General features: G+C 39.5%; 3 protein-coding genes across 4 annotated transcripts; 2 read left to right on the top strand and 1 right to left on the bottom strand.

Moving 5' to 3' along the window:
• Positions 1-10,669: 10,669 nt before the first annotated feature.
• On the bottom strand, positions 10,670-18,694 carry LOC127661207 (E3 ubiquitin-protein ligase TRIM16-like). The gene is made up of 6 exons (XM_052151813.1): positions 18,083-18,694; positions 17,782-17,877; positions 17,452-17,685; positions 17,143-17,290; positions 16,926-16,973; positions 10,670-11,199 (listed from the first exon to the last, which is right to left on the bottom strand). The coding sequence occupies exons 1-6, from the start codon at positions 18,665-18,667 to the stop codon at positions 10,670-10,672; spliced, it is 1,641 nt and encodes a 546-aa protein (XP_052007773.1). The 5' UTR covers positions 18,668-18,694.
• Positions 18,695-36,710: 18,016 nt separating this feature from the next.
• LOC127661206 (guanine nucleotide-binding protein subunit beta-5b) lies at positions 36,711-53,913 on the top strand. Its single transcript, XM_052151812.1, has 11 exons — positions 36,711-36,926; positions 37,828-37,964; positions 38,456-38,497; positions 40,180-40,256; positions 40,430-40,562; positions 46,912-47,055; positions 48,832-48,923; positions 50,376-50,424; positions 50,781-50,877; positions 52,022-52,188; positions 53,253-53,913. The coding sequence occupies exons 1-11, from the start codon at positions 36,815-36,817 to the stop codon at positions 53,262-53,264; spliced, it is 1,062 nt and encodes a 353-aa protein (XP_052007772.1). The 5' UTR covers positions 36,711-36,814; the 3' UTR covers positions 53,265-53,913.
• Positions 53,914-54,808: 895 nt separating this feature from the next.
• LOC127661208 (anti-apoptotic protein NR13-like) lies at positions 54,809-65,641 on the top strand. 2 transcript variants are annotated; one of them, XM_052151816.1, is made up of 3 exons: positions 54,809-54,912; positions 55,931-56,341; positions 65,476-65,641. In XM_052151816.1, the coding sequence occupies exons 2-3, from the start codon at positions 55,934-55,936 to the stop codon at positions 65,545-65,547; spliced, it is 480 nt and encodes a 159-aa protein (XP_052007776.1). In that variant the 5' UTR covers positions 54,809-54,912; positions 55,931-55,933; the 3' UTR covers positions 65,548-65,641. The 2 variants fall into 2 exon arrangements, with proteins under 2 accessions (XP_052007776.1, XP_052007774.1); XM_052151814.1 differs by lacking the exon at positions 65,476-65,641 and adding an exon at positions 59,844-60,011.
• The last annotated feature ends 6,448 nt before the right edge of the window (positions 65,642-72,089 follow it).

The raw sequence follows: 72,089 nt of genomic DNA, 5'->3' as shown, positions 1-72,089 counted from the left end.
GGAGACCACGACATCCACGCTTACCTGCGAGACATTGACTTTCACCTGCAGTCTTTGATGAGTGTGAACCATCAAGATAGACTTCATCTGATCTGGATCACATCCAGCCCAGAGTTGCAACGCTTTCTGGCTCGACAGCCAGAAAACATCCAGTCTAACTACCAGCAGCTGAAACAAGCCATCATAAGGGAATTCTCAGAGTCTAAAAACGGACTGATCGCTGTCCTAGACACCAAACAGGGTCGGCACGAAACTCCCTATGTTTACTACCACAGACTCAGACAAGCTTACTCCGGAGCTCGCAACAAACCTGGGATGGAGGAGGACACCAGCTTCAAGAGCCTTTTCCTCCGAAACCTCCATCCTATGGTAAGTCACCATTTAGGCATTATGGCCTGCCCCCACACAATGCCTATCCAACAACTGTGTGACCTGACACAGAAGGCCTTTAACAAACACAAGGCCTCCTCAAAAATAGTTTGTAAGACCCCAGTGATTCTGAACTGCAAAATCCAGAATCCAAAGCTGGTACAAGAAGGCACCCAGCATTGCCACAATGCAAGAGCCTTCAACGAAACGTTACTAGCCAGCAGAGGGCAGAACCGTCACCATGGCCATAGATCTAGACACAAGACCAACCGCTGGGAGAAGCCATGGAAAAGAACATCCTCACCCAGCAAACACTACAGGACGTCCCACAGCAGTCTACAACAACATCCTCCTGTACACCTTTCAAACAGGTGCCAAACAGAGGCTGCACAAAGACAGCTAGAAACGCCTGTTTCTGAGTTACAAGAGCTGCTAGCACTAGCAAAAGAGCTCCTGGAACAGAACTCCCCTGAGGAGTACTGGGAAGAACAAACCTCTGACTCTTGCCCAACACCACTCAGGCAAGCTCAAGTCAGCACTGCTGCCAGAGCAGAGTAACACTGCAGACTTCAGACACCTGGTGACTGGGTGCCGAACCAAGGGCGAACGGCCACCTGCTGCCCTTTTGCTACCAGTACTAGGTCAGTCTGAAACTCTCTCCACACTACACAATGCCCATAACCACTCCCTGCAGCCACAAACAAGCACCTGCCTCAAACGAACTGACTTCATAATGACAGATGACACACTGTCAAGGCACCTGCTGCCTCTGCACCTGCTGCAGAGACCTGGATTTGGCTACTGTCTACATCACCCACCGTGGAACAACCACCTGCTACAAAACCCTCATGATTCACCTGCCATGTCGCCCGATGATGTCTCCAACAGGGACATCACCTGGCGAAAAGGGGGACTGTAGCGTCTGGAGGAATCAGTGAAGGATAATCATTAACTCAGCCGGTCCCGAACAATAAAGAACCCACTGTTAAAACTCCCCTAATTACTGCAATAGCACCGACTAGTCTCCACAGCACAATGCGCTGTTGACAAAGAGACAATGAACTATTGACAGGAAATCCTCGTGCCTGCTAAGCCCCCCCTTTCCCATACGACTCGCCTCACACCGCATGTTTTACCATGTGAGATCTTGAACGTAAAACTGTGTGTGTGTGTGTGTGTGTTTTTCAGTTTTAAACTTAGAAATGTATGTCTAATGAAATATGTTTTAATCCCTGTGTATTTGTCTGATGTTAGATCAAACTAGTAAGACTGTTTAGTTGTGTAGTAAAACTCGGAGGCCGTATATTTAATAGCCTCATATATGCTTCTCATATATTCATATATGAGTGTATATCCCCTTTCTAAGTGTACTAAATACACATTCCTTGGTATCAAATTAAACCTTACGACTTGTCCTAGCTGAATATAAATATAAGATTACCTTAGAATGGTGTTCTGCTAGGTATTACCATCTTTTGAGTTATTCAAACCAAAGTCCTGACCCCGAGTCATAAAGGATGCAAATGAGCCATGACAGGACAAAGGAACTCTCTCATGCCCAAATAAAGTAGACTTTTACAACCTCCAAAGGAATGTTCAGAGAGTGCTGAGACTCGTGCTCTCTTACTGAGAAGGAGAAATGAACCCTTTTAATCCTATATATTCTATCCATGGGATAAATGTATTGACATGTATCTAATGTGCCATCTCACGATTTCCCTTAAATGTTGTGTGGTCTATGTTTTCTTGCAAACTCTAATGGGTTAATGTTCCAGACTTTGCATACTATGGTTAACCAAAATCATATGTGTGTCATGTTTGGTCTCTATAACTTGGTATTTTTAAGATTGAAATGACTGTGTACATGATATGTCGATAACAACAACATATTAGTATTACAAGAATATTTTCTAGTTTCTTCATCAGCTACCACCCCTCCAGGGTGCACATGCAATGAGCAACCTGAGAACAAAGGGCAATAAACCAAATTCCCGCCTGGAACTTCCACCCTTCTTATTGGTCGAGCCAATGAGAGGTGGGACATGTTTTCTAAGGTTATAAGTTGCTCCTCTCTCTCTTGGTTTCTCTCTTGCTTCCTGTCTCCCTTGCTTTCTGGTCCTCTTAGCTCTCTGAGCCTCGTGCTCTCTCTCTCTTGCTTCCTGTCCTCTTGCTGAATGATGCTGAACTAGAAGGCCACCAAGGACTCCCAAGCGTGCGCCAGGCTACGGCCTTGTCTTTCCATTCACCAAAGATCCTCTGACTCCCACTGGTTCTCTCTCATCAAGACAACATCATCAAAGATCAACTGGAGCCTCAACAAATTGCATCAGGACAGTTTAATTCAAATGGGACATGCAAGTATCAAACTTAATCTCATTATTTGATACATTAAGTATCCTTACCCCTTTCTAAAAAGGGCGTGTCAGAACTAATATGATGGTTTGCGCAGGCTGTTGATCTGCTGAACTTCAAACAATGCTATAACTTCTTGCCTTCCTGTATTCTGCTTCAGCCCTCTTTCCCTTGGTAAACTGTATGCATGTATGTGTATGTATGTTAGAGTAGTTTAAATGTTTAGTCTAGTTAATAAAGTCTTGTTCATGTCACACGTAAAGTTGTCTGTGTCTCAAGCTCATATCTAAAGTCACTAATCATAGATTTTGACTACTTGCTCTTAATACTTAGTAAGAAAGACATTTCCCATGCCCCGGAAATGTACCTTTCTATTAATTAATTAATTAATAACCAATATTGAGTGTTCACGGAATGAACCGAGTATTTGGTTGTAATGTTAATGTAGCTACATCAAGTTAACCCGATTAACTGATCCAAATATTCATAATCGATTATAAAAAGTTATGATTGATTATTAATATTTCATAGAGCTGATTCGCTACAGCTAATATTACTGTTTTATTACTAAAATTCATTTAGTATTAATAGGGAAAAATTACTCATAGTCTTGTTTAAAAAGGTTTATGAATCATCACAACATGATTTTGTTTTCTTTGGAAATTTTTGTCTTTGTATGATTCTAAATATTTTTAAAGGCAAAAAATACAAACACTTAATAGTCTTTATCTGAATTGCGGCTCTTTTTGCGTTGTCCCTCTGGAGGTATTCAACTATAAGATCGTCCATAAAAATATCAACTTTGTCTGTGACAAGTAATTTCTTGTACTATTTTCATCTGAGATGAAGCCAAAATTACAGGGGTAAAAATGACTTTAGTGAAAGTGAAGGCCAAATACTCGGAATTTGGCCTCTGCACTTAACCCATCCAAGTTAGTTTACACATTAGGAGTAGTGAACAGTGGGTAAAGAGCAAGGGCACCTCAGTTTTTTCCTGTCTGTATTGAGACCTTTGAGTTACAAGTCTGACTCTAACCATTAGGCCACAACTGCCTTTAGAGAAATGGCAGCATAGTTATTTTATTTTTACACAGAGATTTGTAGATCTATTAGTAAAATCTGTTGACTGTAGCAATTTTTGTTGCATTGTATTCCAAGAAATATTAAAGAAGTCTTAATATCCTTTTAAAATTCTGGTTCTTAACTAAATGTTATTTTGGTATCATCATTTTGAAGGCCCTATACAGTTTAATTCTAAGAATGAATTGTTCAATTTTAATGAATGGTCTGAAAAATACATACATTTGCTAAATTTAGTTTTTCATTACACCCAGGCAGGCTTGGTTTGGAAACTGCTCTACAATGTCCAATGGGTGGCTCAAGAAGGGAGACATTTGGATGTCCTCAGTCTCCTGACGTCTGGTCACTTCAACACAATGTGTCATTGGATGGCATACAGTGAGGTTGTCCACCTCTGGGTAAGTCTCTAGCCCAGAAACCCATGTGCCCTTCTGTGTGCATTTGTATTGATGTATCAATACTCTAAAGTTTATTCCATGATCAGCAATGCAACGATTGGCTGGCATCAAGACAGCAACATAACACCATGTAATTAAAAAGGAAACGGCCAAGCAGGCAAAATTAAATGAAATGTCTAATAGATAAATAAAATGATTGTTACACAATTCCTAATTATTACAAATGTTCACTAATTTGTGTATTTGAACAGGCTTTACTTTTTCAGTTCCAAGAATATGGCCTATTGTAATGAGCAATTCACATTTCTTTAGGGCCAGGAATAAATTAATAACATTTTTACATTATTTAATGTGTAAGGCTCCAGTAAAATTAAGATAATTATTCCCTCACAAATAAATCTCTCAATGAGTAAAATCGGCTCCATTATTATGGACTACTAAGAACAAGTACATTTATACTTTTAATGATTAATTTCCCTGGTTCTGTAGGGTGTCATGTTCCTGCCCTTCTGCATGACACTTCCTCATTCTAACGTCCGTTGTAACAAAGCTAAAGGCACATCTCTTCACCTGAAACAAGATGCTAATAAATGCTAGATAAATAATAGATGATGATGATGATAATGATTATTATAATAATAATTATTATTATTACCATTATTAATTTAATATCCTATCATTATTTTACAGGTCTTCATCTGTTGCAAAAGATTTCCTCATTTGGCTGGTTTGGAAGGACCGAGTGTCAGCATTACAGGAAAGGCACAGATGGCTGAAAGCTGGTTAATGACACAAGTGTCTATATGCATTAATCAGTGTCATAGTTGAATAGGGCATATACATACTCAATCCAACACACACATGTGTGAGCACAACAGATAAACAGGATATCTGACAAGGAAGAGCAGAAGGGGTTTTACTTAATTTCTTTACCAGAGGCAGATGAAATACAATACAAGTACCAGAGTTTAGTTAAACATGAACGTTTCTGAGTGTCCATGGAAAAGTGCAAAACCAAACTAACTGGCTACTAGTTAATCCTGTTTGACTATGTAGGTCTATGTAGGACACGTGCTGAATAAATTCTTGAAACTGCAAATAATAAGTAAGGGATTATGTAGAGCAAGGCGGTTGTTATAGCGAATACAACCCCGACAGGCTGATCAGGAGGAAGCGGAGGGGTCTTGAATCAGCCTGAATGGGTTGTATTCACTATAACAACTGCCTCGCTCTACATTATCCCGCTTATTACATGGCTACCTACCAAATAAATAAATAATTTGACACAAAATATTGATTTAAAAAGGAGTTTATTGATTTAAAAACGATTGTATAGCTTCTGCTAAAGAAAATAGTCTGTTCCGTCTCTACGGTTAGAATCCTGCGTGTCCATGGCAATGTTCTGCTTTGCATGGCAACGGTGTGTTATCCTTAGAGTAAATTTTATATATGTTTATTACAAGCCATGTAATAAACCTATATAAAATGTACTCTATATTACAAGTGACAATTTTTTTATAGGAATAGTGCAACCAAAATGGAAATTCGTTCATTATTTACTTCCCATGTCACTCCAAACATGTATGCCTCTGTTTCATGGAACACAACACCGTGAGAAGATCGACAAAGCCCTTAAGACCACCGTAGAGTAAAAGCTGTAATAATTTATCAGTTAATTATTATTATTATATAATATATAATATTATTATTTTATTTTATTTTTTCATCTTTATTACTTTTAATATCTAAATAATTGCCAAGTGAAATCAACATTAAAGTGTTTGCAACATGCTCCTAATTTATATACCCCTTTACTGTTAAAGCTGCTCACCAAGGCTCTCTCAATTTTAAATGGACTCTATCCTTGACTGCCCATGAAACCGGAGTTTACAGCTCTTTCTGTTGAATGTTTTTTCTCACTCTTGTGTGCATGAAGCTGGAACTATTTGGCTCCAAAATGCAGATCTCAGCTCCTCTGCAGCCAGTTATTTCTTTTTTTTAATGCTGTAACAAAACTTTGTTCTGTTGTTCCATTTGTTCCTGTTTTAATAAAACTTTTAAAGCCTGTTGTGTAGTTGTATTGTCATTTTGTTTAGTCTTTCCCTAAAGACTATGACCCAAAAAAATGTGTTTGTATGGTAAAAATCACAAAAAATCTTTCATATTTAAATAGTGTCTTAACTTGGTAACTTGATGGTAATAAAATTACAGACATGCGACGTCGAGACTACGTTGTCAGATGGTAAGTCATGAAATTATCAAAACGTCACGTAACTGGGACCTAGTTGGTTATTTTGTTACCTTAGGAGACCGTAATGACGACGTTGTCAGTTGGTTATTTGATGGTAATAAAATTACTGACATGCGACGTCGAGACAACGTTGTCAGATGGTAAGTCATGAAATTACCAAAACTTCACGTAACTGGGACCTAGTTGGTTATTTTGTTACCTTAGGAGACCGTAATGACGACGTTGTCAGTTGGTAATTTGATGGTAATAAAATTACTGACATGCGACGTCGAGACTATGTTGTCAGTTGGTATGTCATGAAATTACCAAAAAGTACGACTAGATTACGTAACTGCGATGTCGTGTGTTAGCTGGGTAGGAGCATTGGGATAAACAATGTTTCACTTTTAACTTTCTCTAAAGTAAAGTGACTGATTAATTGTTACCAGTTTCCATGCCTGATTCTGGCACATCTTTGCTACCCTCAAAGTGTATATTTACTACAAACTAATATCACAAAACAAGTCACACATACATTTTATGCTAATGCTTATTGGTTATCCTTAGAGAAAACAACGCCTGATAAAAAAGAAAATTATGCTCTGAACAGGACTTGATCTATGGTCTCCAGTGTGAGAAGCGAATGCGTTAACCACAAGGCTAGAGTATACAACATGATCATTAGAAATGATTTGCTTTATTTTTGCTGTCTTTCCTGCTATCTGCTGTTAACTCGCCACTAAGTAACGTAAGTTGATGTCAGCTCCTCCCCTACCTGCTGCATATTCAACAGAGAGGAAGAATCGGAGTCGCCCATAGGCTACCGACAGCAAAGAAACTTATTCTATAGGCTAGATTATGCCTATGTCTATTTTTACAGGCTGTATGCAGTATGTGCAAAGCCAAAACACAATGAAATAAGGCAACTTATGATTTCGGGGGTTTACATAGGCTATTGTCCGGTTTCATATTTGTCAGTCAACTTTTCAAAATACATTCGGGGCTACACTCAAAACATTCGGGGCTGAAGCCCCGGCAAAATCGGCTGCCGCCGCCTCTGGTCTGGTTCATCTTCTTCAGACCAAAAGCAGGAACTTAAATCAGCTGAACCTGTAGTTAGAACTGTAAAAAGTGGACCAATGAAGCAGAGCTGGAACTACAATCCTGCTTTTACTGCACTGATTGGAGAGTTGTTGAAGCTGCAGACACCAATCTGGACAAGCTCAGATACTGTGGCATCATTGTGGCATGGGGGGTGTGGTCATATGTCTGTCTGCGGGAGAGGGAGAGCGGTAAGGCTCGTCACCTGGGTTGTGATTACTCTAACACCTGTCTCTCATTACAGTGATGTTGGAGGGAGACCTGATAAGGCATGCCAGAACATCAGAGTGAGACAGAATGGTGTCTGAGTGTCTGCTCCAAGTCCTGCTCCAGGCACAAGCGGAGAACCGGCAGGCGTTTCGGAGCCTGATTGCCAGAGAGGGGGCTGGTGCTGCAACCTCCCCCCTCCGGAGCCCACCCCACCCATGACCCTGATGAAGATGGGGCCGGATGATGACCTGGAGGCCGTGAAGTTAGCAGCACAGCAGCATCCCCCCACCAGCCTCCTTAACTACCACCATCTGAAGAAGGCCATTCAGCAACGGTTTGGTCATAGCCCCGAGCAGAGTTGTCAGCTCTTCAGATCCCTGACCTTCAGGAAGCACGGCCGCCCGTTCGCTTTTGCGCAACAGCTCCATGATGCCTGCCGGAAATGGTTGCTGGCGGAGGGAACCCACAGCGCCGTGGACATCGTAGATCTGGTGGTACTGGAGCGATTTGTTTCCCAGCTTCCTCAAGGAATGTCTGAGTGGGTCCAATGCCACTGCCCAGCTTCGCTGTAAGAGGCCCTTCAGCTGGCAGAGGACTACATGGCGGTGTGTCCAGGAGGCAGCGAAGCAGTGTTTTTTCTTCTCTCTCTCTCTCCACCCCCTGTGTCAAATTTTTCTCCCCCCTCCCAGTCCCGCCTGTTTCTGGCTCCCAGGAAGTGGGGAGGAGCCCCACCCAAACACCTTCCTTCATTCAGGGGACCCCTCACTTTGTCTGTCTCTACTATTCCCCCTGTCTCCCTCCGCTCTCCTCCCCAGGTTGGCGAGACTGCCCTCATGAGTGTGGAAGGAAAGACTGGGCCGGTCTGTTGTAGATGTGGGAAAGCCGGGCACTGCCAGGATCGATGCCTGGTGATGCAGGTGGGGACACTGATCCAGTTCCCTGACGCACCACAGGCCGCCCCTGATCAGGCAGGGGTGTATCGGGAACTGGTAAGAGTAAAAGGGTATACATATCAAACTTTGGTGGATTTGGATTGTTCCCAAACCTCTATAAACAAACACTTGGTGCAAGGTGGGGCATTGGGTAAGAATAGATGGGTGAGGATGAGGTGTGTGCATGGTGACATTCACAAGTATCCGGTGGTTACCATTGAGATACGAATCGGGAGAAAAAGTCATAGAGTCGAGGCCGTGGTTAATTCCCACCTCACCCATCCACTAATTCTGGGAACAAATTTGTCTGAATTAAAACATTTATTGAGGGTAATACACATGGATGGGTCCTGTAAAGTGGCGTCACAGTGTGTGACATGCGACGCGATGGATACCCTTGTGTGTGAAACAGAAAATAAACACTCACCACAACTGTTTGCTGTCCCCTGACTTCTCCATTGCCCATGAGCTCAGATCTATCACAATCATATATCAATTTCTGTGAGGATATGTACTGTTAATATATGGAATTTTCTCAATTTATTCCTAACCCACTTTTACATCACAAGCATTATTAGACTATTCGGATGAACAGGTTTTTAGTCAGTCATTATCTGATATCATGTTATCATGTTGCAGCTGTATTTTTTATTTAATCATTTATTCTATTTTATATCTACAATAATTTAGATTCCTAATTTAATGGGGGGCATCTCACTGTTACCGATTAAAGCTGTATGACAGTATTACTGATATAATCTCTATACACTCACCTAAAGGATTATTAGGAACACCTGTTCAATTTCTCATTAATGCAATTATCTAATCAACCAATCACATGTCAGTTGCATGTGTCAGTTCAATGCATTTAGGGGTGTGGTCCTGGTCAAGACAATCTCCTGAACTCCAAACTGAATATCAGAATGGGAAAGAAAGGTGATTTAAGCAATTTTGAGCGTGGCATGGTTGTTGGTGCCAGACGGGCCGGTCTGAGTATTTCACAATCTGCTCAGTTACTGGGATTTTCGCGCACAACCATATCTAGGGTTTACAAAGAATGGTGTGAAAAGGGAAAAACATCCAGTATGCAGCAGTCCTGTGGGCGAAAATGCCTTGTTGATGCTAGAGGTCAGAGGAGAATGGGCCGACTGATTCAAGCTGATAGAAGAGCAACTTTGCCTGAAATAACCACTCGTTACAACTGAGGTATGCAGCAAAGCATTTGTGAAGCCACAACATGCACAACCTTGAGGCGGATGGGCTACAACAGCAGAAGACCCCACCGGGTACCACTCATCTCCACTACAAATAGGAAAAAGAGGCTACAATTTGCAAGAGCTCACTAAAATTGGACAGTTGAAGACTGGAAAAATGTTGCCTGGTCTGATGAGTCTCGATTTCTGTTGAGACATTCAGATGGTAGAGTAAGAATTTGGCGTAAACAGAATGAGAACATGGATCCATCATGCCTTGTTACCACTGTGCAGGCTGGTGGTGGTGGTGTAATGGTGTGGGGGGATGTTTTCTTGGCACACTTTAGGCCCCTTAGTGCCAATTGGGCATCTTGCCACGGCCTACCTGAGCATTGTTTCTGACCATGTCCATCCCTTTATGGCCACCATGTACCCATCCTCTGATGGCTACTTCCAGCAGGATAATGCACCATGTCACAAAGCTCGAATCATTTCAAATTGGTTTCTTGAACATGACAATGAGTTCACTGTACTAAAATGGCCCCCACAGTCACCAGATCTCAACCCAATAGAGCATCTTTGGGATGTGGTGGAACGGGAGCTTCGTGCCCTGGATGTGCATCCCACAAATCTCCATCAACTGCAAGATGCTATCCTATCAATATGGGCCAAAATTTCTAAAGAATGCTTTCAGCACCTTGTTGAATCAATGCCACGTAGAATTAAGGCAGTTCTGAAGGCGAAAGGGGGTCAAACACAGTATTAGTATGGTGTTCCTAATAATCCTTTAGGTGAGTGTATAATCTATATTGCTACATCACGGAGTTTCACAGATCCTTTATAAACACTAAACCCAGGATATAGAGGTTGAGTGAAGGTGGTCTGGACTCTGTGGATGAGAGTCATTCTGTCAGAGACACTGTAGAAGCACAAAGTTCCTGCACTGTTATCCACATACACTCCTATTCTGCATGAGCTGGAGGGTACAGGGAGTTCAGTGTGTTTGTTATTGTGCCTGAATGAGTAACTGGAGGAAGAACAGAACAAACTCCAAGACTGATCATTATATCCAAATCCACACTCATTTATCCTTCCATTCCTGCCGATGCTCTTATATGACACTGATATAAACACACCTACAAGCCCACTCCACTCAGTCTCCCAATAACAGCGTCCACACACACTCTCTCTACACAACACTTGAAACCAATCAAATCTGTCTGGATGATCAGGATACTGCTGGACTGTGTCAGTGTAAGAAGCCACTCTGTTCCCATCTGACAGACAGAGGTGTTTATTCACTGTGTTTGGATCCAGAGTGAACTGATGGAAATCTGATGGAGATGAAACACAGAATTAGTCAATATGAATTTTAAACAAAGATATTTATGTATCTGAAATGTATGTAACATTAACATGCCATATATTGAGTACTGTGTTTAGCATGATAAACAAATGATCTGAAAAATATTATACATATTTTCATCAGAATCACTGGAAATGTTATACATCATTGGAAAGCATCAATAGCATTTCATCTTTCCAACGACACCCAGAATAAGCTTTTTAAGCACAGAAGTGTAAAAACAAACAGACCCTGAATCACAGACTTTCAAAGAAAGGAAAAAATAAAAATGTTATTATAATACAAATATGTTCATGAAAAAGATTGTAATTCTGACCCAAGTGATCAGAGGCTCTGGCAGCCTTCCACAAGTCATAGAACCATGGTTACATTGTAATGAGGCAGGCGAGGAATAAGGATCTAAATGCAGCTTTATTAACATAAAGATAAACACACTAACTCAGAATATTTAGAAAACCAAAACACAGGGAACCAAGCACAGAGCATTAAACTAAACATACAAAGACTGACAAACTAACCAAGGGAAACAAGGTTTAAATACACAAAGGAAAACAGGGAACACCTGGGGAAACAATCAGGGAATGAGGAACACCTGGGGAAACAATCAAGGAGAATCAATCATGAAAAATAAAACTACAAAGGACCACAAAACTAACACAGGAAACAGGAACAGGAATATCTAGGTTACGTATGTAACCTCCGTTCCCTGATGGAGGACACAAGGGGTCTCTCTTGAGCGCCGAATATTCCTCTGATCTATGAAAAAAGGCCAATGAGAAGTAGGCAGACAGTCTTTGCATACCCCGCCCCCGGACATACGGGTATAAAAGCGGGGAATTACGTCGAGTTCATTCAGGAGGAGGAGGAGCCAGAAATGGTCCGGCCACCACAGTGGCTCGGCTCAGCGACGTGGCCTGGAGGACACAACGCCTCATTCCCTCCATTACGGAATGGAGGTTACATATGTAACCTAGATGTTCCCCGTCTATCGCTCACTTCGACGTTGTGTCGAAGAAGCTACACTAGGGGTCCAAGCCGTGTACGTGCACAGCTGACACAGGAGCGGGCAGGTATTTCAGCTGTGTCAGACTGCACATACCCTTCCCCAATGCCCCATAAAAGTTGGCGGAATCTTTCTGGTTACCCTAAACAGTGGAACAAGGTGATGCTTACCAACCTGGGAACGGGCAGAGCCTCTTTTCTCTCTGTTTCTCGCATAGAGCGAAAATGGCTGGGGCCCTTACATGCATCGTGGGAAGGGGGTCCTACCCAGTTTCCTATTCTTTCAGGGGGAATAGACCCTGTGGAGACCACACCTGCCCAGGAAGGGGGAGGAAAATGTGGCGAAATACATCACATGGGCCACTCAAGTCGCATGTGGGAAAATGGCGCGGTGGTAGATCCAGCCTCAAGGAGGGGGTAGTTGCTACAACACGGTGACCGGAGGGCAGCTGGAACTGCCTAAGGGAGACACGGGTCCACTCGTAAGGGGAGCGTACCACGGAAAATACACACAGGAGGAGTCCACTCAGGAGTCCCGGCCTGTGGAGCACCTATTCCAGTACAGGGTAGATTTGAGTACCCGCAGTGGATTGGGTCAGCGAATTCTTCCGCTGAATTGCGGACCCACAGGGCTAGGGAAAGGGCGCTAGGTGCATGCGATCCACCCAGTCAGTCCGTGAGCATGTACCAAGTTCTACCAGCTCAGACCTGAGAAAACACGGGACGATACTGACTCAACCCTGAGATTGTAAAACCTCGCAAAGGTATTAGGTGTTGCCCAATCCACTGCTCTACATATGTCTGCCAGGGAGGTGCCTCTGGCCAGTGCCCATGAGGACGCAACATCTCCTTGTTGAGTGTGCTCGGACCTGCAAGGGGGGGGCACGGCCTGGGTGTGATAAGCCAATGAAATGGCATCCACTACCCAGTGGGAAAGCCTCTGTTTGGAGACAGCGTTCCCTTTCCGCTGTCCACCAAAGCAGACAACGAGCTGCTCAGAACATCTAAAGCATGCATACGGTCCAAGTAGGTACGCAAAGCACAAACCGGACACAGCAACAAAGGGGCTGGGTCTGCCTCCTTCCTGGGCAGCACTTGCAGGTTCACTACCTGGTCTCTGAAGGGCGTGATAGGAACCTTGGGCACGTAGTCCGGTCGCAGTCTTAGGATCACATGTGTGTCTGCCGGACCAAATTCCAGGCAAGTGTTGCTGACGGAGAATGCTTGCAAGTCTCTGACCCTCTTGATGAAGTCGTGCGTGATCAGCAGGGCAGTCTTTAGAGAGGGCCCTGAGTCCAACTGATTCTAGCGGCTCGAAGGGGGGTCTCTGAAGGCCCGAGAGGACCACTGAGAGTTCCCAAGAGGGGAACAGGCTTTAACCTCCGGGTGCCTCTTAGGAACCTGATGATTAAGTCATGCTTACCCAAAGACTTGCCATCTACTGCGTCGTGGTGGGCCGCAATAGCAGCAACATACACCTTCAAGGTGGAAGGGGACAGCCTCCCCTTCCAGCCTCTCCTGCAGGAATAAGAGCACTGACCTAACTGCGCACCTCTGTGGGTCTTCAGCCTGGGAAGAGCACCAATTTGCGAACAAGTGCCACTTCAGGGCGTAAAGTTGACTGGTAGGCCTGGCTTGGTTGATTGTGTCTACGACGGTAAGTGGTAGACCAGCTAGACCTTACACGTCCCGTCCAGGGACCAGACGTGGAGGTTCCAGAGGTCTGAGTGTGGATGCCAGAGCATGCCCCATCCCTGAGAAAGAAGGTCTTTCCTCAAGGGAATTTGCCAGGGAGGGTCTATCGAGAGCAGTACGAGGTCCGAGAACCAGGCCCGGGTGGACCAGAAGGGAGCCACTAGGGTGACATGTTCCTCGTCCTCCCTGACCTTGCACAGCACCTGTGCAAGAAGGCTCACTGGGGGAAATGCGTACTTGTGCAGCCCGAGGGCCAGCTGTGTGTCAGTGCGTCTGCCCCGAGGGGAGCCTCTGTTCGGGCATACCAGTGCGGGCAGTGGGAGCTTTCTCGGGAGGAAAACAGATCTACCTGGGCCTTGCCGAATCATTCCCAAATCAGCTGGACCAACTGGGGGTGAAGCCTCCACTCTCCATCGGGCAAGCGTTGTCGTGACAGCACGTCCACTACCACATTGAGGTTGCCGGGGATGTGAGTGGCACACAGCGACTTGAGTCATTGCTGGCTCCAAAGGAGGAGACGACGGGCGAGTTGTGACATGTGGTGGGAGCATGCAACGCCTTGTCTGACCTGATTAGGACAAATTTGTCTCTAACTAACGGGAGAAACTTCCGCAGGGCAAAGAAAACAGTCAGTAACTCTAGGTCTCAATTGATGTGCCAGCACAGTGGGGCCCCTTTCCAACGGCCCGTGGCTGCGTGCCCGTTGCACACGGTGCCCCAACCAAATCTGGAGGCATCGGTCGTGACCAGGACGCATCGGGACACCTGCGGCAAGGGTACTCCTGCCCGCAGAAAGCCGAGGTCTGTCCAGGGTTTGAATGTTTGGCAGCAGGCAGGGGTGACCATCACACGGTGGGGGTCCGTGAGACGGGGGGCGTCTACTTCCTGCGGGGTGCTCGACGCACGGGCTGAGAGCTGGGCCCGGATTGAGGTGGAGCAGGGCGTTTCTTCCACGCAGGAGGACGCCCTCGGTGAGCAGATGGGGCATGGCCCATGGTGGCAGGTTTGCAGCGGGGCAGGATGTGCAAGATGACATGATCACCGTGGAGAACTGCTGGGCAAAGTCCTCGATGGTGTCGCCAAAGAGGCTGAACTGGGAGACGGGGGCGTTGAGAAAGCGCACTTTGTCGGTCTCACGCATCTCGACCAAGTGTAAACTCGGCATAAGGCTCATCACCTGGGCTGTCATTATCATTAACACCTGTCTCTTGTTATGGTGGAGGGCGACCTGAAAAGGCCAACAAAGATCATCAGTCGGCAGAAAGAGAGGGACTAAAGAGAAACTCTTCATGTGTGTGTACAACTCTACTGGGTGACTAATTTGTGTGTGATTATTTGGCCACTGAGTGCCCTTTTTGTTTGAGTTTTGGGAACGAAGCTGAAGAGTAATAAAATATTCACGTTGAATGATTTTGTCGCCACACAAACACAATAAATCACTTTTTTTAACAATTATTTTAAAAGTAATGTAATTTATTTAGTTTTTTGTTGTTGTTGTTATTTTAAGATACATTACAGTAAGGGGGCCTGGGTAGCTCAGCTAGTATTGATGCTGACAAAAATAGGCAAAAATAAGCACATTTCTCAAGAAAATCTTGAGAAGTTTTTGATGACATTATGATTTTCGCATAAAGTCTATTTTTTAGATAAAGGCTATTCCATGCATTACTGTTTTGAAAAAAGAATCTTCAACCACAGGACAGATAGGGAAGTGGATGGTCAAATGAAAACAAAAAGGCAAGTAAATCACAGTCTCTTGTTTGAGAAACAGACTCCACACAGGTCCTAAACTAGCAGCTTCTAAATGCCAAAGACCTTCACTGCTGCAAGAGATTCACCTCTAAACTACATAATGTGCTTTGTGACTGAATCACATTCCTATTTCAGGTTCATTCTCTATTCTCTATATTCCTATTTCAGGTTCTATCATAGAGGAAATGTATCCTCTATGATATTGCAGCAATTATCCAGATATGGAATGAGATTATTAAGCAAACTGTTATCAACTCCTACATGCCAACTGAATAAAATTATTAAGAAATAAACATATCACACAGTGTTTAATGTGAGATATGACTGTTTAAAATTAAGACAAGTTTGATCAGTGGATAAACGTGTTCAGACAGTTCCCTCATGCCTGAATGAATGGCTCCTTTCCAGAATGAAATGAAATATGCAGAAAACCACAGTATTACAGCTCTTGTATAGTGACAGGGCTGAGAGTCTTGGAGAGGCTAGAGAAGAGAGGGCACCCATGGCAGTTTATGCATGCTGCTTGGATACAATGTGATTTTTCTCCAATGAGGGTGAGGAGGGGGTGGGATAGGTCCACATGGGGGTATATTACACTACAGCACTGATATTATTGTGAGGCAGTGAGCAGAGAGTGTCAATCAATGCATTGGAGGAAACAATGACCATAGTCATATTTTCCCAACAAGCAACCATATTTTTTAAAACAAGTGACCCGTGATTTTTTCAAGCAACTTTAAAAAAGAAGAAGCCCAAAGTTGAGTATTATAAGCCTATAAAATTATAATATATATTTAATGTAATTAATCACTGAGAACAGGTGGTGCTGGCCACTTTGGAAAGACCATGCTCATCCAGGACAAAAAACACAGTTTCCAAGGTAAGGTCGTTATCTACAATGTTGCAGGGATACTGCTTTTGGAACTATTTTCTAAAAGCTGTGCTTACACCACTGCAGGTTCTAGACAAAAGAAAAGAGGAAGTGATGACAGGTGTGATAGGTATTTATACATCATCAGCACATCACAAGATGAAAGCTTTTGTATTAAGTTCTCTGCAAGAAGGGAGATATGGTGATATTCACTCAGTAGTGCTCTCTGGCCTTTTGGAGCTAAGGAAAGAGAACTGAAAAATATTTCGATTTTTTCAGTTACATAAATGCCATTACCTTTTCCAAAATGAAACCTTCTATAATTGTCTTAGCAGACTCATTGTGTGTTTTGTGTTGGTTTCTTTGTGACTTACATTGTAGGAACTCCTCCCTGATCCTCGGAACAATACTGATGTGTGTGACTATGAAAATCAATAGACATAAACAATGTCATTCTCATGTAAAGAGAAAACTTGCCCGTTCAGATTGGATAATTTATGTCTATTCTGACATAATTTTATATGCTCTATAATCTGAGATGATGCATGACTCATTTGTGATATGTAAATGAATGTTCAATGTTTAATCTACCAGAAATCTTTTGAATCTCCTCTTTGCAGAAATGCTCCAGTTTGTCTCTCAGCTGACAGACAGATTGTTTTATATCTTCAACAGAGAGAGGGGAACTGATAGTAATTTTGCCTGTAGATTCTGGAGGTGCAGAGAGAGACTGGAAACACTACAAAACACACAAAATAAAAACAGCTCATCACCTGCACTAGAGTCAAATGATGCTGGTCTTGTTGACTTATCTTTATTGACTCAAGAGCCAGTAGATGTAGTTTTTAACAGCATGTTCTTGTTAGAGAGCACTGTGGTGTTTTTCTAGATCTCTGTTACCTTTAGGAAATGGATGTGATCATCTGTGTGTGAAAGCTGCTCCAGCTCAGCGTCTCTCCTCTTCAGATCAGCGATCTCCTTCTTCAGTCGATGCAAGAGTCCTTCATCTCGACTCACTGCAGCCTTTTCCTGATCTCTTATCAGCTGTATCACCTCAAAGCGATTTCTCTCAATGGAGCGCATCAGCTCAGTAAAGATCCTCTCACTGTCCTCCACTGCTGTCTGTGCAGAGAGCTGTTACACACACATTACAATCACACAGTGAAAGAACTCCAGCACTGGAGGAGAGTCCATACTGAGTCTCGAACTTCTCTTCTGCTCAAAATTCACCTGATGAGACGCCACAGACTCTCTCAGCCGCTGAAGATCTCTCTCTCTCTTCTGGATTCTCTGCTGATATTGTCTCTGGGTCTCTTTCAAGTGTTTCTGTTGAACACAGATATAAAAGTAAACATCAGAAATATTTCATAAAACTACATATCACAAAATGATCCTGTAAACAGTTGAGTCAGATGTTGGAAAGGTTGGTGTGATGTAGTGCTTTGGTTCTGGACTAGTACCTGAAGGTGTTCGGTTGACTTTTCATGCATAAATCATGATTAATACATTAATGTATAATTTGAGTTCAAACCTGTTTCTCTGTCCTCTCTGCTGCAGCTGATACAGTGTCATGGTTTTTATGTTCATTCACCGTACACAGAATACAAATACCCTTTTGGTCAGAGCAACAGAAAACTTCCAACAGTCGACCATGTTGAGAGCAGATCATCTCCTGGAGTCGTCCAGTGGCATCCATCATATTGTGTCTCTTACCTTTAAAGAAACTCTCATGTTGTTCAAGGTGATTTTGACAGTAAGAGTTCAGACACACTAGACAGGACTTGACAGCTTTGTATTTTCTTCCATTACAGACGTCACACTCCACATCTCCAGCTCCAGCATCAACAGGAACATCAGCTTGAAGTTCAGTCTTCTTCAGTTTCTCCACCACTTCAGCCAGCATGGTGTTTTTATTTAAAGCAGGTCTTGTAGTGAAGGTCTGTCTGCACTGAGGGCAGCTGTAGACTCTCTTCTGATCATCCTGATTCCAGCAGTCTGTAATACAGCTCATACAGTAACTGTGTCCACAGGGAATAGTCACTGGATCCTTCAGTAGATCCAGACACACCGGACATTTGAACTGATCCTGAGACCAAGAAATATTGGTTTCTACCATTTTACTGCATGTACACACTGATAGAGAGACACATATAACAGCTTACCACCTCTTGAGTTTAGTTTTTTCTGAACTGAGGTGCTGAAATAGTTTCCTGGTTCCTGGTTTGAGTGACGTATGCAAAACAGGTTTGTCTCTTAGTGATTTGCCTGTGATTTAATACACATTCCTAAATTTTAATAAAAAGACACAATGTGTCAGTCTCACACTGAAAAAGTTACCTGTTAACTATTTTAACAATATTTGCACAAAGAATGAACATGTTATTTTCTTGAAGGCGTTTGCATTAATGTACTGTATCTATTGAATGAGCAACAGTCTAGTTTGTCGGGTTTGGTCAGGCTGAATTCTACATTCTTTCTGAAGCTTGCCTTTATTCTATTGACTGAATCTCTCAAATACTTTTTTTAAGTAAAGCAAAACTCATGTTATATACACCAAATTGAGGCAAAATATTATGACCATAACAGGGGTATCAAATAACGTTGACCATCTCCTAACAAGCTTGAGGTCACAGAATAGTACTGAGACTGCACTATTAAAGGTGACCAATGATATTTTAGTCTCCCTGGATTCTGGCAACGGGGCCATTTTAATCCTTCTAGACCTCAGTGCAGCATATCTTAAGGATAGAACTTTTTCTATCAGCATTGATAATCACTTCTCTTCCCCAACACTGATCACATGTGGCATTCCACAAGGCTCCATGTTGGGTCCTCTGCTTTTTTCTCTTTGTATGCTTCCTTTAGGCTCTATCTTTCAGAAGTACAGTGTAGCTTATCATTGTTATGCTGATGACACTTAATTTTACCTTCCTGTCAGGCCTAACGACTGTTGTTCCATCAGTAATCTCATCTCCTGTCTTGAGGAAGATAAATTATGGATATCTGAAAATAGACATAAACATTCTATTGCTTTTGGCTCTTCATTATGTATCGCTGACATTGAAAAATCAGTGGGGTACTTTGTCTTTAACCATGCACAATAGAGTTAAGAACTTGGATGTCATCTTTGATTCTGACTTATTATTTGAAAAGCAAATAAATGCCGTTGTTAAAGAAGCTTGTTTCATCTAAGGTCCAATGTTAAATGAAAACAGTTTCTCTCACAGAAGGACTTGGAAATAGTGATTCGTGCTCTTATTACATCCCGGCTGGACTACTGCAACGCCTTATATGTGGGTCTGTCTCAATCTTCTTTTTCATGTCTGCAAGTAGTCCAAAATGCAGGAGCTAGAATTCTAACGGGAACCAAGAAAAGAGAGCATATTACCCCTGTTCTCACTTCCCTACATTGGCTTTGAGTTAACTACAGAGTTAAATTCAATGTTAAATTCAGCCCCTCAGTACATTACTGATTTACTTCAACTACATTCTGCACCTAGGTCTCTTGACTCATCAAATCAGTTACTCCTCTCTGTTCCTCGCTCCTGTTTGAAAACCAAAGGTGATCGGGCATTTGTAGTTGCGGCCCAGTTTGTGGAATGCACTCCCATTTGTTGTTAGGTCTTCTTCCTCATTGTCCATATTTAAATCTAGATTGACGACAAATTTTTTTCTCTTTAGCCTATAATGTTGTTTGAGAATTATAGGAGTTTTATGTGTAGGTTTTATAATGTTTTATTTGTTTGTTCTTTTTTAACATTTTGGAAGTTCTATTTAATTCTGGTATTAATGTTGTACAGCACTTTGGTTACAACATTTGTTGTTTTTAAGTGTGCTTTATAAATAACTTGAACAAGGGCACGCATCAGTGTCTGGGTAGATTAGATGGTAAGCGAACATGTGTTGAATAAAGGAAAAATGGGCAGAACTAAGGACCTGAGTAATTTTAAGTAGTGCATCGCACCCTGCTGTGTATGGGACTGCATAGCTGCAGACTGGTCAGTGTGACCATAAAGACCCCGGTCCACCATCGAAGCACCTACTATGGGCACATGGGCATCGGAACTAGACCTTGGAGCAGTGGAAGAAAGTCACCTGGTCCGATGAGTCCTGTTTTCTTTTACATCAAGTGGACAGCCGTGTACATGTGCGCTGTTTACCTGGGGAAGTGATGGCACCAGGATGCACTGTGGGAAGACGACAAGCCGGTGGAGTAAGTGTGATGCTCTGGGCAATGTTCTGCTGCCATTCACGTGGACATCAATTTGACACATCTACCTAAACATCGTTGCAGGCCAGGTACACCCTTTCATGGCAATGGTATTACCTAGTGGCAGTGGCCTCTTTCAGCAGGATAATGTGCCATGGCAGATCTCAATCTGACTGGGCATCCGTTGGATGGGTGGCACCGCCTCACAATTTACAGGACTTGAATTATCTGCTGCTAATGTCTTTGTGCCAGATTCCACAGGAAACCTTCAGGGGTCTTGTTGAGTTCATGCCTTGGCAGGTCAGCACTGTTCTGGCAGCATGCGGATGACCAACAGCATATTAGGCAATAATTCCCAATCTTTGTCTTCTCAAAATTATTTATTTTGAGAGAGTTGGAGTGGACACTATGCCTTTTTTAATATAACATAAATAAATCATGATCTCTTCCTGAAAAAAAGGGTCAAAGGTCATCATCCATGGTGGTTTGGATGTGAATGTCAAACCCTGAATGGTCAAAAACAGATGTTAAAGATCTGTCACTGTTGTGGACATCATACATCAGAAGGTTAAGCCGGGATGGACTGGTCATGGGCACTGGGACAAATATTTTACAGATAGTTTCAATGGTGCAGTACAGTAATAATTAGCTCCTGATATGTTTAACCTTTTTAATGCTTAATGGTTAAACAAACCTGTGGATCAAAGTCATACTCAAACACTTGTGAATTATTAAATTTAGGTTGCTTTATTAATTTATTTTTCAGTTTTATTGTTTTGTGCAAGAAGTATATAAACAAATAAAATATCCAAATAAATCTACCAATAAAAATATTGGTGATGCTTTACAATAAGGTTCCGTTCCTTAACATTAGTTAATGCATTAGGTATCATGAACTAACAATGAACAATATTGTAACGCAGACTCAGGTTGATTGGGATCCATGAGTAGTCTTTTAATTAAGGGCTGGGTTCAGGTCAATAAACAGGCAAGGTTCAGATCTGGGGCGGACTGGAGTGTGGAGGCAATCGAGCTCGTAGTCAGGCAAGCGGAGGATCAGGGCAGGCAGCAGGTATCAAAGACGGGTATACTGGCGTAAGTGACAAGGGCTGACGGCAGGTAATCGTGGTCGTAGACAGGCAGGGTAAGAACACCGGAGATCAAGAAGCAGGTTGATAATTAAACGCTCAGTAATGCAGCCGGAACAAACAAGACTTTGCAGTGAAAGCACAGACACGCGTGATTTAAATAGCGTGGCGATAATGGGAAACAGCTGCGTGCAATCGAGCCAGATATGTGGGGTTATGGGAAGTGTGGTTAGAACTCAGGTGAATTCCGGTGGCCGGGTGAGGAGGCGCCTTCACCGGCATTCGTGACAGAGCCCCCCTCCTGTGAGCGGCTCCTGAAGCGAGGGTGCGATCGACGTCGGGGTCTACCTCGGGGTCGGGGGGCCGGTTTCGCTGAGTTGGTCCTGTGGAACTCAGAGATGAGGTTGGGGTCGAGAATGTCATTTGCTCCGACCCAGAATCTCTCCTCCGGGCCGTACCCCTCCCAGTCCACCAGGTATTGGATTCGACCTCGCTGATGTCTGGAGTCCAGTAGACCCCGCACCAAGAATGCTTCTTCTCCGTCCATGAGCTTGGGAGGGGGGCTAGGGTTGACTCCCTCCTCCTCAGACCGTGGACCACCGGCCGGTTTCAGAAGGGATACATGAAAGGTAGGTAAATCTTCTACAGCATTTATTCATCTTTGTTAATGTTAGTTAATAAAAATAAAATTGTTCATTGTTAGGTCATGTTAACTAATGTTAAAAAATTGGAATCTTATTGTAAAGTGTTACCAACGCATTATATGTTAACAATCTGTTTTAAGTAAATTCAAGGTTTTGAAAGTAGTGATTATCTGAAATATTTTAAACAGCATTATAAATTGAATTAATATAATTTTAGTCATGAAAACACTCGAAATGAAATTTAAAACTGTTTATTAAGAAAATGACCTTAGGTTTGGTCTTGGCAGATATCTGTTATGCTGATATGCTGTTAGACATACATTGACATGCTACAACAAGCGTGCAAATACACATTGTTCCAGCTGAAACAAGACATGCACATATCCCCAAAAATGCAGTCAAGGTGCACGATAACAAAACACAAAAGGAAAATTGCCGGGAATATAGATGGGCAAAGTTGTGGCAAAATGTTGTGTTAGTCAACATTGGGGGTTCCTTTATTAGATTTATAAGTCTTAGTGTGCTTTAACAATAAAGTGAATTGGTGATTATCTAAAATGTTATCATGGTGAGATCATGACCCGGGTTAAAGGAGAGGGTTTTACAAGTGAATTCCCCATAAAACCATAAAAAGCTTTGAGAAAGACAGACTTGAATAAGGTGTCCGTATATGAACCAAAAATCATGTGTCTTAAACGATGTAGCAGTATTTGAAGGAGAGAAAGAGAAAGAGGTAGATGTTTATCTTTGCTTTCCAGTGAGGTTTTGAGCTTTCCAGTGAGGAGCAAATGGATGGATGGATGAATTAGAAGACTTGTGACGCTGGGGTCCCGGCAGCAGAGGTGGAATAGGAAGAAGGCTGCAAACTATTAAAGGCTATAAAAGCAAATACTAGTGGGATATTTATTGGAAGGACAGAAATGGAAAATGCTGACAGCTGAGGATATGTGAGGCATCTATTTCTATCCGTTAAAACATTAGGCTGTGAACTGTGTGCTGTTTGGACTTTATAGTGTGCTTTGTTCACTATTTTGTCTTGCTTTAAGTGTGTATTGCATCATAAAATCTGTTTCAATTTCTGTCTCACTCAATAAGATAAATGTCAAAGTCAGGATCTAAATGGCTATTTCAGGAGCACATACTGTAACTATTTTTGCATAGGTCAGTGTTTCACTGATGAACTACAAGGCCCTGAGCTTTAACCAGCTTAACCAGGACTATTTGTGAGCGGTTTTATGTCTCTGACTGGCTACTATTTCAGCTGGTAAAACTTAGAGAGCTGAACTAGAGAGAATACAAACTGAATAGATTGTGTTTGAATGCAGTCAATGGTAAAGATTATGTTATACATAGGCCTATCTCTGATTATATGAAACAGTAAACTTTGATCGGATTCCATTGATAAAAATCATTTGGAAGGTTCACGAACACAGCTGTGGCTTCAAGCCATCAACAGAGCTGACTGGACTGAGGAGATCTTTCAACTCACTGCTTTGCAGCAAACATACAGTCAGGTCCATAAATATTGGGACATCGACACAATTCTAATCTTTTTGGCTCTATACACCACCACATGGATTTGAAATGAAACAAACAAGATGTGCTTTAACTGCAGATTTCAGCTTTAATTTGAGGGTATTTACATCCAAATCAGGTGAACGGTGTAGGAATTACAACAGTTTGTATACGTGCCTCCCACTTTTTAAGGGACCAAAAGTAATGGGACAGATTAACAATCATAAATCAAACTTTCACTTTTTAATACTTGGTTGCAAATCCTTTGCAGTCAATTACAGCCTGAAGTCTGGAACGCATAGACATCACCAGATGCTGGGTTTCATCCCTGGTGATGCTCTGCCAGGCCTCTACAGCAACTGTCTTCAGTTCCTGCTTGTTCTTGGGGCATTTTCCCTTCCCTTTTCCCTTCAATTTTACATTAACATTTATGCATTTGGCAGACACTTTTATCCAAAGCAACTTACAGTGCACTTATTACAGAGACAATCCCCCCGGAGCAACCTGGAGTTAAGTGCCTTGCTCAAGGACACAATGGTGGTGGCCGTGGGGTTAGAACCTGTGACCTTCTGATTAACAGCCCTGTGCTTTAGCCACTACGCCACCACCACTCCATTTTGTCTTCAGCAAGTGAAATGCATGCTCAATCGGATTCAGGTCAGGTGACTGACTTGGCTATTGCGTAACATTCCACTTCTTTCCCTTAAAAAACTCTTTGGTTGCTTTCGCAGTATGCCTCTGGTCATTGTCCATCTGTACTGTGAAGCATCGTCCAATGAGTTCTGAAGCATTTGGCTGAATATGAGCATATAATATTGCCCGAAACACTTCAGAATTCATCCTGCTGCTTTTGTCAGCAGTCACATCATCAATAAATACAAGAGAACCAGTTCCATTGGCAGCCATACATGCCCACGCCATGACACTACCACCACCATGCTTCACTGATGAGGTGGTATGCTTTGGATCATGAGCAGTTCCTTTCCTTCTCCATACTCTTCTCTTCCCATCACTCTGGTACAAGTTGATCTTTGTCTCATCTGTCCATAGGATGTTGTTCCAGAACTGTGAAGGCTTTTTTAGAAGTTGTTTGGCTAACTCTAATCTGACCTTCCTGTTTTTGAGACTAACCAATAGTTTACATCTTGTGGTGAACCCTGATTGTTGACTTTGACACACATACACCTACCTCCTGAAGAGTGTTCTTGATCTGGCCAACTGTTGTGAAGGGTGTTTTCTTCACCAGGGAAAGAATTCTTTGGTCATCCACCACAGTTGTTTTCCGTGGTCTTCCGGGTCTTTTGGTGTTGCTGAGCTCACCGGTGCGTTCTTTCTTTTTAAGAAACTCATCTCTCTGATGGGTTTGTTTTAATTTTTCAGCCTAATGATGGCTTGCTTCACTGATAGTGACAGCTCTTTGGATCTCATATTGAGAGTTGACAGCAACAGATTCCAAATGCAAATAGCACACTTGAAATGAACTCTGGACCTTTTATCTGCTCCTTGTAAATGGGATAATGAGGGAATAACACACACACCTGGCCATGGAACAGCTGAGCAGCCAATTGTCCCATTACTTTTGGTCCCATAAAAAACGGGAGGCACATATTCAAACTGTTTGTTCGATCTATTATGCTGCATTTTAGGAATATAGTCATGTTAATTTATGAATTAAACTGGACAGAATTCAGTCTCAAGCTGTAAGAATCATGCTGAGGAGCATATTTAACATCTCCAGTTTCAGCTCTTCAGGTTGAAATGGGTGAAATGCCTCTACAATTAAGAAGACAGCAGTTAATGTAGTCGTATTGGCAAACATAGGAGGCCCGAGTGAAAATCACCATACAAAAAAGGTAGTGAGTCCTTGTTGGGAATATGGGCCAGTATTGGTTGGGTTGTTGGAGATTTAGTTAAAGATATGGGATTAGAGGAGTATTGATATGCATCAATGTTAACTAAGCCACCAGTGCCATTATGGTTCATGCCACAGCCCAATGTTGATCTAACTCTATTAGAGATAAGACAAAATGAAGGACATAGTGAATCAGAAGTGTATAAGGTTAGGGAGGATGTGGGGTTGAAATGTGGGGATTTCACACACATTTTCACAGATGCTTCAAAAGATGCAAAAAATGGTCATGTAGAGGTTGCATACACAATTCCAAAGTTGAAAGTGTCTAGGATAAGTAAGATATCAGATTATCTATCTGTGTTTACTGGATAAATGATTGCTGTAATGATGGCAGTAAAGTGGGTAAGTGAAGTTAGCGCTCAACGTGTAAACATCTGCTCAGACCCTAGCTCAGCCCTCTTAAGTCTGAATGTTCAGCAATCAGTTACAAGACAGGATTTGGTAATAGAGATTCTTCAGGATTTATATTCATTACTGCAGAATAATATACATGATTGTCTTGTTCTTGTTTACTATTTTATATTGCACTGGGCGTGCAGTCATAAATAAGGAGACGTACAGCGAGTACTGAACAAACTTGGAACCTTTTATTCGTTAACCTGCCTCAATATTTTACATGTGCTTCAATACCCAAAATCACCAGCAACCCGTCCCTGGCGCCGTAAAACAGTGTCGCAAATATTCAGTGCTTACCAGAATATTACAATCTTCAGTTTTTGTGGGTTCCGGCACATGTGGGGTTGAAAGGAAAGAAAGAGGCGGATACATTGGCTAAGAAGGCATTAGTGAAGGAAACGAATATGCAAGTGTCTTTTAGTAGATCAGAGATAAAATCAATAAGGATATTAATAGCATATGGCAACAGCAATGGGATAAATAAATAAATGGCAGACATTTGTATGCAATTCAACCAGCAGTAGGAAAGGGTAGGTTAGCAGGAAGGAAAAGGAGAGAAGAGAATATAATAACAAGACTAAGGTTGGGTCATACAGCACTGAACAGTACATTAAAGGCAAACATCCAAAAGGATTTGTGAAGTGTTTGGAGTCAGCGAGTCGGTGGAGCAAGTAATTGTTCAGTTTAGGAAATATAGAGTGGAAAGAAAGAGTGTAATAGAAGAGTTAAGCAGAAAGGGAGAACAGCTCACACTGAAGAATTTGTTAATTCCACAAACAGGAAGTAGTAAAAGATCTATCCACCTTTTTCCTGACTTCTCCATTGGTGGCGCCATTGCTGCGAGAGACTTCCTCTCGGATGCTTCACACTTCCGCTTAGTTGTTGTTATCAGCCAGACTAATGTTACTGGTGATGGTGAGCAGCTAAGAGTTTGGATCATTATGCGATGTTATAGGGTGTCACAACAACTTCACACTACAAATATGAAACTGGAAATTTAACAATCGAGTTAAATCGAACACTTTTACACTGTATATATGGGTACCACCACATAGGTGTTAACTTAATACTTTCGTGAGTGTTAAAATTATCAACACTACTAGGGTGTTAAAAATGTAACACTATTAGAGTTAAATAATAACACTGCAATAGAGTATATAAACTCCAAACTGTACTAATAGGGTGTTAAAAATGTAACATTATTAGAGTTAAATAAACTTCAGGGGTGTTACTCGAATACACTAATAGTGTTGAAGGTTGTTTTATTTAACTCTATGAGAATACCTGTACCTCTCCATAAGAGTAAGCAAATATTTTATGTGGCGTCACAATTACACTATTAGAAGGTATTGAATTTTCTGGGGAACATACAAATATGTACTTTATCTAAACTGCATAGCACCCCCAGTTTCAGTACACTACAAAATGCAACAATCAGTTACAACATACAGGAATGAATCGCAGTCATGTGACGTCTGAAGGTCAAATGGTTTGGGGTTCTGCAATTTATTTAGTTTCACAATACAAAAATAATCAAGTTCTTCATCTTGAAAGGTGTGAATGTGTTCAACATAAACTGCACACATTTCCATCAAAACAAAATATATCTCTTCCTTTCTGAGGATAATTTCAACAATTTTACTGAACAATGGCATTTCATCTGCCACATCAACATCAACACAAACAACAAACCCACAACGATACTCAATCCCATCACATCTTACTCATGTTGTATAAGCTGCAGAATCAGACTTGTTCAATTGAAAATGTTCACAGACCAATTCATCATAATCCAATTCACTTAATATTTGCATTTTCACTGGCCCTGACTCAATAACTTTGATATTAAGTGAGTCCCAATGAGTCCCAATATAGCTAACTGATGCTTCCGTGCTAAAGACTTGGTCAAGTTCTTGAAGTTTTTAATGCTGGATTTAAAAAGACATATGCTTTGCTTCATATCTCACAGTCCAATCATGAACCAAAGGACCAATTTTTTAATCACACCTGGATAATGGATCATTAAGTGATGTTTCGGTTTCAAATAATGAGTAAGGTCCAGTTCTTTAAATAATTTGTGAGGATCTGTTATCAGATACCTCAAATAGACAATCATGCCCACAGTGATGTTAGGAGAGAAGATTATATTTACAATATCAAGAAGAAGTAAAAGTACTAGATCACAATTTTCTCATGTATTTTCATGAGAGAAGAATTGAGATGAAGTGTGAAATACAAACATCTGAAAAGGGATTCTGCAAATTGACAAGCACATTTTCTACTGCCATTTGAATTGGGTTACACTCTGGCACTACCTTCAAGATTTGACTTCTAATAGATGTATGAACAAATTTTCTGATGTGCATTGGTGCCATTGACGGAAAATGTGCGCATCTCTGCACCACCAAATTTGGGAAGTGATTATTACAACTATAAGAATCAATTCTCAACTGTATCGATGGCTACGTGCGATGCCCGTTACCAATTCCATTACATTGACGTTGGTGCATTTGGAAGGAAATGTGATGGTGGTGTTTTCTCCAGGAGTGCTTTTGGATCTAGGCTCCTGGATGGAGAACTTCCATTTCCTTCTCCAGGTCTACTACCTGGAAGCGACATAAGAAGCTTGAATGTTTTCTCTCCTTGGGCCTGCTCTCGGTGTGATTAGTCCTTGGTTTCTTTTTCATATCTTTAAACATTGTTGCTTACTGCTCTATGTAACATTTTCTTAATGCAGATAGGAAACTACACATAGAGAGCTTATATACGGTATACAAAACCTTTCTATATATATATATATATATATATATATATATATATATATAGAATACACCTCTTCCATGGGGAACATGTTTTCAGTTTCTCAGTTCAGTCATGTAGATGTTTTCCTTTTCAACTTAAATTCAAAGATTACATTTATACATTGTATTTTGAACTAGTTTTTAAAAAGTTTCTGATTGTATCACCTCTTACAATTTTATTTGTCAATGACCCAGGCACATAATCTCTACCTTAGTTGACAGCACAACATCAGAAGGGGCTATGCAGGCTGGTGAGTGGAGACATCTCACAGAAGTTTACAGCTGCTTACAGGATCATGTGTGGACTCGAGAGAGGTTTACCCGAAAAATCTGCTTTAAAGACTACTTTGTATCTGATGCTGGAATACTGCTATTTCAGGACACCATTGTTCGGCGTTCGACACTGCATGCAAATTAGATTTTTTTTTATTTTATGCTGATTATTCAGTAAATATGTGATTGATCAATATTTTATTATTCTTTTTTTTTATCTTTACATTTTGATAAGTTAAATTGTTAATTTATCAAAAAATTTAAATTCTCTCATCATTATCTCACCCTCATGACATCCCAGAAGTGTGGGACTTTCTTTCTTCTGCTGAACACAAATGAAGGTTTTTAGAAGAATATCTTAGCTCTGTTGGTCCATACAATGCAAGTGAATGGTGACCAGATACAGTCAGCATAAAGTTAATCAATATGACTCCAGTGTTTTAATCAATGTCTTCTGAAGTGATCCAGTTACTTTTGGGTGAGAACAGACCAAAATATACTGTAACTTCTTTTTCACTGTACTTCTTGCCATTGCAGACTCTAGGCACGATCATGATTTCAAGCTTGATTACATTCCTAGTGCTTGACGTATATGCAGACTGCTATAGGAAGTGTACTCGAGCTTGAAATAATGATCGTCAATGAAACTATTGTCAAGATCATATAGTGAAAAATGTGATATATTTTGGTCTGTTCTCACCCAAAACCAATTGGATTGCTTAAGAGACATTGATTAAAATACTGGAGTGTGATGGATTATATTTATATGGACTTTATGTGCTTTTTAGAGTTTTAAAAATGTAGTGCCCATTCACTTGCATTGTATGGACCTACAGAAATGAAATATTCATCTAAAAATCTTAACTTGTGTTCTGATGTGTTCTTGTACACATCTGGGATGGCATGAGGGTGAGTAAATAATGAGAGAATTATCATTTTGGGTGAACTATCCCTTTAAAAGAATTAACCCCAAAATTATCTTAATTTACTCACCTTCATGTTGTTCCAAAGCAAAGTCTGTGGAACACAAAAGGAGGACCGTACAAAAGTGTTCTTCTGCATTTTATTTATTAGTGTTCTAATTAATCTCTTACTCACTGTTATTAATTTTGACAACTGGCAAACAAAATAAAAAAAAAAATGTTTTGCATTGTTTTAGCTGACAGTTCTTTTCTAAATGTACTTTTTTACAATTTACTGTAAAACAATTTATTTCATAAATATAATTAATTGATGAAATTGATCATAACACTGTTCAACTGAACAAAGAACTGGAATGAAAATCTTCTGTCTTAATAAACATCCCCGTAAGACAACATTAACTGGGGAATCTCTCTCATCAACTGCTTTCCCTCTGATTCTGGCATCTGCTGTAGAAAGTGGTTCCGATATTCAGTGAAGGCAGAGTGGATGATGCGCTTCTCAACATTTTCCTCAGTGGGATCCTGGAAGGGGGTGCAGGTTGTGGCTGTGGTGGTGGTGTCCTCAGGTTAGACCTGTGAAGACCTCTAATCCCCTCGCATCCCCCCTCAACTCAAGCCCTGGGTATAACTGTGTGTTATTTATGTTACATCCAACTATTTTAAAGTAATGTTTACCACAGACCTTATTTTACTCATAAATCCAAAACTGACATGGCAAAAACCCATAGAAAAATCCCAGAGGGAACTGAAGGCTCGAAAATGCAAATTATCTTCCAGGTTTTTGGACTAGTAGGACTACAACCTGAATAGCTTTATACAGCATCATGACCTCATTACGTTTGTCACATAACTTCATTACAGTACATGTGTGTAAGGCTTCTCACAGGAAGGAGGACAGGAAGCAGGTCTTCAGTACAAGGTAAGCTTTTAATTCCCTTTGTTTTTATAACACAATACACACAATATAATACAAGCGCACTGAGTTGGCTTGTCGTCTCTCTCGGACTGGAGGCTCTGTGTCTGCTTTTATGCCGCTCTCCTCGTGCTCACTGGAATTAGAGACAGGTGTTAGGCATAATTTAGCTCAGGTGTAAGCTCTTACCGCTTCCTCTCCCGGACGGGCGCTTGACCACGCCCCGCTGCCACATACCCCCACCGCCCGACTCAGGCCGGGCACCATCCGGCCTGTCTACCACTCCCCCCCATTTCTGGAGAGAAAGTCAGCGACAGCCATCTGCACCCCCGGTCTGTGGACCACCTTGAATTTAAAGGGCTGGAGAGCCAGGTACCAACGGGTGATCCGGGCGTTAGTATCTTTCATGCGGTGGAGCCACTGGAGTGGGGCGTGATCCGAGCAGAGGGTGAAGGCCCGCCCCAGCAGGTAATACCGGAGGGTGAGGACCACCCACTTGATGGCCAAACACTCCTTCTCCACGGTGCTGTACTTAGTCTCCCTCAAAGAGAGCTTCCGGCTAATGTACAGCACTGGGCGCTCCTCCCCCTCCACCACCTGCGAGAGTACGGCCCCCAGTCCTCTGTCTGAAGCGTCCGTCTGCAAAATAAAAGGGAGAGAGAAGTCAGGTGCATGAAGAAGCGGCCCCCACAAAGTGCGGCTTTAATCTGCATAAACGCCTGTTGACACTGCTCCGACCATTGAACCGGATCTGGAGCCCCCTTTTTAGTGAGGTCAGTCAGCGGGCTGGTGACGTCCGAATAATTAGGCACAAACCTTCTATAATAGCCAGCCAGCCCCAGGAACTGCCTCACCCCCTTTTTGGTCTTAGGTCTAGGGCAAGTCGCAATCGCCGCGGTCTTATCAATTTGGGGACGCACCTGGCCATGACCCAAGTGGAACCCCAGATACCGTACCTCCACACGCCCAATCGCACACTTCTTAGGGTTTGCTGTGAGCCCAGCGATCTGGAGGGGACTGGAGGATTTCTGCCAGCTGGGAGGACTCTATGGGGCGACCACTTTCCATGCTTCCTTTAAAGACCCGGGTTTTGGCACCAGTGTAAGGCTTCTCACAGGAAGGAGGACAGGAAGCAGGTCTTCAGTACAAGGTAAGCTTTTAATTCCCTTTGTTTTTATAACACAATACACACAATATAATACAAGCGCACTGAGTTGGCTTGTCGTCTCTCTCGGACTGGAGGCTCTGTGTCTGCTTTTATGCTGCTCTCCTCGTGCTCACTGGAATTAGAGACAGGTGTTAGGCATAATTTAGCTCAGGTGTAAGCGCCCTTACCGCTTTCCTCTCCCGGACGGGCGCTTGACCACGCCCCCGCTGCCACAATGTTTATGTTAAATTGTCAAAAAACTAGAAATGAAAGAGATCAAAAATCGCTGCTGATATTACTTCCAGTTAATCAGTCACACCGGAAATGGACAAAGTTGAGCGAATTACATTGGGGTGTACAGTATTCACACGCAGTGAGCTCTGTTTTACATTTTGGCAAATAGGTCAATATATAAACACGGTACATAATTATAGTTCCGATATTCAAGCATGTGAATTGTAAACTTTAAATTGCCTGTAGGTGTGAGTGAGAGTGTGAATGTGAATGTGTATGTCTGTGTGTGTGTGTGTGTGTTTCCTTGCCTTCATCCCGAGACAGCTGGGATAGGCTCCAGCTCTACCTGTGACCCTATATAGGTCAAGCTGCTTTAGAAGATGGATGGATATTCTAGCATATGTAATATTCAAATTCCACTAGTATTTGGGAAAACATACGTAAAAATTGCCATTTCTGTAGCATTTTGAAATATGTGTACAAGGGTGTGACTTTTCAGTGAAAGGATCAGTGAAAACCATTTATGAACATATATTTTATATATGAGTTTGGCATATACCATATATCAGATTTCTGTATGGTGTGATGATGCAATGCAGAAAGAGACACTGTATCGTCTCACTCATTACATGAAACAGTATTTCCACAAGTATAAGCACCAGCATCTGTCATCTTGTAAATGCAATAGCCTGCAGAGCATTAATATGCAGGAATGCATATGTGAGAGCACACGTTTTGCAAGAGATTATTTTTTCCCCCTCCCTACTAATTGTTCACAATGTCCCCTTAGGTGCTCCATACTATTCTGTACCATAAAGGCAAAATGCAGTAACTAGGCCTAGGCAAGTGTGAAAGTGAGAAAAATGGCTTCAAATTTTTTTATTGTCATGTATTTCTTTAAATCTGAGCATGGTTGAGTCATATCCACTCAATTTTAACTAAATGTGTAATTAGGCTACTGTGGTTTGCCTTTTAGGGCAGTATTGTTGTTATTTACCAATTTCGCAGATAATAGAATTAAAAATGTTTTGTCGGCTGACTTGTGTTAGGTAAAAAATTAAATGTGCTTTATGTGGTAACATTTAACTACTTTATTGTTTTTCAATACAGACCTAAATAACCAGACATCAAATTTGCTATTTTTTCACACGAGATACCTTCATCTGTCTACTAACAATATAAATGCCAAAAACCTGCATACATTTTTCCTCTTTTCTACAATTAGTGGTTGAAGACAAGAGGCGCTTTTGTTTCAACTGTCCCATACCAGGAGTTGTAACACTACTAATATATGAGACGTTAAACCGAGGTCCTGACTCTCTGTGGTCATTAAGGATCCTGATTCCCCCATTGGCCCTTATCAATCATGGACTCCTAATAATCCCCATCCATTAATTGGCTCTATAACTCTACTCTCTCCTCTCCACCAATAGCTTTTGTGTGGTGAGTGTACTGGCGCACTATGGCTGCTGTCACATCATTCAGGTGGATGCTGCACACTGGTGGTGGTTGAGGAGAGTCCCCCTTCTTTGAGTGTAGTGTCAGAAAAGCGCTATATAAATGTAACATTCATTCATTAATTTCTCGTCTGTGTATAGGCCCATCCTTAAACAGACGCAGAGATGTGCGACCAGACAATGGCCATCACATTTGGCCTGTGTGATAACTGCAGTCAGAGCAAACCTCTGATGAACATCTATCTGAAGAATGAGCCCATCAACTACTGCTCGCTGTGTGTGGAGCTGGTATGTCATCAAACACAGTGCTTATTTTAAGACTTTAATCTTTCAGAAGCTGATTTCTGTCTGCTATATTAAATTGGTTCATTGTAAAAGAGTGTTGTTTCATGTTCTGTTTCATGTTGTTCATTTAATGGCCTTGAGAGTTTATCTCATGGCAGTGAAGGACACTGGGAAACACATCCTCATGTCATCACTCACACATAACACGCATGTAAAGTGCTTTATCTGAGAGCTCTTTAATAACACATGCAGTCATGAGCAGATATCTAGAGAACAGCACAGACACTTATACAGAACACCAACATCAGCATTTACCACATGTATATTATTCTTTACTTTAAATATGGTATACTACAACATTATTACAGCCATAAAGCTTGTCTATGTTTTTGTTTGGCAGATAAACATTTTAACAAGAACAACATCCAGACAAGTTTATACATTTATAATTAAAATGACAATTAGCAATTTTAAGAGTAAAGAAATTAATACAAAAATGAAAAATAATTCAAAGTTAAAAATCAAAATGAATAATAATCATAATAATATATGCTATTTGCAGGATATTTTAATGATATGGCAGGAAAAACTATTTTAGTAGAAGTAGCGGTAGAAATATTATTTTAGAAATGTAACAAAAATAAAAAAGACAATAGGAAATTTTAAGGGTAAATTAAAAAGGGGAAATACAGAAATAGAAAATTAATTCATTTGAAAAAATTATATAAAAATTAAAAAGGAAAATGAAAATAAATAAAAGAAATACATGCAATATGCAGGCTGTTTTAATTATATGGTAAGGAAAATTATTTAAGTAGTAGTAGTGAAATATTATTTTAGAAATATATAAAAAAAAATATATATAAAAATAATATTTTAAGGGTAAGTGAAAAGGGGAAATACAGAAATGAAAATAATAATAATAAATGCATTTAAAAATATATATTTTAAATAAATAAAACAAATATATGTAATATGCAGGGTATTTTAATGATATTCCAGGAAGAAGAAAAAAACACTATTTTAGTAGTAATAGTAGTGGTATAAATATTATTTTAGAAATACATTATAACATATTACATATATATATACAAAGACAACTGGCCATTTTAATGTTTAGGGAAAAAAGGCACGAAAATAAAAAATAAGTAAAAAAAAAAAATATTTAATATGCAGGGTGTTTTAATCGAATGGCAGGAAAACATATTTTAGTAACCGTTTATAATAGAAATATAACATGATTAGTGGCTACTCTATACTCGAAAAGTATTTTAAATACCTTTTTTAATTCATGTATAAATATTAAAACTTTTTAACCTAATTTTAATTGCGAGACTGTACATAAACTATTTGTACATTTAAAAATGTATTTGCCACTCGCAGGACAGAACTACTCAAATAAACTACGTTATTTGAATGTTATTTATCAATAACCCACACTACGGGCCTGTTTAGAAATACCCAGTAAACACAGAACGTTCCCCTAACGTTCTCATATGGTTCCCATTTGGTTATTTTTTGGGAACCAAATAAGAACGTTCTAGAAACGTTCCCTGCAGGTTGTTATTTTACAACCTAAAGAGAACCTTCCCAGAACGTTCCCTGCAGGTTATTTTTAGGTTTAATTTTTATAACCTAAAGAGAACGTTCTGGGAAGGTTCCCTACAGGTTGTTATTTTATAACCTAAAGAGAACCTTCCCAGAACGTTCCCTGCAGGTTATTTTTAGGTTTAATTTTTATAACCTAAAGAGAACGTTCTGGGAATGTTCCCTACAGGTTGTTATTTTATAACCTAAAGAGAACCTTCCCAGAACGTTCCCAGCAGGTTATTTTTAGGTTTAATTTTTATAACCTAAAGAGAACGTTCTGGGAACGTTCCCTGCAGGTTGTTATTTTATAACCTAAAGAGAACCTTCCCAGAACGTTCCCTGCAGGTTATTATTTTAATATCACTTACCATAATTAACAGGCAGTAGAGGGCGCTCATATTGAATATTTATAGGGTTTCCTTACCATCTTCCTGGAATGTTTCAGGTCTTTAAGTAATTTACTACTCAACCGATGACTTGAATCAGGTATGTTATATTTATATTATAAATTATAATATAGAAATTATATAACTTTTTAAGATTTTTCATGGTTTATTTGAAAGATTTTTCATTTTTTATGATCAGTTTTATTTAATTATTTTTTACGTTTTTTATTCAGTTATTAACTTATTTTAAAGATAAAATGAGGGAATTTGTCTCCTCCAGCAGCAGGCTAAATGTTATTTTGGCCATCTTTCAGTCAGTGAGGTTCCGAAATAAACGTGTGATGCTGATGGCGGGGATGTGTCACGTGACGCACTCGCGGTGACGTCAGCGCATCATCAGCTGTGCGGGCCGCGCTGTATGAGTCTCTCAGCTCATGATACAGCTCATATTTACTGATATTCGTCATATATCTGTGCTTTATTAAAAAGATGGCCTGTCAGGGACTGGGGAAGGGCGAAACCATCAACACGCTGAAAGCGGAGTCTGAATCTCTTAAAATAAAACTGGAGGAGGAGAGAGCAAAACTGCACGATATCGAGTGTGAGTAAAATACAGCGGTGGTGTGTCAAACTAGTGAGCTGCCTACATAGACTGCATGTATGGGTGCAGGCGCGAGCGTCATGTTTGGTATCAAAAACGGGCGCTTAGAAATGCTATCTAGGTAGGCAGCACACTAGGTTTTAGGGCACAGCCGTAAAATTTGCCGTACTAACGCAAAATATATGACTGTTTTTCTGAGGATTATGATCTCGTGCAATCGAAATATGTTCGCATAGCATGTCCTAAATCATTTGTGGATTAAGATTTAGTCCTTTATGATTCTATGAGGAGCTGATTTGCGTTTTAACATTAAGATGTATTATTTAGATTGTGTTTTTAGTTGTAGGCCCATATTTTAATTTTCATGTAACATTTTGTATTTAAGATTTATATTTAGCCTAATTTGTAGATTTAGCTTTTGTATTTAAGATGTATAGTAGATTTGGTTTGAAGCTTTAGGTGTTCAATTTAGGATAAGCTTTTAATATTTAGAGCTAGATTTTATATTCAGATTTGCTTGTTATAAGATAATAAGTACATATTTAATAGTAGCCCTATTTTACTCTAACTTGGGTAGATAAATCTGTCGTTTTTGTGTGACATGTCTTATTTAATGTCCATTCTTTATTTTACATGCAACTTTTAATATTGCCACATATCAACATAATAATTTGATTCTTCTTGTTTTTAAATATTATCAGGTTTCTGTAATTGTCTGAACATGTATTGATTTATATCCTGACGTCCTTGTAACCACCTAGAAATACAGATCATAAACCATGCAGGTCATTTCATCTGTTATATTCAAAGTATAACAACTTCTCACTCTTGGATTAATTTTCAGTCAAATAAAAGGCTATCAGTGGTGTGTTAATGGAGATTTGTGTTTTTCTAACTATAGTACATCAGGTGGCAGAGAAGATAGAGGCTTTGGGTCAGTTTGTCATGAAGACCAGGAGAACTTTAAAGGGACATGGGAATAAAGTGCTGTGTATGGACTGGTGCCGGGACAAGAGAAGGATCGTCAGCTCCTCTCAGGTAACCGGATGTATTATCATCATCACTATAGGCCATAACAGTACCAAACTGCTGTTCTGCTTTCATAGAATGACATTGTTCAGGGTATTCTTCACCCAGGAATGAGAATTTTAGCTGAATGTCCAAGCTGCTGTGTTCCATACAATGAAAGTGGAAGGGGACTGTGGTTGTCAAGCTCCAAATAGACAAAACAGTGACATAAAAGCATAATAAAAGTAGTCACTTGTGCATTATATTCCAAGTCTTCTGAAGCCAAATAAAAGCTGTGTTTAAGGAACATGCTGATATTTTAGCCATTATTCACTGAAAATCTTGCCTTAAAAATGTTACTTGGTAGCTTGTCACTTTTACTGTATGAAAAAATATATATACATTTTAAAGAACTTTTCCTTTAACATTTGTTGGAAAAGGAAATGTCATTTACTTGGTTATCCACTCTTTTTAGCATATTTGGAAATGTTTTTTGTTTACTGAAATGTATCTCTCTGTAGGATGGAAAAGTCATTGTATGGGACGCGTATACAACCAACAAGGTAAGTCAATCTGTGTCACACAGAATTTTGTGTGTGCTGTTCAGAGATTTTTTTTTATTGTTACAACCATTCTACAGTTTAATCTGCATGCTTTACAGTTGTAATGCACTCTAATGGAAACCCAAAGTATTAGAGCAAAAACTAATCCTTCACACACCATTTACAAATCAGCAGTAAATCAGAATATTACACTGTTTTTCTTGTGAATACAAGACCATTTTAATAATCAGACATGACTATGTAAACAAGCAGCATTATCATATATTGTATGTGTTTGCAAACCAGCTGTATGAGGTTTAAAAAGCATGTTTGTGTGAATTAAAGTGTATGGAGTGTATTTTTTTTTTTTACTTTTGTCATTATAGTTTGTATTGTGTGTGTGTGTGTGTGTGTGTGTGTGTGTGTGTGTGTGTGTGTGTGTGTGTGTGTGTGTGTGTGTGTGTGTGTGTGTGTGTGTGTGTGTGTGTTTTAAGAATGTAAAAAAGAGAGTAGACTTTACAGACACATTTACAGACCTCTGTAATGCAGTCAACTCACCAGCAGAGGCACTCTTACCAGAACTTCAACCCAGAGTTTCATTACAGTCACCCATTCCTCATTTACCATTTTCATGCATATTGTTACGTGATTATTAACCAAATAGATCAATAACTGGACATGAATTAATGATCTGAGTATATTATTTTATGTGTGAAGAGGTAGAGCTCAAAGTGATATGAGAGACATGAAACAAGCACAATTATTTAGGAAATCATTTGGGAGAATGGTCAGTTATACAGATGATGCATTTGACTAATCAGAATCAAGTACATGAAGAAACATCCAGGTTTATACTATATGCCGGTGCCATTACTGCACATTTAGCTGTGTTATTTGTCACTGTCACTGTTCATGTTATTGATATTTTTATCTGGTATCTACTTCTTGTTTCCTTGATTGTTAAAGGTATAGTTCATTCAAAAATGAAAATTCTCTCATCATTTACTCACCCTCATGCATCCCAGTTGTGTTTGACTTACTTTCTTATGCTGAACACAAATTAAGATTTTTAGAAAAATATTTCTGTTCTGTAGGTCCATACAATACAAGTGAATAGTGACCAGACCTTTCAAGCTCCAAAAATCACATGAAGGCAGCATAACAGTAATCCATAACAGTAGTTTAATCCATATCTTCAGAAGTGATATGATAAGTGTGGGTGAGAAACAGATCAATATTTAAATCCTTTTTTACTATAAATCTTCACTTTCACATTATGAATGTGAAAGTGGAGATTTTTTGTTAAAAAGGATTGAAATATTGTTTTTTTGTTCCTCACTCAATGTGATTGCATCGCTTCAGAAGACATGGATTAAACTACTGGAGTTGTATGGATTACTGTTATGTTGCCTTCATGTGATTTTTGGAGCTTGAAAGGTCTGGTCACTATTCACTTGTATTGTATGGACCTACAGAACAGAAATATTTTTCTAAAAATCTTAATTTGTGTTCAGCATAAGAAAGAAAGTCAAACACAACTGGGATGGCATGAGGGTGAGTAAATGATTAGAGAATTTAATTTTTTAATTTTTGGGTGACCTATCCCTTTAATAAATCTTTGCCCACAGCTGCTCACATTTCGTCTGGGTCAGTTTTGTTGGAATAGTTGTGAAATGAATGTTTGTGGTGTGTGTTTTGTACAGGAGCATGCAGTCACTATGCCCTGCACCTGGGTCATGGCTTGTGCTTACGCCCCCTCTGGCTGTGCTGTGGCCTGTGGGTAAGTTTGAATTTCATCAGCAAAACAATTAAGGGCCAATACTGCTCTCAACTTCAGACTGTATCAGCAGTATCTACTGTAAATAACAGCTCTGAGATAGTAATGCAATCTATTAATCTATAAATCTAAAATATTCTTTACTCTGCAAAATGTGTCACTCTCTTTTTCCTCAGTGGTTTGGATAATAAATGCTCCGTATATCCTCTCTCCTTGGATAAAAATGAGAACCTGGCAGCTAAGAAGAAATCTGTGGCTATGCACACCAACTATTTGTCTTCCTGCAGCTTCACCAATTCTGATATGCAGGTGAGAGTGTGTGTCTGTACTTGCAGTATGTTCTAGTATGTTCTGACACATTTTGCCCCAGTAGTGAATTCAATCTGACAAAACCTCTCTTTGAATGGGCATATCCTTGTTTGTAAAAATACATTTTGAAATTCCAATTTCATAATATTTAAATAAGTTTAGATATACAGTATATATACTGTATATAAATCAATATATCGATATAAAAATATATATTTTAATCTGAAAGGCCTAAAAGTTTTTTCTTTTGTGCTGTTGGCAGTTGGGCTATTTTAAAAATGCAGATCTGAGATAAAAGTAGAATTGCATGTTGAGTTTTTTGGGATACTTTTAACTGCGTGTACAGCAATTACAAAAAAGTTTGGTAGTAAACACTAAAAAATAGAATTGCAGCGTCTCTTTAATGTATAATGATACCGGGACTGACACTTGGCAACCGCATCCAGGATTTAAGAATCACCATCTTGAAGCCAATTGAGCTGGATGTCAATATTTTGTAGTGAAAAAGGTCTTCAATTTTGGTTTGTTTCTCACCCAGAGTGATTGTATTGCTTCAGAAGACATGGATTAAATCACTGGAATCATATGGGTTACCTTTATGCAGCCTTTGAGTACGGAAGCCCAGGAGTGCCATTTACAAAAGAATAAAGGAATAAATTGTCAATCTATTAATTAAAAAATGTGAATAAACCAATTTATAAATTGACAAATAAATAGACACGTTAAATGTGTTCAATTATTGTTATAAAATTGACATTTTAAATAGTGTTTTTAAAAGCATTTGCCAGTTGCTTTTCTTTATTGTTTGGCTTTTCCTTTTCTTTTACCATTTGTCAGTCCATATCAGCTGAAGCCCAGGAGTGCCAATTAAAAAAGAATGAAGGAATAAATTATCAATCTATTAATTTGAAAATTAAAACTTGAATAAATCAATCCGTTTATAAATGGACAAATTTAATTAATGTTTACAATGTATCATTAAATGTCATTAAATCATTAAATTTAGCAATAAACGAGTACAATGAGTCTTTTAAATGCACCTTTGAATTTGCATTTTTAAAAGGTATTTGGCAATTGCTTTTATAAATCCATTTTCCAATGGCTTTTCTTTTTCGTTTTGCTTTTCCTTTTCTTTCTCCAATTGAGAATCGAGTTAAAAAATGCCATTGGACTGTTGACTCATGGGAGCAACCAATGAACTTTTGATTCAGTTATAAGACACACCCCCTCTCCCACGTGCCACTCGAATAGGATGTAAGACGGCCTGTCATTGGACGATGGTGCGAGCAGTTTACATGATATTATTGGATCTGCGAATCCCACGCATAAGAAAAAGTGAAGCATATCAGAAGTTAATTGTGGCTCGTTCACTGTTGCTGTGAAATGCTGAACGTGGCCCTACCTGAGCATGCACAGTGATATGTGTTCAGGATGGGAGCTGTTAATCGTGATTCTGTCAACAGAACCAGCCTCTTGACCCGCACCCCAACTGAAACGCGCAGCAACCGCCATTTGCCTCACACTACTTCACCGCTTGAGGTACTGAGCCAATGAAGAATACCACCAGATCCTGTACTAAAGGACCTCTGTGAAGTTGGCACCCCATATAATTAAATCATTACCAAATCTATACTATTCAAAAACGTTTGTGCTGGTTCGGTGTTTGAGATATTAGACATAATTTTTTTGCAGTGTGAGGTCACTTTCCACCCCATGAGGTAAAAATCACTCAGATTTTTCCAGTTTGTTTGTGCTCGATTTGTGCTGTTAAAAGAAACATCATGACGTTTTCTTTCTTTGTATTTAACAAGATTGCTTTTGGGGGGCATGGGTAGCTCAGGGAGTATTGATGCTGACTACCACCCCTGGAGTCACAAGTATGAATCCAGAGCGTGATGAGTGACTTCAGCCAGGTCTCCTAAGCAACCAAATTGGCCCGGTTGCTAGGGAGGGTAGAGTCACATGGGGTAACCTCCTTGTGGTCATGATTAGTGGTTCTCGCTCTCAATGGGGCGCGTCGTGAGTTGTGTGTGGATCACGGAGAGTAGCTTGAGCCTCCACATGCTAAGAGTATCCGCGGTGTCATGCACAGTGAGCCGCGTGATCAGATGTGTGGTGGTTGATGGTCTCAGAAGCGGAGGCAACTGAGACTTGTCCTCCGCCACCCGGATTGAGGTGAGTAACTGCGCCACCATGAGGACCTACTAAGTAGTGGGAATTGGGCATTCCAAAATTGGGGGAAAATAAAATATATTTTTTTAAAGATTGCTTTTGGGACTCTTTAAATCGCTCAGGCTAAGCCCCATGTCAGTTACTCTCATCTGTCTCCATCGTTTGTGCTTGCTTCTCGTTTGTGCTCTAGTTTTGTTTGGTATCGTTGAAGCATTCATTTTTGGGCAAAGATTAATCTTTCACCCCATCAATCTCAAACACATCTCTCTGTCAGGAAATATCAGGTTTGGTCTGATATTTAAACAAGGGATGAAAACTACTCTCCTTTCAAAGTCACCTTTTCTGAAGTTAATTTACCCAAATTGTTTGGTAAAATTTCTAAATTGTCCTAATTAAAATCACTTTAAATGGTCGCTTGAAACTCAGTTATCCTCGATTTATCTACAGTAATAGCAAAACATACAATACAAATGAAATAATATCTTTTTTAATGTTAGTAAATTAAATATCAAGAACTAATAAAAATACAAATAAATGTAGTCTACACAACCAGTCCAAAAGGACACTTACTATGTTTTTTTTCTCATACTCTTATAAAAGTTTGATCTAAAGGCTTATGATCAAACGCTTGGGATTATTTCTGTACTCAAAAATAAATTGTGCCTAATTATTAGATGTCTATACAAACCTTTTATGTATTTAATAGTATTTATTGTTTTTTTTTTTTTTTTAAGAAAAGTAGCCAACAACTGACTAGCATATGAAATCATTCAATACTGTTTAAAAAGCATCTGAGGAAGCACCTGAAGTTGATTGAGAAAATGAACTGTGTGCAGAGCTGGAATAGACAAAAATTTACCTCAGTGGAATCTAGAATCAACAGGGTCCAAGCGTGCAAACACAAAACAAAATCACAATATAAAATCACCACTGTAACTAAATGAAAAAAACAGGAAAGGTCATGTTTTTCTTTCCTACCACTTGGAGCTAAAGATTCAAGTACAAAAATCCATAAAGCCTCCCTAGGTAACAATTTCTTATCTCTGTCTCCACCTCTCCTTGAGGTAAAAAATCATCTTGATACCCAGGAATTTCAAGTCTGAGAATTAATGTTTAGCCAAATTAAAATGATGAAAATTTGGAGCTGTATCATCTTTTCTTCTAAAAGCTTTCTTGTGTTCAATAATTCTGGTGCGTAAAGCACTTTTGATCTTGTAATTTCTCTATGTATGAAGATGTGTGAATAAACTGCATTTAACATATTGAGAACAAGATGTACAGTTGTTTCAAGGAAAATTACCCTGGGCACCAACAAGGGTAGTCAGAGGAGAGATATAAGTATCTGCATGAACAAGTTTATTAATTAACTGAGAATCACTTTGAATGATGTGCCAATGACTATTGATGATCTTTTTGACATCATCACTCAAAGGACTAAAAGTAGATTTAAAGACACATGGACATTTTTGTTTCTGTTTCTGCTCTTTCCAGTTGCATAATTGGTCCCACGAAACTTTTGGAGTGAGGTGTCCAACCATTCATTAGGATATCCTCGTGATTTAAAGTCACCATATAAGATCTGAGCTTTACTCTCAAAATCTTCTTTTCTCGAACAGATTTGATAAAGTCTTGTAAACTGCCTATAGGGCAAACCACGTTTAAGAGAGGTGGTTTGGGCACTCTTAGCATGTTAAAGACTGTTTTTATCTGTGTCTTTTCTATAATGTGAAGAGACAATTTATATCGTCAATATATCGCTTAAACAAAATAATATTTTCAGCAAAAGGGTTGTTCTTAAAGATATAATGGTCCTCCAAATAACCCAAATATAAATGACCATAATCCAGAGCCATGGCTGTACCCTCAATCTGCAAATTATATTTGTTCTCAAATAAAAAGTAGTTCTTAGTGAGTACCGATTTGGCAATATCAACGATGAACTTGGTTGGAAGATAGTCCTCTTCTATCCGTCGGTCAAGAAAATATTTATGGGCCAATAGACCCTCACTATGAGGAATATTGGTATATAAGGACGTTACATCCTTGGTGGCTAGTATCATATCATGTTCTACATTATTAATAGTGGAGAGACACTGTAGAAAATCTGTTGTGTCTCTCAGATAGCTGGGAAGAGATGTAACTAAAGGTCTAAGAACAAAATCGACAAAATTAGAGAGTGGCTCAGTAAGACTATTATTCCCTGCTACTATTTGTCTACCAGGAGGATTATCCAGACTCTTGTGCACTTTGGGTAGAATATATAAGATAGGCCTACTTGGAGAGCAGTCGGTCAAGTATTGTAGTTCTTTATCAGATATGAACCTATCCAAGTGTGTTTCTCGAAGGAAAAATATACGCCTCTCTTTGAAATTGTGCCGTAGGACCAGATTGTAATAATTGATAATATGTGGTGTTTTCCAATTGACGGAAGACCTCCTGATTATAAAGGTTACGAGACATCACAACCAAACTGCCTCCTTTATCTGCAGGTTTGACTACAAGGTCTTTATTTTACACAATTTGTCAAGAGCCTCTTTTTCAGCATTTGTCAAATTGGATGTCTTATTTTGTAGTGAAGGTGCCTGTTCAAACAAACTATTGACATCTCGTTCAACTAGTCTACAATAAGTGTCGATGGATGAATTATCTATCAATGGATAAAAGGTACTTTTGGGCTTGAATTTAGTCTGTCCACTATAAGAGTCAGAAAATACTTGATCGACTTGAAAAAACACTTAAGTTTGAGAGTCCGAAAGAATTTAAACAGTTCAACTTTAGTGACAAAAGGATCAGTCGCTTTAGTTGGAACAAAACGTAGGTCTTTGTTTAAAAGGCTTATTTCTTGTGGTTGAAATTCCTGACCTGTGAGGTTGAAGATCAAATTGTCCTTAGACGAGTCCCCTTCTTCCGAATGTACTGTTGTGTCCGTCCTCTTGGCATTGCTCCTCTTGCCACCTCGCCTTCCCCTACGGGTTCTCTTCAGCGTAGTGGGTGACAAATATGTCTGTAGAGATCTGTCTACAATGGCATCAGTAACCAAAAACTTTTTCTTTTGCACAATCGGCTGCATCCACCCCACTAGGTGTCAGTATAAAGTCCAAGACGACTGGTGTATTGTTCGGCAAACATAAACCTTTGAAGTTAGCTTGACTACATATATAACGTACATGATATCAGAAGAACAAAATTCAGATGTAATTTCATATTTGTGCACAGAGAATAAACTGTCCTTGTTTTTGTATCATTTGGTGGGCAGACATCAGTACATTAAACTAAGTGTAGAATCTGCTCTGCAGTGTGAGGTGGTCAATTTTAGCTGAATAATTCACCTTTACATTACTGGAAGGGATCAGTCTATAATAACTCTTATTTATGGAACATATACATATTACTCATAACAGCAATGCCCTGTTTTTCCCCTGCTGTGATTTTAACTGAACAGTTATAAATTGTTTGCAGTGATAAATTATGAAGCCCAATGTGAAACATTCCCTAATAAATATATCTCAAATATATGAACAGTAGACTGATAATTTAATGAATTTCTGGAGCATGTGACCTCTCTAATGGTCTGTTCCGAGATTGTAATTGTAATTAAAAAAAATTACGTCTACAGTTTTCCATTGGCGGTGTGTTTGTTTAAGGACAGCACAGGGTTGGGGTTTTCTCTCTGTACTGTCTCGCGTCACAGTTAGTTCCTCTTTCTTGACTGTGTTCCACTAAGCTACAATAAACAGTAAAAAGAGGAAATTAAATTTTTTGGCATCATGTCAAGGCAGGGGATTCAATACACAATAGAATAAAAGAGCAATAGATAGTGATATGTTCAACGCTTCCAGTGATTATGATCTCTGTTTCCTCCTGAACTGATTTAAATTTAAATATTCGACCAATCTAGTGTCAGTAGTGAAATCACTTTTGTATTATTTTGTATTAAATATTTCATCTGCAAGACTGGATTCTTTCTTGAACCAAATTCAAACCTCAATACGTTTTTATGGGGAAAATAGTGTCATGACCAATGCCTCCACATGAGGGCAATAAAGTTAATATATTTATTTTTTAAGAAGGTCATCAGCTTTCCAATTCATTGCAAAATATACTGTTTGTACAGGGTTAACCATTTGATAAGGAAACAGGAAACATAGATGTGTGTGTTTATGTGTGTGTGTTTCAGATTCTGACTTCAAGTGGTGACGGCACTTGTGCATTATGGGATGTTGAGAGTGGGCAGCTGCTGCAGAGTTTCCATGGACACTCGGCTGATGTGCTCTCATTGGACCTCGCACCCTCTGAGACAGGAAACACTTTTGTGTCAGGGGTCAGATATACCTGTTTACAGTCAGCAAAAAAACACACACACCTGTTTACACTCAACACACACACCTCAACCGCCCTCACATCCTCACCGTAACACACATGAGATTCTTATCAGTAGAACAAAATCAGCTAAATACTAATTTCATTTTATAAAGTTATTTGTAAAGTATTACTTAAACATTGAAGTTTAATTATCATTTCTAATCTGCTATCATTATTAACATTATGGCAATTTCCATATGTGTAGGGTACAAAATAGGGCTTGAAACTCTTTAAAATGGTCATGAAATGCTATTTGTTTTTTTATTTTTTTATTTATTTATTTTTTATATAGTTTTATTATCTTCCCTGAGGTCCACTGATAATGTTAGTAATGTTTTTGTTTTAGTTTTTTTTTGCATTAAAACAGTCATAATTTTGTAATATATGATCATAGTTCACCCTGTCTCTGGCCCTCTGTCTGAAACGCTCCGTTTTGGCATGAAACTTCACCGTAAACGTACACTGTTGTGATTGGCTAACAGCATGCAGCCCCTCAAATACAGCCATATTTATAAACTCAATCTGAAGAGAATGAACAAGCTCTACAATATTATAAAACTAAATTTCAGGGGTTACACAACGCACATCCAACACACTGCATCTGAATATTTTAAACTGTTCATTTCAAGTACAACTGTTAAAACTCACACAACGTCTACACTGGATGGGTTGCGCCAAAAGCAATAGAACCCATTATAATCAATGATGCTGTCTACAATGGAAGCGTCCGATGCGATGCACCGACAGTAAGCAGATGTCCTGTTCCATTTTGCACTGCACGCGCTGGCGCTACTACTGCCAACAACACAAATAAATGCTTTAGAAAGTTTGTGTCGACACATCCGGTGAAGACAGCCTCAAGCCGTAGAGTTTTGCCCAGTGTAAACAGGATGTCAGCACCATAAACTATCAAACAGTCATGACATTTGAAATATTCATGAATGGAACGGTTTACTTACAGTTTTATATCAGGTCCAAGTGTTTTTAACTGCCCTATCCTTCAATAACAGTTCCTTTGCAAAGCTTGAATCATTTTTTGACTGTTTCGCAAGCAATCCAAGCTGATATGAGGCGAAAAACATACAATCCATGCTGAAATACGCTGAAGACACTTCCAGTTTCCAGTATCATCCTACACTGAAATGTCATAGAAATCTAAACGGTAGGGGGGCCTGGGTTGCTCGGCGAGGATTGACACTGACTACCACCCCTGTAGTCGCAAGTTCGAATTGAGGGTGTGCTGAGTGACTCCAGCCAGTTCTCTTAAGCAACCAAATTGGCCCGGTTGCAAGGAATAAGAATAAGGGGTTAGAATGTGGGAAAATATGAAACATAGCTAAATTTAACCTTTTTTCCTACAAAAATTTTTATATCAGTTCAGTTCAACAAATTATGTCAAAATTGTAATGGGACAGGCCAAATTCATGATTTAAAAAGGACATTTGACTTGCTATGTTAATTATATGTCACATAATACTTTATCCTTTAATAGTCAATTTTCCAAGAACATGGGATTTGGTAATGTAGTGCTGTTTTAGGAAAAAGTAATAAGATTCTAAATGTGTTCCCTATTCGTGGAAAGTGCCTTCTTACTCTGATTTTATTTTAATGGATGATTCAGTCAGTGTCAGCTCAGACAATGTGCAGCTATATTTAGCACATCATTCACGTGAGATTGAGCCTGTTGTGAGTGTTTCTGTGCCGGTCTGTGAGGGGTTGTTTGTGTGTGTTTCAGGGCTGTGATAAGAAGGCTAATGTGTGGGACATGCGTTCAGGACAGAACGTTCAGTCCTTTGAAACTCATGAATCAGACATCAACAGTGTAAAGTGAGTGATCCACAGCCTGACACTTCCTGTGGCTGCACATATTGGTGTACAGTGTCTACAATAATAGTTTTGTTCACATTTAAAATTTAACAGCCATGAAACTGTTCATTTAGTGAAAAACTGGGGGAAAATATGCCTTTATTATTTTAAAATAGATTTTTATTTAATGCCTTTAAAATATTGAATCTACATGGCTACAATGGCTGTTTGAATGAAATTATGGTTCCTCTGATAAAAAAAAAACAACAACTTTTGAGCCATTTCAGATCAAATACATAATTATAGAGATATATATCAAATATGGTCAATAGACTGAAAAATATCGAGATAAAATTTTTGTAGCCATATTTCCAACAACACCTAGATATATTTTCTAGTCCACTCAGAGGACGATATTTTCAATAAGCGCATGGGATAAGAAAATAGACAGAATGCCTAAAGATGAGCACATGGCGAGTCTTCAGCTGTGTTAGAGCGCCACCTGCAATTCAGATCTGGAAGGTGATTGAGGAAATGTTTTTTTCCTTGTTCTTGCTGCCATCTAGTGGAATGATGTAACAACTTTTTGAAGGAACATTGAGCAAACAGAGCCTGAATCACAGGTTTTCAAATATAGGGAAAAAAGTCTATATTCATCATAAAATTGTAAACATACACAATATTATTTATGAATTATTGGGATTTTATGGGGGGGGGGGTGTCAAATAATACTACACATCCAGTTAATGTGATGAACTCCATCTGTGGTAACTCTGATTGGATACCTGTGTGAACTTGAGGACTGACTTCATACATCCACTTAAATCATCTTGACATTGGGGCCTGGGTTGCTCAGTGAGTAAAGACGCTAACTACCACCCCTGGAGTCGTGAGTATGAATCCAGGGCATGCTGAGTGACTCCAGTCAGGTCTCCTAAGCAACCAAATTGGCCTGGTTGCTAGGGATGGTAGAGTCACATGGGATAACCTCCCCGTGGTCGCTATAATGTGGTTCTCGCTCTCGGTGGGCCGCGTGGTGACACGCTATGTCACCTTGGTAACACGCTCAACAAGCCAATGCATGGATTAACGGTCTCAGATGCGGAGGCAACTGTGATTCGTCCTCCACCACCCAGATTGAGGCGAGTCACTACGCCACCACGAGGACTTAGAGCGCATTGGGGATTGGGCATTCCAAATTCGGGAGAAAAAGCGGAGGGAAAAAAATGTATAAATCACCTTGACACCAGTTGATACACATTAAATAAGTCGTGTCAGATGGTTTCTTTCATATATGGTTTTGGTCTTTGATTTGAATCGCACCCTTTACTTGCATCAGCAAAGGTGAGACCATTCCAAAACCATGCATATGTTGCAGTTGTTCATTTAGTTACTTTTGGGCTCTTGTGACAATGATGTCTCTCTCTATTCAGTCTTAAGTCCTGTGTATAAGTGTGTGTTTGCCATTTGCAGATATTATCCCAGTGGAGATGCTTTTGCATCTGGATCTGATGATGCTACGGTAAGTCCTTCTATTTTACTAAACATCATTGACAACATTTCATCACAAAACAACAATCAATATTTAAAGGTTACAAAAGATTGTTTTTCATTCATGTAAAACGCCTTTGTGGAGTTAATCAAGTGATCAGCTGATTAGTTGACTCAAATTATCTTATTTTTATCTTTATGATCTTTGAATAATGTTGATGGCATTATGTGAGAGATAGTGTGTTTGTCTAATATTGATATTCCCGGACAAGGTCTGTGCAAACATGTCTTTGCCTTTAAATTCAATCATGTGACCTGTTAATCATGCAATGATCAATGTTATGTCAGTCTGAATCCATACCGAGCTCTTCTGTGATGTTGTTTCAGTGTCGTCTGTATGACTTGCGAGCTGACCGCGAGGTTGCCATCTATGCCAAAGAGAGCATCATATTTGGAGCCTCCAGTGTGGACTTTTCTCTCAGTGGTGAGACAGAATTCGGCTCTTAAAGCCAAAGTTCAACCAGAATTGAATATTGTATCACCATTCACTCACCTCATGTCGTTTCCAAACCTGTATGGCTTTCTTTCTGCTGTGGAAAACAAGCGGAGAAGTGAGGACTATATTCCGGGCACTATTTTAGTACTTAGAAAGTGAATGGGGATGGATGCTGTCAGCTCCAAAAAGCACCAAAAAAGTAGCATAAAAGAAGTGAATATGATTATATTTTATATATCTAGATGCTATATTCCAAGTCCTCTGAAGTCATACGAAAGCTTTGTGTGAGGAAGAGACCCAAATTTACATCATATTACACGTATAACATGTCTCACTTGATATTATGCACATATAAGAGCATGTTCACATTTATAAGAGGCAGAATGGCATTCCATTAGGTAGCAAAATATCCAACCTGGTCTCATAGATTCACGTTATTATATTAGAGCTTGCGAGTACACACGAGAGCCGAAAGTGTCATAGAAGCACTTGTGTTTTTCTAGTAACATTTGCTTTTCTGACACTATCAGTTAGGTTTAAGGTTTAGTGTAGGGAGGTAGGTTTTGTTGATTTAAAACTTAATAGAGCATTAAACTTCAAAACTTCATCTGTTTAGGAGAACATTTTACTCTCTTTATGCACCACAAAGTGGACCTCAGAACTGCTACAAGATATATTAGGAACCACGTAATGTTGTTTTACAAAAAAGAAAAATGCAACAGTCACATCATTTTCATGAGATCAAGTTAAAAATATCAAAGCCAGTGGCATCTGCAAACAAGCTAGAGCTTTTCTGAGCCATTTTTGCAAGGACTTTTTAAGCAACTGGTGTCACTGTGATTTTTTTTTTTTTGTGGATGTATGACCAAAAATGGATTTGATTTAAACATCAGCATGTATAATACTAGGCTTTGAAGTTATGAAAGATATTTCGGTCCACTTTTATTTAACCCAAACTTAATGAGATTCATAGAAATTCTTACATTCCACAAGCCGTACTGATAACCGATTAAGATCAGTTACAAATTTGCAATTATATTAATACGAAACAACATTATTAGTATATAATAAAGATTAATGCTAAATAACTTTTCTTTTTCTGTTTTTACATTATTTTATCTCTTTTTCGCAGGCCGGTTGCTGTTTGCGGGCCATAATGACTACACCATTAATGTCTGGGATGTCCTGAAAGGCACCAGGGTGTCGATTCTCTTTGGCCATGAAAACCGGGTCAGCACTGTCAGAGTTTCCCCTGATGGTTCTGCGTTCTGCTCAGGGTCTTGGGATAACACCCTGCGGGTGAGTGTCCACTTCACACCAATAAGGGAAATGACCTAATATATCTCAAGACTATATGAAGTATTTGTACTTTTGATAGTTAATTTGTCACCCCAGGACCATTTGAAATGAACTAGTGAAAGTTAATTAGTGAAAATGTGAAGGAATATTACGGATTCAATACAAGTTAAGCTCAATCGACAGTATTTGTGGCATAATGTTGATTACTAGACAAATGCATTTGACTTCTCCCGCATTTTCTATAAAAAAAGCACAAATCTGGGTTCCAGTGAGGCACTTACAATGGAAGTGAATGGGGACAATCTGTAGACGTTAAAATACTCACTTCATTTCAAAAGTATAACCATAAGACATAAATGATATATGTGTAGACATGATTTAATTGTAATAAAATCACTTAATAACCTTTTCTGTGCGAAGTTTTACAACTTCGTTACCATGACGATGTAATGTCAACAAACCCTAAAACCCTATAACGACTGTAAAAATGATTTAAACAGAAGAATTAATGTAAGTGCTTTTATAAAATTATAATCTTCAAATTTTTTTGCATTTAAATCCTCCAAAAATTGTCCCCATTCACTTCCATTGTAAGTGCCTCACTGTAACACCGATTTGTGCTTTTTTTTAGAGAAAAGGAAATCAGCATTATCCCACAGATTGCGCTTAACTTGTATTGAATCTGGAATATTCCTTTAAATAATGATCGGTTTCAGGACCTAAGATATACCTTGTCCTGAACACCATGACACATTATGCGTCATGTTTTTCATTGTATTTTCATTTCCATTATTTTGTGGTTTTGTCCTTTACTGGCATCAGTGCTCTGCTCTAGATTAGGAACTGGCAGCAGTGGTGATTAGGTGCTTTACACCAACCTGTGGGGAATTACACAACATTCTGTTGGTCACAGTTTCCCTGCACTCTTCTCTATGTAAATCTGTTCCCGCTCAGAAAAGAAACTTCTCTCTGTTTCTCTTTTGACATTTCTGTTGATAATTTTGGCTTATATTTTCAATACATATAAAGCACTGTTTAATATGAACTTTATTTCTTTGCTGCAGATCTGGGCTTGAGGAGTGGCCGTGTACATGCGTGTGGACCGATATTTGCAGAGGGGCTTCTCGGCATCACGCAGCACAAACTACTGATACTTCAACACAAATGACTAAATGTATTTTTTTCTCTTGCTATTTTCCTCCTATTTTAGTAAAATACACAATTGTAAAAATATTCCTGTTTAATTCATTTGTAAATGATACTAAAATCTAAATATTGTTTTAAGATTACTGTCAATACTTTTGTAGGTATTTTATGGTAAAGATATAAAGAGATTTGATATCAGTTCTTGTGCAACAGGCATAGATGAAATGAGTGTCTATCCAGAACTGTCTTTGAAATGTATTCAAGATTCATCACTATTTTAGATATTTATCTTACGTTAATATATTATTATGAATGAGCTTTGCTTGCACTAGAATGTAAAAGAAGTAAATGTTAAGCATTTTAAAAGCTGTCCAGATCAAATGTGTAGTAGAGTCAAATTAAAATCAATTAACTGATTGGTGTATCGAGCCACATCCAGTATTGTTTCCAATGTATCTGTATTTACTGTTGTTGGATGTGTAACATTGTTAAAAATGGCAACTTTCTAAGAAGAATTAAATGTAATTTACTGTTTTTGGTGTGTGTGTCCAGATCAGGTTGTGGCATGTTGATACATATTGGGCAGCAAGATGTATTTTTTAATTTTCAGGGGTCATTTAGGTTTTTAATGTCTGAAGTTTCAGAGTTAAAGTTGTTTAGGTAAACATTCTCTCTCTCTCTCTCTATAATAAATAATAATAATAAAAATAAAAAAAAACAATCAAAACGATTTCCGGGACATTGTATATAGGGCATCAGGGACAGGGAGCCGCTATCAATATGCGGGAGACTCCGGGAGAGGTGGGATGTCTGGAAACGACTTATTAAACGTACTTATAACGATTTTTTTTGGAAATGCAAAAAGGTCTCTGAGAGGGTTAGGGAATAGAAAATCCATCCATCCATGGAGGTCTATGGAGAGTCCCCACAATGATAAAAAAATAAAACAAGTGTGTGTGTGTGTGTGTGTGCTCATAGAGGAGGTTGATCAATGTTAGTTTTAAATAATCGATATGTAATGATTAAAGATCAAGCGCAATAAATTATACAACAGTTAAAAGTATCAATAAATAAATAAAAAACTCAATTGAACATTTATAAATTGAGAAAAATAAAAAAAATGTAGACAAATAATTAACTAAATATAGGTCTAACAGTCTATTAGACAAATGGAAAGCAAAATATGTATGGAGGAAAACAATATTCAAGAAGAGGTTTAGAAACATATCTTCTAGTTATTAAACAATGAGGAAAATCATACAATCTCCATAAATAACAATGGTTTCGGGTATGATTTATTCGAGTATAAAACAAGTATGAAATAAATTATTTTATCTTCATATTTGTTTATTCACGTATATGTTGGAAACCAGTGATGAACGGAAAGAACAAAGCGAAAAATCTGAAGACCACGCCCACCGAGACGGCTGGATTGTTTTCCCCCTTTGTGGGCGTGGCCTAAATACGCTCTGTCTCTATAAAGTGAGTTAGTGACGGAAGAGCGGCTGCTGTGCTGTGAGGAGTGACTGCTGTTTGCGCAACTGTTGGTGGTGAGAGCAGTCTGACATCGCTGGGAGGGTGAGCCGCTTTAATAATCTCACTGTTAGAGAGCCATATTCCAAACAATACGTACTAAAACTACTGTCAAATCCAAGCGGAAATGAAATGAAGAGCAGGGATCGTGCTTATTTGACTACTGCGGTGTGTTTTCGCGTCTTTGTGTTGCGGCGCGTAATGGCGCAGCCGGCTCAGTGTTTCAGACTATTGCGCACAGTCTTTGGCTGCTCTGTTCTGTCTTATAATTAAAGCTGTTTCAAATAGTTTATGCATTAATTCAAGAGTTAAACGTGATTTGATTAGCCGGTTAATACCGGCTGATACCGGTTAAATTGAATGTCAGGTTTTCCTACAAGGCCTGAATTCATGTAACAGCTGCAGATTATTACAGCCATGAAGGACTTTATTATAAATGATTTACCAGTTTACCAACTGATCTGGGTTCAGTGTGTTTGTGCAGTGAGCTGGACTCCTTAATGTTATTGATTCATAGTGTTCTGGACACAAGCACTCATGTTTACTACAGTGTGGGCTAAAATACCATGATTACTACAGTAAAAGTTGTGGCGACCTGGTGTGAGCCAATGGAAATTAAAAAAGGAAATTAAAATGGCCAAAGATTGTGAAAGTTACTTTCACAGTTTGAAGGACATGCAGTATTATTTTATGATTTTATAGCAGGAACATAAACTGGAGGAACTGTAGTTGTATGGTTATTTTTTAAGAAACTCTTTACATCAAACCGTATATGGGGATTTAACACACAATGTGCACTTTAACTTTTTATTTAGCACAGATTTTAGGCCAACATTAAGAATGTATAAGGGAACGTGAATATTTTAGGTGCTGTGTGTTAATGTAAGAATGAGAAACGGGTTGCTACAATTATTATATTTTTATAAGACTTTTTCCCATCCCAGAAGAGGAGCTGAACGAAGCCCAGTTGAGCACAAAGATTTAAATATGATGCACTGAAACTTCTTTTTGTTGAACTTGCATACAGCTCTGTCTAATATATTTTGACCCTGTCTTCATTTAGAAAATGTACTGTCGGTTGAGACAACAAACATTATTAATGGCAGAAGATTACATCGGTTTCTGCAGCGGGATCCAACAGACACCTCCCAGTGAGTCAGCAGAGGCCATGAGATACCTGGCCAAAGAGATGGAGCAGCAGTACAGAACCAAATTCCAATCTTTCATCAAGGAATTACTGGACAGCTGCGGATCAGATCCCAGCAAGTGTCTGCAGAGTGTGATGAGGGAAGTGGTGGTAGATGGGAAACTGAACTGGGGGAGGGTGGTCTCCATCTTTGCCTTCACTGGAGTGCTGGCCAACGAGTTGATCTCCAGAGGAGGGAATTGCGAGTGCTCCCGGAGACTGGCTGAGACCATAGCGGACTATCTGGGAGGGGAAAAGCAAGACTGGCTGATTGAAAATGGAGGCTGGGTAAGCATTAGCAATACTGTGTTCATTGTAAACTCGGGCAGTACCCATTAAGATGGAACCGTTTGTGCAGTAGAAGATCGATTTTTGTAGAGGACTTTTTTTTTTAAAGGCATATTCCTTGTTCAGTACAAGTAAAGCTCAATCAACAGTATTCCTGGCGTAATGTTGATTACCACAGGTAATTTCAACAAGTGAATAGGGCTAATCCATAATCGCTAAACTACACCTAATTTCAAAAGTTTTGACACACCGTAAACATTATACACCGTAATATGATTTTGGTGTGATAAAACCGCTTACTTGCCATATCTGTGTAAAGGTACATCCAATATCACGATTTAATGAGTTGGTCCCATTAATTTCCATTGTAAGTGCCTTACTGTATCCCCAATTTGTTTAAATAAGGATGGACGACTCAAAATAATTTGAGGAAATCAACATTATCCCACAAATTAATTGAGGCCAAGTCCACAGTAATCTGGATAAAATTGAAAGGAGCATTTTCGATCCATACTGCTGTTTTCAAACTTTCCGATGGTGGCTCGTCCACACCAAAACATCTGAAAACATATGGGTGACCCTGCGTTATTTCCTTGTATGGTCTGAAACGCATTTGTCCTTCTATTCTGCCGGCGGAAAACAAATGCCGAGTGAACTTCCTGTCACCTTAGCGGAAAGCAATGTGAAGGTTGTACAAAGTAACTTGTCTTTAACAAAGCCATTGTAGTGAATAGCAGACACAACAACGCTGCTTGAACATGGGCCGCCATCTTGATTGTTTTAGATTGAATGGATCGCATCTGCATCACATGACAGCAAATACGTCATTTTCGAATATCTCCATTTTTCCAGTCCACAGTAGAAGGCAAATATGGTGTTTTCATATGTATGCACTTGGGAGAGCATTTTTGGAAAGCTCCATTTTTCACTCGACAAAAACGCCATCTCAATGTGGACGGAAGGCCAAAGCTTAGAGAAATTAATGCGTTTTCTAACGAAAACCTATTTGTGTGGATGTGGCCTGAGCTTAACTTGTAGTATTCCAGGAACATTCCTTTTCAATGACTAATGCAAATATCTATTATAAGCAATATCACGCTTGCACGAGCGCTGTTGAGTTGAATATCAGCATGGCTGTAATTTGGCTGCAGATAATTGTTGACGTTCTGATAATTGCAGCTGTAATTTGCTTTTATTCTATAGTTCTATTATCAAGTCATGTTTATCTGTTGACAAGGCTGTAGGAATTTCCACTTCTGAAACTTGGCCAAATGCACCACCCAAAGAAAGGGGAAAAAAACAATGTATGAAGGAATCTGAAGGGGAAAGACCCTCTGTAATCCACAGGTTTCTATATTAAAGTGATGAAATGTTTATTTAAGGGGTTTTCCACAAGCATATCAACACCAGTTCTGTTTAAAGTGAAACTGTGTGGGTGTTCAAAGGAATCGAATCGCATGTCTTTTAATCTTTCATGTGCACACTTTGAAAAACCCAGCCTATTTGCACAAAGCGTTTGATCCCACAATCTCTTGAAGTTGTTCAGATTTTTCTCCACCTGTATCCTTATAATATGTACATTTTAAACTGTAATTGAAAGGTACCTACTTGTGAAATCCCGGTCTAGCTTTAAGAGTAGAGCAGCATTCACGTTTTTTGTGGCTGCTCTTGTTTTTGTGAATTAGAGAGTGACTCAAGCCAAAGAATTCGAGCAATGTCCATGGGGAAGCAGAACTGTTCTTTAAAACCCATTTAAACTAGCTCTGGTCTCGCCAAGTACTCTTTCTGGATTTAAAGCTGTGTGGGTGTCCAGTGGGTGACTGGCCAACAACATATTTTGAGGTTACCTCAGGAGACTTTGCTTATTTATACTGACTGATATCTGCTATAATTACACTTGATTCTGAGAAAGATGTGAGTCAACAGCTGAAGTATTTCAGCTGTAAAACACGAGACCAATCCACTGTCATCATGAAGCATTTTTTCAGTTCTGTTGACTGGATTCATGTCTTATGAGTGTACATCCTCCACTCCCTTAAAGGAATGGTTCACCCCAAAATGGAAATGGAAGTCACCAAGGCCTTGTGTTATTTCAAACCTGTTCGACTTTATATTTTTTAGTGGAACACAAAAGTAGATGTTGTGCACCAGTGATGCCAAGCTTCAAAAGGAAAACCTCTTAAAATTAGTCCGTACGACTTGTGTGCAATATCTCAAGTCTTCTCAAGTCCAATAATTTTGATTTCTTCATTGACCTGCGGAAGCTCTCAAATGTCATTTGCGCTTCTGCGTCTTCAAACACTGCATGTCACAAACCATTATGAGATGCGTACGAACCAATAGTGAATTGAGAACTTTGGCAAATGCGAACTTTCATGTTCCACTGAAGAAAGTCATGGTTTTGGAAAGTCATGAGGACCATTTTAAACACTTCTGTTCTTTAAAACATCATCAGTCATGGCAAAGTTGTATTTGCATGAATGAAGAGTTGGAGAGACTTGGCACAGCCTTTTCTTTTTCTCTGGCCTGTTTTCTCTTTTATTTGGCAGCTGTTGAAAGCTGAGCAGAAGGCCACTCAGCCATTTAGTCTATTGTTTGAAACACACTGTTGATTTCAGTACTTCACTCAGAGTATGTGCAGCATATGATTGTGGGCGAGCGCACCTGGACTCGCTCTGACCAGTACAGCAGGTGCCTGACTGAGGACAGCTGCTCTGCACGACTCTAGCCTTCTGCTGTTTGTTTGGCTCTTTAGATGGTTACAAACAGCAGTAACGCCCCTGTGTGCCCCTGTCCGCTGCTTGTGAAACCATCGTATCTACATGTAACCCTTAAAATGTCTTTTGCAGCTTTCACAAGCTAACCGACATCACAGGAAGCCATTTACAGTTAAACTTTCCTGTATGGGCAACTTGATCTCATGAAGGTTATGTGACTGTGGCGATGCCTTTGCAAAATGATATTACGTGGTTCATTACACGTATCGCAGCAGTTCCGAGGTGAAATGTCCACTGTGTAGTGCTTAAAGCTCATATTAAAATGAACTGAGTTTTGAAATGACCAATACTCTCCATACCGTAAACTTAACTGAAAGTCATAAAAGTTCAATTAAAAAAGCAACAACATGTTTTTGTGGTGCCTCTCTGATGGTTTTGGCTCACATGTTGACTCATGCTCTTCAGGACTCATACTCCAGTCCTTGCATCGCAAGTGCAACACTATAATTTGAGCTACTGCCACTTTGTTCACACTTTAAAATGTCTTTGAAAATGTCGTTACTATAATGCAAACATTAAAATCTATCACCTGACAAAAGTGTTTTGATAGCATTAGTGAGAAAATGAGAAAGTAGGCTGTGCGTTGTGTAATGTCCTCATTGTTGAGATTTTTAGCTACTTGATGATTGAGGTCCGAAATACTGCTGCGTTTGTCTTGAGCTGCATCATATTTTCGTGTAGGAAGTTAATGTGAAACTCATCCTGATCTGTTTTGTCTGTTGTAGGAGGGTTTCTGCAGGTTTTTCCACAATGCGAGACCACTGAACCAAGAGTCGTCGATGAAGACTGCACTGTTCGCAGCGGCAGGAGTGGGTTTAGCTGGTCTAACCTTTCTCTTAGTACGCTAAAATTTTAGTTGCTCTTCTCTTTTAACCATGCACCCACATCTGCCCTTTTTGTTTTCTGTCATTTGGCAATGTAAAAACGGCTCTTTAAGAGAAACCGGTCTTCAAGTTCTCAGACAAATGTTTTTTTGCACATTTTTCATCATCCACACCAGTAAAGGTAGCAACTGGTCATTCACACATTTTGATTGTAGATTCTTAACATGGCCTTCAGGAAATAAGTTCGAACTTCTAATTCTTTGCATATCTAATATGGTGCTTTTGATTTTGTAATTGCTTTTCTCACTTGTTCCTGTGTAAAGCTTGTTAGTTTAGAGAATGAAACAACAAGTTTGTAATGTTTTCTTCAGTCCAAAAACAATATGACGCTTCACTGATCGCCGTCACAAACCATTGTAGTGCAGTAGTCAAAAGTGCATATGTTTTTATCCTTTTTGCCTTTGACTGTTGGTTTACATTCTATCATTACACCTTTGCAATGTCTCTGTTTTGTGCTGGAAGTCACTTAATTGTTCAACTCCAAACATCTGTGATATTTTGCCCACTTGTAAGTGACCAGTTTACATTGTATTTATTTACCTCTTTCAGAACAAATGATTACTATTTAGGCAATTCCCAACAATTGACAAAACATTATATTTTTGCATTATTTATTAACTTCTTTCTTAATAAAATAATTTTACCATGAAGAAAATGTGTTATGTCGGTTGTATTTTTGTTAGTTTCAGGCTAAAGAATTCCTGACTCTACACAAGTACATGAATGCCAATGTTTTGCAAGCTTTATTTCAGGGCACTTGCACTAGAGTTTGCAAATCCATTTATTTCAATTGAGATGGTTCAAGAAAAATGTAATTGTTAGGAGACTTGAAGGTACACTACAGATGATTTCTCTTGTAATTTTTCCCCGGAAATGAACAAAATACCGTTATTGAGCCTACATCTGTGTTCAAAACTGCTTGTCTTACTCTGTGTCTTTACGGTGAGCTTACAATAATGATTTTGCATTCAGAGCTGTTGGATTTGGGAAATTTCAGGCCTCTGTCATTCGTCCTTTTTGTATTCCTGTCATATCCATATACACGGTTCCGGCAGCAAATATTTAATGTATACACGGATGCGCCTCGTAACTTAGTCCATGCCCCGGCGAGTCAGTGCTATTTTGTTGGTATGCAGAGGACCAACCGCACGTTAGGCAATGTTTTCGCTCCTCAATACATGTTGTGTTGGACGTTCTTCCTATCAGTCACTCTCTTGGTGTAGCTGATCCGATCCATCCATGAGCAAACCTCAAACTATCAGATTTATCCTAGCAAAAGAGCAGTTCCAAAGGACAATCGATATAAAAAACTAAACGTCCTTCTGCAAGTAACTTGCAAGTTCAGGTTTCAACCATGGATGTTGATCGGTAGCCCAGAAATCCATAGTGTCGGCTACTTTAAGAACTGGAATGCTCGCAAAGGTATACAAATTCTACCGGCCCTTACGTGTTTATTAATTCTGTTGCCTGTTTTAATAAGATTACAGTATTCTCATCTCCATTTTAAATCCATTCTGCAGAATTCCATAGATGTTCCCCAAATCAGCATGGGAAAGAAGTCCTCATATTTCTTCCGAGCCTGGTGTTGAAGGGTTATAGATCTTTCTCTTTAGGTCAGGAACATTGAGAACACTTATAAATCGTGTGGGAACGACTACCTGCCACCAGTGCAAAAACTGACTGCCTATTCAATTCGAGTGTTGTATGGCTAAGATTACATTCCTCAGAGCAAAGACAATGTTTTCATTTTTCTCTCTGGTCTCTCAAACCCGAGAACTACCGGCTCAGCAGAGCATTCAGCATATTCCATGTATCAAGTGCTGATGTTACAGAACACTAAATGCAGAATATCAACTGTTAGTAATATTTCAGGATTTCTTTACTTAAGTGCATTATAGATTGACTATGCATCTGTCTGCGTCTATATTTGCTCATCTTAACATTAACTCACTCCGACGCTTTGCATTGATGGACTGAATTTGTCAGTGCTTTGCATGCTTGCTTCCTCTTGGGCCTTATCCCGGTCTCATTCACAAATCTGATGTGGGAACTAGAACAAGGATCGGTTCTCTCCATTCACTGGCTTTATCTTGCTGTTTGTCTCGATTGGTTCATGTCTACATTTGCCTCAACCAAACTACTGCAAATATCTTCAGTTGACCGAAAGACTACGGTAACTCGGAACACCACTCTGTACAATCGTAATGAGCAGAACACGTTGAACCTTGAGGTGTTTGGTCTACAACTGCAGAAGACCACATCGGGAACTTTATTAGGCCAAAATGTTCTCCGTGAGTGTAGATGAGAGAGTGATGCAATTCAAAGTTTTATATTTTCATATGGGAGCGATATCAAATACATCAGTCATGCACTTTCTATATGCAAACAAACATTGTGGTGAATATTTCCTTTGAATATTGTAGAATATACAGTACAAGAGTGAAATGTGAGCATTGCTTTCTAATTAACAGGTTTGGCTGTTTCAGATTTACTTGCAGGTGCATAAAATCAAGTATACAGCCATGAAATCTGAAATTATTACATATTACAACCTGATGTTTGAATAAAAATAAAATAAAGGTAAATATCACTGGAGCAGAGTGTTTTATTGGCCGTCATTCCAATCGAGATGTATTTTTTTTCAAATTACACAAAGTGTGACAATAGCTGTCGTTTAATTGTGTGTTTTTGGAGATGTAAAGTGTTAGCTATGAAATTAGCCTTAACAAGACAAAGGAGTCAGCCATTTTATTCTAAAACCGTTAAAACTGTCTTTTCTATCAGCGTCATTTCCAACACAGAATTCGACTAAACACGACACAGAATTTGGTATTTGCTGGAAATGACACAGAAGTCGCCATGTTGCTTTCAAATGTATCAGAACCCTGGCATATGCTCCATCATGCCGAGTTACTGAGAAGCACAATCTCCAGTCAAACGGTTTTGCATCAGTTCAAATGTCTTTACCTTTTCCTGTGGAGCAACCAGAAGCGTATTGTGTCAGCAGTATGGGAGACTCCAGCTGTGTCCCAAATTCCACACTGCACACTATGCACTCTGAATTTTTAAAGTGTAGTACAGTCCCAAATGGGACAGTTTTTACTTCACAGAGGCACTCGCTGTTTTTCAGGTGACGGAAGTGAGGTTTTAAACGCAGGGGATGCATTGCTAGCTTTAGCGTGTTAGCTGAACTCAGTTAAACTAATGCACATACTGTATTCACACAGTGTGGGGTGAAAGTAAACAATATATCTCATCATTCAACTGTCTTCACAGAAGTTTTGCTATTTGCTACATTCACTATTCCCATAACTCTGCCCCTTCCGCTACATGTGGCAAGCCACGAGCGCTGAGTCCATGAAGTGTCCAACATTCCATGCATTTTTTTTTTCTGTTTCTTTTCCGGTTGAAGTAGTGCATCATCCAGGTACTCACAGTACACTTCTTTTTTCAGTACACTTTCACTACAAAATGGCGTGCCTGTGCCGTGGTGGCGTACTGGGCTAAAGCACTAAACTGTTAAGCAGAAGGTTGTCGGTTCGATCCCCACAGCCATCATCATTGTGTCCTTGAGCAAGACACTTAACTCCAGGTTGCTCCGGGGGGATTGTCCCTGTAATAAGTGTGCTGTAAGTCACTTTGGATTAAAGCATCTGCCAAATTCATAAATGTAAATGTAGAATAGTGCAGATGTATTTCTGTCATATTTACTTCGCCTTCACCTGGAGCTTTTAGCTTTTACTGTTTGACAGTTTACAATGTTCCTCCTTACAAATCTGGTGAAACGCTGTTGCCTCCTACATTTCTGTGATACTGTGTTGCCTTTTTAGATTTGGACGATAACTTTGCACAAATGGGTGAACCTGCAGCACTTTGCCTTCACACGGCTGAAAATAGCATCATCCACCATTCATGAACGTGAAACAATGCGTCACCTTCACCCCTTTCAGACCGGGGCCCCCAGATGTCTGGAGCGTGGTTGTTGTAGTGGTTAACACCTCTACTACTGACGGTTCAGTTTAGGGTTTGTGTTTGTGGGTATAGTTTTTAAAATATGCATTCCACTTATACAGCTAAAAACAACTTTTCAACTCACGTTTGGCGCCCCTCAGTGGGCATTTCAACTGGAATTGAATTGGAGCTCACATGTGCCCTTACGTTCAACGGCCACTGGGGGCAGTGATTTGAATTTCGGTAAGCACAGACAGAATGTAGCTCAAGAAAAGTCAACCTTCAGTTTCTGAATTCACTGTGAGATCATTGAATTTTCACGACGTTCCGAAAAACGAACAAATCTCCTGTGGAGCATGTTGGTAAATACACTGTTGGATATTAGAAGACAGATGTTTTAATGAGACCTTCTTTACTTTCTAGAAATCCACAGTGCTAAAAGTGCCCTAAATTTAAGAAACATCCCTTTAACCAGTTGTTTCCTTTTTTTCTGTTCTTATCATGGCTGCTTATCATAACACAAGCTTACACTTTAAAGTCGGTCTCTGCCTTTTTATTTTTTTAACAAAGCACAATGATGCTCCAGATATCTGCAAAGTTCCCATTGTATTGTGTGATGTCTTTGATTGCATTGTATGTAACTGGTTTTGTTAAAGCACGTCAGTCCTGAGAGCACACTAGTTTCTGTGTGTGGTATAAAACACAGAGAATGAAGAATAAACTGCTGTTGTTTTCCAGCATTTTCATTCTATTTTGGTAATCAATCCTACAATTGCTTCCCCCAGTGGAAAATTGGATTCCTCCAAGGAGGTTGCTTTTATCAGATATTTCTCCCTAAACAGTTTGAGACATAGTTGAAACTTCTGAAACTATAGAAGAGACATCTGTAAGATTACTGGGGGCTTTTTTTAATAAGATAAACATCCGAGAAGCAAGAGACTTTTGCAGACTTTTGCATTTGTTGTACATTTAATAGCCAAGCTATCTAGGAGAAACAATCCTTTGTGACCTTTCTTTAAATTAGATTTATGAACTGAGACCGAAGGGAATCAGTGAAAGTCTGTTCCTCACACAAAGCTATTGAATGACTTCAGAAGACTTGGATTATAGTGCATGGGTCATATGGACCACTTTTTTGAGGCTTGTTTTGTCATTTTTGCAGCTCGACAGCCACTGATATACTGTATCTGCTTGTCCAAAGAGGACATATAATCTCGATTTGAAAATACATGATGATGAGAAAATGATGACATTAACATGTTAAGAAATCATTTAGCAAGATATCATGCAAAGGTGGATGCAATGTGTCACGCAATGTTTTATATGACTTGCTCCATCATTCTGAGTCATTTTGACCCAGAAACACATTTTGAGTTGTATGCACTATAGAGTCTTCCCTATTTACTTAAAAAGTATAAAGTCAAAATTCTGGGTCAAAGTGACTCACAAAATAGAGCATGCTACATGTAATATTGCTAGCTAACTAGATGGACTAAATGTAAACGTTGTTGTCTTGTTTCAGGCTGCTGACAGTTGCAGAACAACTTTTGAGATGAATGCAGATGCATTTTTGGTCGAGCCCTGCGCCGGGTGACATGTCGAGGGCCAAATCGCTTTTCCTGTTACAGTTCTTAGAAATTCTACCAATAAAAGCGCTGAGCTGTATCCTGTTCCAGCTCTGCTTCTGACATCACAGACAGTCTCACTCTTTATTCAAAGATAACTCCTAAATATATGCACTATACTGAAGCTAAACAAAGAGCAAAGTTTTACCTGTCCTTCCCACTTCCTTCAAAAGTAATATTTAAAGCAGTAATGCAAATATTGTCATCATTTAGTCACCCTCATGCATTCCAACCCTGTTTTATTTTCTCTCTTCCACGGAACTCAGAAGGAGATGCATAATGTCAAGACACATACAAGGCAAGGAGATCTTTATTTATACTGACAATCTCCAAAAACGACTAAAAGATATCATAAAAGTAATCCATGTGACTTGTGCACTATATTTTAAGTCTTCCAAGCTTTGTGTGTGAAACGAACCAAAATTCTAGTCGTTATTTAATGATAGTCTTGGCCTGTACCAATGCAATTATGTTTTTCAAACTTGTCTTGTCAAGATTTTTTATCTAATACAAGCATGAATGAGATTTTATAGCTATGGTGGAGGGAAGATGATCAATGAATAAATGCTTAAATTTCCTTCTATTCCTCACACAAAGTTTTTGTATGGCTTTAGAAGGCTTAGAATCATTTGGACTACTTTTATGGTGCTTCTTTGGTCCATCTGGGCAGTATAAATCATCATCCACTTTCCTTTGGACAAACCAACCCGGTTTATTGGCAAACCGTAATAATAGTATGAGATTGCAAAATCTTAAAGGAATAGTTCACCCAAAAATTTACTCACCCTCAGGCCATCCAAGATGTATAGAGTTTCTTTCTTCATCAAAACAGAATTTAAGATTTTTAGGATTTCATTTCAGGCTTCCTCCTTTAAATAATAATAAAAAAACATTACTACAGTAAATAACCATCCTTTATTTCAGAGCAATGCCATTGCATTATCTACTTGTGCTTTCTGAAATATATAAGCTATATGACTCTCAGGAATTCAAGCCACACAAGTTAGTGAAACCAAGTGTGTGAGCGTTTACTGAGATTCACAGGATTTACACAGTGAGATCAATGGTACAGGTGATATCACACAGAAGAGAATCTTCACAAACTGAAGAAGAGGTAACAGGCGAAACAGCACAGTAAGCTCTAAACAGATATCGATGAAAATCGAGAGCAAATACAGACAGATAAATAAACACTGCGAGTCCTTTGTGTGAGACTTTGTTGAGTTATTTATGCAGGCAGTGATGAGCGAGTGAATTGAGTGCACGTGCGGTGAATTCAAAATCAGGTGATGAGGTGCAGAGCCCGAGGGAGGCGTGACAATGACAAAGACAGAGCCAATGAATTCAGATATCGACCCTTTGTTTATTTCAATGGTCTGAAATCCTCAGGGGTAAAATGTTCAAAATATTTGAGAGAATGTAGGGGTGTACTGATATCCAGGTTCAGCATGATAAGCCAGAGCTTCAATCGCTCATGATCATGTATAGGCAATCGATGTAAAGTTCATATTCTTCCCAGCGGGGATTTTCTTTAGGGTTTCTGAAGGTTGAAGCATCCAGGATACACACACACCAAACGACCATTTTGAACAATACACTTATACAAATACAAATCTACAGTTAAGACAATTAAACTTTTGTACAGCTCTCTTGTAAACAATGACATGCTTCCTGCCTCCTCGTCCATGCGTGACCTTACCAACGAGCTTACGTCATCCCTCTCATGAGCGCACGTCACAGAGATGTACGGTAGAGAACATTTGGAGTTAAAAAGTATATACGTTTTGTTTTGTAAACTTAGCCATGATTTCAATAGGAAAGCCAATGAATTATGAAAAAATGGGAATCATATTACAGGTTATGTATCATTTGTAGTGCATAAATAAATATGGAGTGACCAAATTTGTTCACAGATGCTTCCTTTATTAAAATAAAGTGTTAGATATGATGCTAGATAAAATTAGATGCCTGTATCGTATCAGTTTGAAATTATGTGCATTGATTGGTTGATTTTTTTGTGTTTCATGGAAGAACTAATTTAATGAGTTTGGAATGACAAGAAGGTGAGTAAATGATGACAATTTTCATTTTAAGTAAACTATTATTTTATGTTGTTTAAGTTAGGCGTGTTAAAGCAGCATGTTGCAGCAAGTGGCTGTCCTCTATTTAAAGGGTGTTTAATTATAGGACCTCAGGAAAGGACTAGACAAACTGAAAATGAGCTGGAACATTTTGAATCTGGCCCCCTTCCCTTCTGCAATCTGGGAGCGTTAGACTTTATCACCCAGACAGGGTGGTGGTCTTCTCAGCTAGATTTTTGGTCTGGGCAGGTTCTTATCCTGACCGACATTCCTGTTGAATTTCTGTAAGAGAAACAATCTTAAAGGGATAGTTCACTAAAAAATGCAAATTCTCTCACCATTTACTCACCCTCATGCCGTACCAGATGTGTATGACTTTCTTTCTTCTGCAGAACACAAATAAAGATTTTTAGAAAAATATCTCAGCTCTGTAGGTCCTTACAATCCAAGTCAACAGGGTCCAAAACTTTGAAGCTCAAAAAAGCACATATGAAAAAAAGCCCTGATCCTCAATGTTAGGTTCATAAATATTAGTCAAAATAAGACATTGTCCCTGATATTCTGCTAAAACAATAATGACTCTTCCTAATTTATCTTTACTCTTTTTGAGACATTTTAATTGTTGATGCTTACTTATTAGTGTAATGACTCCCCTGCTCTTACTTGAGCCAGCACTAAAGAAAACATGTCCACCCCATATCTTCCCAAATTTTTCAGCTTCCTGTGGGCAATTCAAATTACTTCAGTGTTTAAATCCATCTCTTCAGATGCAACATGATAGGTGTGGGTGAGAAACGTATCAATATTTAAGTCCTTTTTTACTATAAAATCTTCTCCATGCTCAGTAGGTGGCGATATGCATGAAGAATGCGAATCGCCAAAAACAAAAGAACTCTTAGGAAAGAAGGATGCTTAGTAGGGCTATTTGAAAGTGGAGATTTATAGTAAAAAAAGGATTTAACTAGAAAGTCATTAACTATTGTAAATCTTTTCTACATATGTTATTATCATTATAGTGTTTTTGTGGAAGACAGTTTATCTGGATGGGTTCTGTTAAGTTCTCACCTCCACCATTCATCCACACAGCTGTTTAAAGTAGCCTCTCCACTGTACAGCAATTTTTCCAGTGTTCCTTTTAAATACTAAACAGTGTTAAGAGTGTTCATTTGTACATTGTACCAGTCTAGGATACTCTGTCTGTTTCGTTTGAGATGCTTCACATACAGTGTCATATTGCCTTTTCCTGGCCTCTACTGAACACTGTGTCAATCATGATATATGCAGGCCAGAGTTTGTAATAGAGACACTGTTTGGATGCCACACGGTTCTTCCTATGAACTATATCACACACTGAAATGATAACCAGATATGAGGGATCTGATAAAACGTGATACCTCGCCTCTTGTGCTTGTCTCTATGGAAAATTGTGTTCTGCTTGTGTTTAAATAGCACAGGTGAGATGTCCCATTTTCCCATGCTTGTTTGCAGTTCTCAAGTGAACCTATTGGTTACCAAAGAGCCCTTGTGCTATTAATAAAGAGTGCTCAACAGGCTTTTGTCCTGATATGCATCAAAGTATGCCTTCCATTAAAACAAATGTTCTTGTCCACTTTAGTGCAAAATGGCTACTACAATAGACCTTGGCTCTGTTCCAAACCTAGTGATCTGCCTTGCTGTCTATTCAGGCTTTCTGCCTACAAAGGCTTTCTAAGTTAGCATCCTGTTTGAAAAGGAACCTCATAATTGACTGTTTTGGAACACTCTATATAAACAGCAACTATGTTTTATACAAATAGCCCTCCTCATAGGAAGCACATGAGAGATACAAATACAACATCAGTAGTGTTTGGTGGTAAAGTTATGTGATGTTAAAATATTGTCAGAAGTTCTGGCTAACCGATTAAGTAAAGTTATGACATCCTTCATACATATAGATCAGGTGGGTTTTATTCAGGGCTGCAGCTCTTCTGATAATATTAGGTGTTTCATGAATATCATGTGGTCAGAGGCGAATGATCAGTCTGCGGTCGCTGCCATCTCAGTTGACGCCGAAATGTATGGGTTTGGGAATACGTTTATCTGATGGAATAAGTTACTTTATAGACACCCAGTAGAGGCGGTACAAACAAATTGATTAATATCTGATTATTTTACTCTGGATAGGGGCACCTGGCAGGGGTGTTCTGTCTTGGCCTTGAACCATTAGCAGCTGCGATAAGAAAGGAGGATGATTTTCCAGGTGTGATGGCTGGTGGTGTGTCACATAAGGTATTATTCATCTCTGACCCTACTAGATCTGTGCTTTGCCTCCACAGAATTATTAATTCCTTTTCCAAGTTCTCAGGATACAGAGTTAATTGGTATATGATTGACAAGGTGGGCTAAGCCTACCCAATATTTTATTATTATTATTATGCATTCTGTCTCAGACATTTGGCTCATTGGTCACTTCCACCAGAGAGAGCCCCTCCCTGGTTTTGTATTGAAGGGGAAGTTCTTGCCCATATTTTGCCATTGCAAAGCCTTTCTATTAAACTAATCGGAGAAGTTAAGTTACACCCTGTTATCTTGCATTTGCACTCGGTATGGACAAAAGTGTCCAGAGTGAGTGTTTAATTCGGAAATGTATTTAAAAGTTGCTTCGAGCATATGGCTGATCTCAAAATTATGTATGAATAAGTGTCCTTTCTGCTGGTCAGAGTAGATTGTGAGGGAGGTTAATACGCTTGGTGACATATATGTGAGTGGAGCGTTGAGATCTTTTGAAAATTTGGTTCAACATTTTGGGATTCCCAGATCTCAGTTTTTTAGGTACTTACAGCTGCAGCACCTGCTCTGTACAAATTTTGGGAGTAGTATACACAACCCTAAAGCAGCAGGCACTCTGGGAGTGGTGATTACTGCATTTGGAAAAGGTCATGAGGCATCAGTGTATTACTCCCTGCTAATTCAGAGTCTGGGGAACGGAGCTATAACTTCTATTAAGAGATTATGGGAGAAAGATTTCAACTTGGTATTGGAGGAGGGAGTGTGGGCTAGGATTCTAACAAACGTCAAGTCTGCATCTAAGATTTTACATCGATTCTATTGGACCCCCTCTAGATTGAATAGGCTTGGTCTTAAAGTCACACCCACCTGCTGGCGATGCCAATCGGATGATTAAGACACAACCCATGTTTTTGGTGGTGTTAAGATCCAAGAATTTAGGTTGAAGGTTCAGAGTTTTGTGTGTGATGTGTTGGGCACTCGGGTTTCATTTTGCCCCAGAATCTGTTTTTTGGTTGATGGGTTGGTCATTGATGTAGAGATTAGACACAAAGTGTTGGGTCCTCACCAGTGTCATGATCGCCAGACAGATAGTTTTAAGGGGATGGAGGTCGGCTGGAGCGCCCCATTTCAGGAGTGGTGCTCGGAGATGGGAAGGGTAACGGCTTTTGAAGAAGGGTCATCTAGATGATTGGGGAATATGGACTCGTATGTGGGGAAATGGGTCAGATATCTAGCGTTTTTGGAGGGCTCTCGGGGAGGGGCAGTGGAGAGAGAGGAGTAGTTGTTAATATGTGTGATTATTATTATTATTATTATTTATTTTATTTTATTTTTTGTGTGTCTATAATCATGTGTGACCACTGGGATGTTGTTGAGGGATAATAGTGGGGGCTAAATTTGCCGCAATTCTATGATTTGTGGATCTTTCTCTTTAGCATCATGCTAGTGTTGTTCTTCGCCTGGAATTCCACTATTAAACATTCTTTTTTAATAAAGTGACCATTGACTTTGACAAAAGCATATAGTATCAATAGCCATGTTTCACTATCAGGCCAAATGGGAGCATGCTAGTGCCTGCCAGGGCCAGTTGCATTCCCACTGTCACTTCCTGGGCTTAATCGTGCCCACTCTGGGCTTTCTCAGGCCAATGGCCTTTGGCCCGCAAATTACCCTTGGGTCAAACAAGGCCAACTGGGGATTGAGGTGGGTTCATTGTCAAAGACAGAGTTTCACTGAACTTCCCAGTTTGTGTGTCCAGCACACAACGGTACAGTTTCGTGAAAAAAACAAATATGCAGGCACAGTACAAATGTTTAAAATGCCCAATGGACAAAGCGGTGCCCAAAGAAATTACTTTCCAGGGTTTGGGGAACTTTCATAGTTGGTGTGCTGGGAAATCGTCCCGCTGTTAATGGAGAGACCACTCAGGACACCATGGCAGTTACAGTCTGTGAGTTGTCCACGCCAACTTATCTTGCTGTTTACATTCGATATAAACTCAAAATTCTAGATAACTAGATAACATGATAAGTCAGCTTGAGGTTCCCTCTTGCTTGAGAAATGTGAGGAGTGTGTGACATTGGCACCACAAGTGGGATTTTACTTCTGGAACCTGACTTTTGCGGTCCATTGCTTCCATCATAAATGTATGTACTGAGCTC

This window comes from Xyrauchen texanus, chromosome 21 (genome assembly GCF_025860055.1).
Source record: "Xyrauchen texanus isolate HMW12.3.18 chromosome 21, RBS_HiC_50CHRs, whole genome shotgun sequence".
Taxonomy (NCBI): domain Eukaryota; kingdom Metazoa; phylum Chordata; class Actinopteri; order Cypriniformes; family Catostomidae; genus Xyrauchen; species Xyrauchen texanus.
The sequence above is the reverse complement of the archived record's forward strand: the minus strand, read 5'-3'. Positions and strand labels throughout refer to the sequence as shown.

Excerpts from the sequence above, each read along its gene's own strand:
- LOC127661207 (XM_052151813.1), bottom strand. The coding sequence starts at position 18,667 with ATGGTAGAAACCAATATTTCTTGGTCTCAGGATCAGTTCAAATGTCCG. Across the intron at positions 17,878-18,082 it reads CAGAGAGGACAGAGAAACAG|AAACACTTGAAAGAGACCCA; the intron begins GTTTGAACTCAA and ends TGTGTTCAACAG. Across the intron at positions 11,200-16,925 it reads CAGGGAGGAGTTCCTACAAT|ATTTCCATCAGTTCACTCTG; the intron begins GTAAGTCACAAA and ends CATCTCCATCAG.
- LOC127661206 (XM_052151812.1), top strand. The coding sequence starts at position 36,815 with ATGGCCTGTCAGGGACTGGGGAAGGGCGAAACCATCAACACGCTGAAA. Across the intron at positions 40,563-46,911 it reads TCACCAATTCTGATATGCAG|ATTCTGACTTCAAGTGGTGA; the intron begins GTGAGAGTGTGT and ends TGTGTGTTTCAG. Across the intron at positions 47,056-48,831 it reads GAAACACTTTTGTGTCAGGG|GGCTGTGATAAGAAGGCTAA; the intron begins GTCAGATATACC and ends TGTGTGTTTCAG.
- LOC127661208 (XM_052151814.1), top strand. The coding sequence starts at position 55,934 with ATGTACTGTCGGTTGAGACAACAAACATTATTAATGGCAGAAGATTAC. Across the intron at positions 56,342-59,843 it reads TGATTGAAAATGGAGGCTGG|GAGGGTTTCTGCAGGTTTTT; the intron begins GTAAGCATTAGC and ends TGTCTGTTGTAG.